The sequence below is a fragment of the Nuphar pumila genome, chromosome 10 (assembly GCF_984573655.1).
Source record: "Nuphar pumila chromosome 10, dmNupPumi1.hap1.1, whole genome shotgun sequence".
Classification (NCBI taxonomy): Eukaryota; Viridiplantae; Streptophyta; class Magnoliopsida; order Nymphaeales; family Nymphaeaceae; genus Nuphar; species Nuphar pumila.
Genome location: NC_143258.1, coordinates 81,812,471 through 81,884,559, shown reverse-complemented (window position 1 = coordinate 81,884,559; position 72,089 = coordinate 81,812,471). Strand labels below are relative to the sequence as shown.

The 72,089-nt window shown below is 38.2% G+C and overlaps 3 protein-coding genes across 7 annotated transcripts; 1 reads left to right on the top strand and 2 right to left on the bottom strand.

Annotated features, from left to right (window-relative positions):
* The first annotated feature begins 1,844 nt into the window (after nucleotides 1-1,844).
* SCPL50 (serine carboxypeptidase-like 50) lies at nucleotides 1,845-4,114 on the top strand. The gene has a single exon (XM_090019140.1). It carries the CDS (start codon nucleotides 2,563-2,565, stop codon nucleotides 3,952-3,954), a length of 1,392 nt encoding a protein of 463 aa, XP_089875266.1. The 5' UTR covers nucleotides 1,845-2,562; the 3' UTR covers nucleotides 3,955-4,114.
* Nucleotides 4,115-28,300: 24,186 nt separating this feature from the next.
* On the bottom strand, nucleotides 28,301-37,585 carry LOC149827041 (uncharacterized). 2 transcript variants are annotated; one of them, XM_090019138.1, is made up of 7 exons: nucleotides 37,305-37,585; nucleotides 34,980-35,185; nucleotides 33,497-33,570; nucleotides 31,705-31,807; nucleotides 30,046-30,594; nucleotides 29,117-29,454; nucleotides 28,301-28,841 (listed from the first exon to the last, which is right to left on the bottom strand). In XM_090019138.1, the coding sequence occupies exons 2-7, from the start codon at nucleotides 35,134-35,136 to the stop codon at nucleotides 28,683-28,685; spliced, it is 1,380 nt and encodes a 459-aa protein (XP_089875264.1). In that variant the 5' UTR covers nucleotides 35,137-35,185; nucleotides 37,305-37,585; the 3' UTR covers nucleotides 28,301-28,682. The 2 variants fall into 2 exon arrangements, with proteins under 2 accessions (XP_089875264.1, XP_089875265.1); XM_090019139.1 differs by lacking the exon at nucleotides 33,497-33,570 and having other exon boundaries at nucleotides 31,700-31,807.
* Nucleotides 37,586-42,674: 5,089 nt separating this feature from the next.
* On the bottom strand, nucleotides 42,675-61,457 carry LOC149827040 (glutamine--tRNA ligase-like). 4 transcript variants are annotated; one of them, XM_090019134.1, is made up of 25 exons: nucleotides 59,378-59,751; nucleotides 58,828-58,880; nucleotides 58,637-58,692; nucleotides 58,442-58,492; nucleotides 58,277-58,348; nucleotides 57,890-57,989; nucleotides 56,904-56,999; nucleotides 54,524-54,585; nucleotides 54,304-54,405; nucleotides 54,119-54,214; nucleotides 52,955-53,107; nucleotides 52,816-52,871; nucleotides 50,295-50,385; nucleotides 50,136-50,222; nucleotides 49,857-50,054; nucleotides 49,503-49,601; nucleotides 48,307-48,438; nucleotides 48,077-48,213; nucleotides 46,349-46,448; nucleotides 46,167-46,262; nucleotides 44,194-44,294; nucleotides 43,909-44,014; nucleotides 43,729-43,818; nucleotides 43,520-43,649; nucleotides 42,675-43,188 (listed from the first exon to the last, which is right to left on the bottom strand). In XM_090019134.1, the coding sequence occupies exons 1-25, from the start codon at nucleotides 59,635-59,637 to the stop codon at nucleotides 43,094-43,096; spliced, it is 2,619 nt and encodes an 872-aa protein (XP_089875260.1). In that variant the 5' UTR covers nucleotides 59,638-59,751; the 3' UTR covers nucleotides 42,675-43,093. The 4 variants fall into 4 exon arrangements, with proteins under 4 accessions (XP_089875260.1, XP_089875262.1, XP_089875261.1 ...); XM_090019136.1 differs by lacking the exons at nucleotides 58,637-58,692; nucleotides 58,828-58,880; nucleotides 59,378-59,751 and adding exons at nucleotides 60,681-60,825; nucleotides 61,391-61,457; XM_090019135.1 differs by lacking the exons at nucleotides 58,637-58,692; nucleotides 58,828-58,880; nucleotides 59,378-59,751 and adding exons at nucleotides 60,681-60,825; nucleotides 60,989-61,114.
* Nucleotides 61,458-72,089: the final 10,632 nt, after the last annotated feature.

Sequence of the window (72,089 nt, the reverse complement as noted above, 5' to 3'; positions counted from 1 at the left end):
CTTTCTCTCCCTATCCGGACTTTCTCTAAATGAGACCAAATGCTCTATTACCATGTTCAATGTTAATGCCAATATGCTTGCAGCTGGAAAGAGAATTTTTAATTGCACTATTTCTGATTTGCCTATTATGTACCTGGGCTTGCCGTTACAAGTGAAGCACCTCAATTCAGTTGCTTGGGCTCCGACGCTTCAAAAAGTGAAGCGCAAATTGCTTTCGTGGCAGTCGTCTTATCTCTCCATCGTTGGCCGTCTAACCTTAGTTAGACATGTTCTTTCAATTATTCCAGAATTTTTCATATCTATGTTTGTGATGCATGTGGGAGTAGAGAAGCAACTGACACGCTTGCTGGCAGGTTTTCTATGGTCTGGGTGTCAACTCAAGGGTAAGCGTCATTTGATTGGTTAGCGTTCAGTGGTCTTACCTCGGCGTATGGCTGGTTTAGGCATTTCTGCGCCCAGACTGCGAAGCATTGTTCTTGTCGCCAAGCAATGTTGGTTGGCCCATCAACCGGATAACCATTGTGTTAGTTTGCTTCTTGCTAAATATGGGGCTCTTACCCCGGTTTGTCTGAGAACCCGAGGTTTGGCTGTATCACACTTGCGTAAATCATGGTTGAGGGCTTTAGCCTGCTTTAGAGACCATTTTGAGGACTCTGAAAATTTTGGTCAGTGGTTGCAGTGGGCTTTGACGCCAAGCGGAGAGTTTCTCACAAAAAAAGTTTATAGATCGTTGCTCCCATTGGGGGCTGATTGGTTGCCCGAAGATGTGCTTTGGGCGAAGGGTCCTTCTCCCCGTTCTCGAGTCCTGGCTTGGTTAATTTTGCACGATAGGATCCAAACCCACAGTAATTTAAAGAAGTGTCAGCTCTCGAGTTGGTGTGTGCTTTGTCAGGCTGCTGAAGAATCTATGTTTCACTTGTTCTTGTCTTGCCCAATATTTGTGGAAATCTTTAGCAGGACTTGGAGGCATCCAGAAGTATTGGTTAAGGAGGAGTCTTTTGCGCTAGATCTGATCTTGGGACCAGTTTGTATTAGGCGCAGCAAGAGGTGGAGGCTTATCTGGCGGACGTGGTTGCTTACTTCTTGGTGGTTTGTTTGGATGGCACGAAACGACGCTCATTTTCGTTATATTTCAGTTAACACTCATAACCTGGTGCATAAAATCTTGGTAGATGTTTATGTGATCTTGCGTTTGCATCTTAGTGATCTTCCGCTCCCTCCTGCTGACGCTACATTTCCTTTGCCGCAATCTGGGCAAGCGGCTTCGGCGTGAGCCCGTTTTATCTGTCTGATGTTCTTTTCTCTTGTAATGAGTGGTAATGTTGAATTACTTTAGTCTCTCTCTCTCTCTCTCTCTCTCTCTCTCTCTCTCTCTGCACACATCAAATAATGACAGTATATATGAAGGGGGATCGAGCAAACAAGTCCTCTTTCTCCTAAACTAAAACAGTCAATCCACCAAATATGATGGTGCTGCAATCATGCAAATAATGTATAAAAGTCCTTGGAGCCACCACTTCAATATATTTGATAATCTTATGTAATATGCTTCTACGAAAACTACGATTGCTACAAACCCAACTATGGATGAGAAGATATATATAGATCAAAGACCATATTGCTGTGTATGCACCAACCAAAGTTGACATGCTATTGTCGCCGGTCTCTGTGAAGCTTACTACCATCATGTTTTCAAAAGGGCAACCTTTTTCCTGTAATTAGAAGTAGAATACCAAATTCATCCGTCCAAGGTTCCTTTACAAACTTAAATACTTGCAATAGAACTAAAATATACCAATGGGACCTCTGATTCATGAGTGACGTATGAATTTTTAGATTTAAAGTTCTTGGAAGGATGGACATATATATGGATGTTGCAGAAACTGTGGAAAGAAGAGAAAGCTCGTTTATTCTTTTGACTGACCAAACCAGTAGAATTTTTTTGGTAGACAAGGTTTTTTTTTCATAACGATGTGCAAGACATCTCTTGAAGTAACAATGAAAGGCGAAATTCCAATAACTCCTTGCAACGAATATGAATTTTTCATGCCTACATGGGTAGAAATGCATCTGAAAATCAGTTAAAACAATGTTGAAGGTAAAAAGGTAATTCTGCATCACATTTAATGGCAAGAGATTGAAGTAAACTCTGGGCCTTTTTAATTAACCACGATCTTATTTAGGTGCCTTTTCAAAAAAAATCTAAAACGGAAGCGCATTCTTTATTCATGCACAAACTTTAGGTGCATTCTTAAAAAATTCCCAAAAAAAAACAGAATGAATGTCATCATGGGCCATTCCTCCAGTGAAAAGATCAGGTGCAATATGACTGCACAAATATTTGTGCATTAAGCACCTGATCACCCTCCATCTTGGGGACAGGTCTGTCAGTTGTGGGGGCCCAAGGCCTGATGAAGGGCAATCAGATACTTAATGCACAAATTTTGTGCCATGTGATTGCACCCGATCCGTACTACATCGTCATTGTCTATGCAATTGTCCTCTTTATTGGGCTCGGCAGATTCCCTTCGTGGACCACATGAATTTTGCTCCACACCATGAATGCTTATCCTCAGAAGACCATCCAACTTCACTGTAGTAATGGCAATGGCCATGGGTCTCAAACTTCTCCAGCTCCTCCCCATATTGATACTCCTTGAGTTTCAGGCCACTTCTCTAGCCACTGCTACTGCTGTACTCCCCAAAGAAGCACTACCCACAAAGTCTGGATACCTACCTGTCAGCAAAACCACTGGATCAGCCATCTTCTTCACTTTCTATGAAGCCACCCAGCCCTCCTCTGTGTCTATCTCCCAAACCCCACTTCTCATCTGGCTCCAAGGTGGGCCTGGATGCTCCTCCATGATCGGAAACTTCTTTGAACTCGGCCCGTGGAAGTTGTCCGCCGACAACCCGGACCTCCGGCAGAATCCCGAAGCTTGGAATCGCCTCTTTGGCCTTTTGTTCCTCGACAATCCCATCGGAGCAGGATTCAGCATCGCCACGAACCAATCTGAGATACCAACAAACCAGAAATCCGTTGCTCGCCATCTCTACATTGCTCTCCAGTACTTCCTCTCGACGAACCCGACTTTCCGATCTCGTCCCTTGTACATCACCGGAGAGAGTTATGCAGGGAAATATGTCCCGGCGTTCGGGTACTACGTCTTGAACAAGAGTCAGATGGTGAAGCCGTCTCGCCGGATAAATCTCCAGGGCGTCGCGATCGGGAACGGGTTGACCGATCCCGAAAGCCAGGTGGCGACACATGCTGCATCAGCATACTTCTCCGGCCTGATAAATAGAAAGCAGAAGTCCCAGATGGAGAAATTTCAAGTTTCTGCAGTGGAACTGATCAAACTTAAAAAGTGGCGTGAAGCAACCGATATGAGAAACCAAGTACTAGACTATCTTCAGAATGTTAGCGGGTTAGCTACACTATATGACTTGAGGAGGAGTAGGCCTTATGAGACAAAGCTGGTAGCCTCTTTCCTAGAAAATGTAGCTGTGAAAGAGGCACTTGGTGTCAACAGAGATGCTGTCTTTGAGGGATGCAGTGGCTTAGTAGACTCTACATTGCATGAAGATGTGATGAAAAGTGTAAGGTTTATGGTAGAGGCACTGGTGATGAAGATCAGAGTTTTGTTATATCAAGGGCTTTTTGACCTGAGAGATGGTGTCCTCTCGACGGAGGCTTGGATTGAGAAGATGAACTGGGAGGGATTGAAGTGGTTTCTAATGGCAGAGAGGAAGGTGTGGAAGGTGAAGGGAAAATTCAGTGGGTACGTTCAAAGGTGGGGAAATTTGAGTCATGTTGTTGTTGCTGGTGCAGGGCACTTGGTCCCTGCTGATCAAGGATTGCATTCTCAATCCATGATTGAGGAATGGGTATTGGAGGAAGGCTACTTTGGTAATGATGAAGATGAGGCTGCAAATTTAAGGAAACCCATCTAAATGTAAATGTCCAAGGAGATCTTGATGCGGGGAGATTTTCCTAGGATAAATAATGAAGCAGATAGATTTCTTCATAAGCCTTTCAGACTGATGGTTTTAATGTTAATCTATGCGAGTCAGTTGATTGTTATTAATATGTATGCAATCAATTGATTGTTACAAATCTTATGCGTGTTTGTCAAGGACACACAACCCAATTAACCCCTCTCTCTCTCTCTCTCTCTCTCTCTGTGTAGAAGAAGATATAGGCTGCATTTTGCAGAAGTTGACAACTTAAAAAATGTGCATCCATGAGTTTGGATTATTCACTGATAAAGATCATAAATTTCTGTATGAGAAGGAAATATACACAATATACCAACTTGCGTTTATTTCATCACTTGTGCCAAGCTTACAGCATGCTAGCTTAAGCCAACTTGACAAAATTCACTATGGCAACTGAACCAACAGGATCAGTCTGATAGTATTCCCCTGCAACTGCTCTTCTTCACACTCAATAATAGCTGCAAGATCAGCACATGTGCTGAGACGACATGTAAATTTTGGTCTATTGCTGCAATCTCCACTTCTTCGCATTTTCAGTAAGCAGCTGCAGAGCCCCTTCTCCATGACCGCTTTGGGTATAACTTTGCAGCCCATGAGATAGAGCCCCACTGAAGCATTTTGTCTATTAAAAAGTTGCAGAGCAAGTTCTATATCCTCAGTCTGAGCATGACCACTGATCATCGTGCCCAAAGAGCCAACTTTAGACTATGCATTACCTAAGGAAGCTATAACCTGCAATCATTGTGTTCCATGAAACTTCATTTCTCTAAGGCATTTCGCCGAACACTCTTTCAGCATCCATAAGACGGCAATTATGGACATATTCAGATACGATACCCGTCCACCCAAACACAACCAGTACGAGGTCAATTCAATCAGGTCATTTTGAACGTACCCCATGAAAATGGCATTCCAATAGATTGAATTCCAATCAGTCGGTATATCGATTCCGTACGTGCCCTCAAATGAGCGTATTCAACACCGGATACCCCTTTCAGACATTTGTCTGACAATAGGTGTGTTGATCTTAGATTCTGGCTTCTAACATGCACACCAATCATCACATCCCAGGCAACAAAATCCCTCTTGCGCACCCTGTAAAACATCTGCTGTGCAAGATTCAATTCTATCATTTGGAGCATAGCCCAGATATTGCCATCCATGATACCGTTATTCTCTTAGGCATTTCGTCGAACAGTTAGTGCATCTCTTGGACACTTTTGGGCGCATTCAGATCACAGGGGCATTTTCATTGTTTAATCATTCGGTATTGTGCAGTAGTAAGGTAAAAAAAAATTATATTTAGTTTTTGATATGAAAGGGCTTATAGTACCATAGAGACAAATACCGCTATATTTTCTAAATTATCATGTGAAAAATATCACGATATTTTTTCACCCATTTTAAATGTATAAAACATCGTGATATTCTGAAAATATCAAGATATTTATGTTTAAAAAGAATACTGCAATTTTCATTGTGATATTTACTTTTTATGAGAAAAATATGAGAAATTGGGTTTTTTTATTTTTACATATTTTAGATTTTTTTCTTTTTAATTATATTTTTACTAGTTTTTAATCTGTTTGTTTATATTATAATTTTCAGAAAATTTGAAAAAAACTTAATTTTCTCTCATGAAATTCAGAACTGTTCAGTTATTTTAAAAAAATTTCACTATGGTTGATACTGATATAGGCCTGACTCTGGTTTGGGTGCTCAAGGAACAGATCCAGGTCTTCCTAAATACAATAAGGAGCAAGGAGGAATCTCTTGAATTTAGAAGAAGGGCTGAGGCAGTACCTTTCACTAACATGCCATTTGGGCCGTTACCAGAAAAGTTTTTACCAAACTTGATCTGAATAGTACGGCAACTATGTTGGATATGATCTGCATTCAGATAGTCTGGACAAGATCCAAGTATGTTATTACCAGTTCCAGGTCCATATTCAGATTGTAAAAACCGGACCCAGGTTGATCGTATAAAAACCTTTGTAGTTTAGACATTTTAGAACTAAATTGCATTAAGAAATTTTGGATTCATGTGTGTATGGACACACACCATGCAGCAACCCCACCACCATCATCATTGCCAATACTTGGTGTCAAACCAATGCCACAAATCTCGTTCTCCAGAAAATCTATGCAAGGGAAAATCTTGCAATACTTGAAAAAATAAATTTCTCGAGAAAAATCTCAGAAAAGCATCGGCACATATAAAAATATAAAAACAGAAATGAAAATATATAAGTAACACAAAACATTTAAAAGCCTGTTTGTATCATGCTATGATATTTCCAAAATAGGAGATATGAAGCTTGAGATGGATTCAACCATGAGTTTTATGCCATGGATGCAAAATCCACATCCACCAATGTTATTATGATGCCCACAAATTCCTGTGAAGGACAGAGCACCATGCACAGCATTGTCATATTAGCAGATGTATTATGATACGATGCTGTATGTGCATAGGATTCTTGTTAAAATGTAAAATATACATATATAATAAGAATATATAATAATATTATTATATATTTTTGTATTAATTCTTTTTTATTTTCTTTTTATTTTTCCTTTCTTTTTGTTATCTAGTTCTATTGGAACTAGATACACCTAGTTTGGTTAGAACTTGACCACTCTCTAGCCGTTGGAATTGTTAAATTATATATATATATATATATATATATATATATATATATATATATATATATATATATATATATATATATATACATATATGTATATATATACATAATTTTCTCTTTCTTTCCTCAAAATACCCGATAGGGGTATTTTGGTAAAACCACATGTAATCTTTTTCCTTTTTATATTTTTTCTTTTCTTTCTTTTTCTTTTCCCTTTTTTCTTTTTTATTTTTAGCTTTTTGTAAGACCACAAGGGGCCCACACATGTAGTCGTTGGGGGCCCCAACGGTCAGATTTATGACCGTTGGGGCTCCCAACGACTACATGGGAGCCCCTTGTGGTCCCCTTCTTATGACTCCCTCCTCTATAAATAGAGGAGGTTTTTCCTCTTGTAAAGCATGGGGTTTTCACCCTTCTCTTCCTTTCTTCAAGAATATTCAACTTATGACTTTAAGTCATTTTCTACTTTTGTGAGTTTTGTGTGTATACCTTTGGTGTGTGTTATTCGCTTTTGTGGTTACTCTTAAAGAGTGTTTTTGCTCTATTGGTGCTTCCGCCTCTTTTCATTACATGGTATCAGAGCTCGGTTGGTGACTGGGCTTCTCTTTGTTATCTTGGAACGTGTGCCTCTCAAGCTTTTGAAGAAAGGAAGAATATTTGGTGCCGATGGAACGTGATTCTAAAGTTGAGCTTTCTTTTAAGCTCAATGGGTCCAACTATCTTATGTGGGCCTCCGCTATGGAAAATCATCTAAGAGGTAAGAAACTTTTGGGGTTTTGTTATGGGAACTACTCCCGAACCCTCTCTTGTTCTCACTAAAATCGAAAATGAGGTTGAAAAAGCTTTAGATGGCGATAAGCGCATCAAAGTTATCAATGACCATCAATCCAAAGTTGAGGATTGGGAGAGTAACCATGCCAAAATTTTGGCATGGTTTATGAACAATGTAGACCTTAAAAATTGTGCTAATATTGCCAAATTTAAAAGGGCCAAGGTTTTTTCTTAAGGGTATGTATACCCAAAAGGATCTTGCTCGACAATTTTTTTGTCAAGAAAAAATCCGTTCCACCAAACAAATGGATATGAGGGTCCGGGACTACTTTAGCTCTCTAACCCCTCTTTGGGATGAACTTGCTCTTCTTGAGCCTAAATGGGTGGCTCCGGAAGATATTGAGTTAAGAAGGGAACAAATTGAAAAAGAGCATTTTTTCCAATTTCTTCATGGTCTTCGCCCGGAATTTGAACAAGTTAGGGCATCCCTTCTCCATAGAAGCAAAGCCTTACCCATTGAAGACACCCTCGCCGAAATATGCCAAGAGGAAACTCGACTTGGCTAAATTGTTAAGAGTGATGAAGTTTTGGCCGTTACTAGGCCCGGATCAAATGTAAAAGCATATAGACCTCCTCACTTTAACAAAAATAGTAATGGGCCTAGAAAGGGAGTGATATGTCATTATTGTAATGAACCGGGACACATTAGACCGGTTTGTCCCAAACTTAAGGAAAAAGTAGCCGCGGTTGGAGAAAATTCTCCAAAGAAGGAAGAAGAAAGTGCCAAAGAAGAAGATATCAAAGAAACTCTTAATCACCTCTCCGAAGTTCTCAACATCTTCTCAAGACTTCTTCTTCAACATCCGGAGCCGCCATCACCTATTCTTCATCACCTCCAGGTATGTGGATACTAGACTCTGGTGCTTTTTTTCATATGACATCTCATAAAAACTTCATTTCAAATGTTTTTTCCGAACCCATATCCTCTTATGTTTCAACGGCCGATGGAACATCTTTGAAAATTGAAAGTATTGGAACACTTGATTCTAAAAATTCTTAAAACTTTTTCGTTCTTAAAGTTAGAATCGTTCCAAAAATTAATTTAAATCTTTTTTTCGTTTCCCAAATCACCGATCATGGATGCCAAGTCTCTTTCTCACCTAAAGATTGCACCGTGCAGGATCTCCAGTCAGGGAAGCTGATTGGGCAAGGCTATAGAAGGGGTGATCTCTATTTTATGAATTTTTTGACTCTTCCATCTAAGTCATCTTGCAATCTTGTAAAAGACAAAAGTATTGGAATTTGGCATGAGAGACTTGGTCATCCAAATTTTGTAAAAATGTCTCTTTTTTCTTTTTTGAACAATACTTGTAAAGACAATCACATGACTTGTAAAGATTGCATTTTTGGGAAATCTAAAGCTACTCCATTTCCTCAAAGAAGTTACTTCACCACTCGGCCTTTTGAACTTGTTCATTCCGATGTGTGGGGACCTTCTCCTATTTTGTCTAAAGGAGGTTTTTCGTACTATGTGGTCTTTATTGATGACTTCACTCGATTTACATGGATTTACTTCCTAAGTCGCAAATGCGAAGTTTTCTCATTCTTTAAAGAATTCCATGCGATGGTTAAAAAACAATTTTTGGGAAATTTATCTATTCTTAGGTCCGATTCGGGAGGCGAATATATGTCCAATGATTTTCAAAGCTATTTAAAAGAAAATGGAATTTGTCATCAACGTTCTTGTCCCAACACTCCGCAACAAAATGGTCTTGCGGAAAGAAAGCATAGACACATAATACAAACCACAAAAACGTTATTAATTTCAAAAAATATTCCAAAGTCCTTTTGGGCCGAAGCGGTTCTAACCTCAACTTACCTTATCAATAGAATCCCTTCATCTTCTTTGAAAAAATTTTCTCCATTTGAAAAACTTTACAATATGTCTCCCGATTATAAAAGACTAAGAATTTTTTGATGTAAATGCTTTGTTCTAACTCACAAAAATGATAAACTTTCTCCTAGGGCTATTGAATGTATTTTCTTAGGATATGGCGAAAAACAAAAAGGTTATCGATGTTTTGACATACTCAAAAACAAACTTTATATCTCAAAAGATGTCACATTCCTAGAAGAAGAAAATGGTTTTTTGCACCAACCAAATGAAAATATTGATTATTCCTTTTTATTTGACTTGTTGCCTCAAGAAAACATAATAGATGATCATATTGATCCTAGTGAACCTCTTGTTGAAGATCATTTTGAACATCCAAATGATGATCAAAATTTAGAAGAAAATGTTTCAAGACAAATACAAGTCTACTCTAGAAGGAATGAAAGAAATCCTCTTTGTACCCTTGAAAAATTCTCTCAAAGTGAGTCGATCGAAGAAACCTCTCAAAGAAGATCAAATCGTATTTCCAAAGTACCAAAAGAGATTTGTTTCTTATGATTCTTTTTCCCCTAACTTTCGAGCATGTCTACTTGCTCTTCACTCCTTTCATGAATCATCTCATTACAATGATGCTAAACAATATGCTCATTGGAATGAAGCTATGGAACTAGAACTTAATGCTCTTAAAAAGGCACAAACTTGGGAAATCATTGATCCTCCCAATGGCAAGAAACTCATTGGATGTAGATGGGTTTTTAAAGTAAAAACTAAGAGTGATGGTTCATTAGAAAGATATAAGGCTAGGTTAGTAGCCAAAGGATATGCCCAAGAGTATGGGGTAGATTATGATGAAACTTTTGCCCCAGTTGCTCGAATGACTAGTGTTCGAGCTCTTATTGCTATAGCCTCTGTTAAAAAATAGCTATCTTTCAACTTGATGTCAAAAATGCCTTTTTGAATGAAAATTTAAATGAAGAAGTTTATATGGAACCTTCTCCCGGTATGAATTTAAATGGAAAATTTTTGAAATTAAAAAGGCCTTATATGGACTTAAGCAAGCCCCTAAAGCTTGGTATGACAGGTTTAGTAATGTATTAATCAATTTAGGATTTTCTTCTTGCTATACTCACACTGTTCTTTTTGTTAAGAAGACAGGTGACTCCATTGTTATGCTTCTGCTATATGTTGATGATATGATCATCACTGGGAATGACAAAAAGGGGGTAAATGATGTAAAGTCTATATTAAAAGAAACTTTTGATATGTCTGATCTTGGATACTTGAGATATTTTTTAGGAATTGAAGTGGCTTATTCCGCGGGAGGATACATCCTATCTCAAATGAAATTAGCTGCAGAAATTTGTACCAAATCAGGAATATCTGATGAAAAGAAAGTTGAGACTCCCGAAGTTATCAATGCAAAACTGAGACTTGAAGATGGTGTTCTTCTTGAGGATCCAACCCCCTTCCGTCAATTAATTGGATCCCTCACCTATCTATCCATCACACATCCAGATATAGCTCATGTGGTTCATGCAGCAAGTCAGTTTCAGCATGCACCTACTTCGGTTCATATGGCAGCCGTAATGAGAATTGTGCGATACATCAAAAATACCATCTCCAAGGGACTCTTCTTATCCTCTTCCTCATCTCTTGAATTAACTGCTTTTACTGATGCTGACTGGGGAGGAAATCCCAATGATCGTATCTCAATTACTGGTCTTTGCATTTTTTTAGGTGAATCTCTCATCTCGTGGAGATGTAAGAAGCAGCAAAAGGTCTCTTTATCATCCACTGAAGCTGAATATCAGGCTATGGCAATGACAACAATGGAAATCGTGTGGCTCAGAGGACTCCTTGGGGACATGGGTGTCCTCAACTCCTCTCCCACCAAGCTCTGCTGTGACAACAAAAGTGTGATCTACATTGCAAGCAATCATATGTTTCACGAACGGACCAAGCATATCGAGATGGATTGCCACTACGTTCGAGATGAATTCCTCAGAGGAACTATCACATTACCATACGTCACTTCAGAATATCAACTAGCTGACTTCTTCACCAAAGCGCTCTCAACTCCACGATTTATGTTTCTTCTTAACAAACTTTCGGTCTTCTCCCCGTAAAGTTTGAGGGGGCGTGTTAAATTATGTATATATATACATATACTTATATATATATACATACGTATATATATAAGTATATATATACATATATGTATATATATACATAATTTTCTCTTTCTTTCCTCAAAATACCCGATAGGGGTATTTTGGTAAAACCACATGTAATATTTTTCCTTTTTATATTTTTTCTTTTCTTTCTTTTTCTTTTCCCTTTTTTCTTTTTTATTTTTAGCTTTTTGTAAGACCACAAGGGGCCCACACATGTAGTCGTTGGGGCCCCAACGGTCAGATTTATGACCGTTGGGGCTCCCAACGACTACATGGGAGCCCCTTGTGGTCCCCTTCTTATGACTCCCTCCTCTATAAATAGAGGAGGTTTTTCCTCTTGTAAAGCATGGGGTTTTCACCCTTCTCTTCCTTTCTTCAAGAATATTCAACTTATGACTTTAAGTCATTTTCTACTTTTGTGAGTTTTGTGTGTACACCTTTGGTGTTTGTGTTATTCGCTCTTGTGGTCACTCTTAAAGAGTGTTTTTGCTCTATTGGTGCTTCCGCCTCTTTTCATTACAGGAACTAGTCCAACGACTAGAATTCTAGCCGTTGGATTAGCCCAATGACTAGAGTGGGAGAGCTCCTTATGAGCTCTCCTCAATCTCTTTGTATAAATAGGGGTGAATCCCCTAATGTAAACTACTTCACTTCAATGCTTATTAAGCATTTGTTCTCATAAATAAAGTGTCTTATTTATTTTATGTTTTTTCATTTATACCCTTTTCTGGGCCTTGTCTAAAGTATCTTTTAGATACTTTCTTTCGATTGATTCAAGTGCATTCGTGGAAGAATACCATTTCATTACATGGTATCAAAGCTACAAAATTATTAGATCTTGAAAAGCTTGTCTCGATTTCCGTGCTTACGCAAAGGTGTTTATCACTTTGTTCTTACAAAAAGTGTTTCGTTACTTGGAAAAAAGTGTTTTATCACTTGCCGAAAGAGTGTTTTTACCTCTTTACTATCGGCTAACAACATTGAATTGTATTTCTTCCTCTTTTTCTCTATTCTTTTCTTTTGTTTCTCTTCTATTTTTCTACTTCACACCCTTGTAAAAGATGGATGACAATGATAAAGTCACCATCATACCCATGAAATTAAATGATACTAATTATGTGATGTGGGCTTCAATTATGAAGCACCACATATGGGAAAAAGGTTTATGAAAAATCATTGATGGTTTCGATTCGGAACCCAAACTATCTCTCACCAAAAAAGAGGGTGACAAGGAAGTTCCTCTAACAGAAGAGGAAAAAATCAAGGCTCTAGCCTCATATGAAAAAAATTGGAAAGAGTGGAGGATGGGACATGCTAAAATAATGTTATGGCTTATTAATAGCGTAAACATTAAAAAATGTTCTAGCCTCGCTAAATTTGAACATGCCGATAAGGCATGGGAATACCTTAGAAATATGCATTTCCTTAAACATATTGCACATATATGCAATCTTCAAGACAAAATTCGGACAATTACTCAAAGTGACAAATCTATTCGTGAATATTATAATGAGTTGTCCAAACTTTGAGAAGAATTGACTCTTTTAGAGCCAAAATAGCATTGTGCCGAGGATATCAAGCTTCGCCAAAAACAACTCGATATGAAACACTTTTATCAGTTTGTAAATGGGTTAAGGCCGGAGTTTGAATCCACCAAATCGGCCCTCCTTCATCGTGGTAAAATTCTTACTATTGTTAACACTATTGAAGAATTAACAATGGAGAAAAATCAACTTAGAAAGAGTACTCCAAAAATTGATGTTGATTCTGTTCTAGCTATGTCTAGACCAGGGAATCATACTCGCACTTATAGGCCACCTCATTTCTATAGAATTGTGAGTTTAACAAAAGAAAAGTTATTTGTCACCACTATCACGAACCGGGACATTATATGCCTCAATGCCCAAAGCTAAAAAGGCGAGACGAAAAGAGGGTCGCATCTATTGAAACCGAGCCAAAAGATCAAGATGCACATGTTTCCATGGCTCAACTAATGAAGATTCTTCAACCTCTTCTTAAAGGAGTATCCTCTTCGACTGAAAGCTCAACTGGAGCGACAGTCGCATCTGTTTTCGGTCTAGGTAACTTTCCTTGGCTTTTAGATTCTGGTGCCTCATTTCATATGACCCCAAATGTTAAATATTTATCCGAATGTCTTAAAAATAACTCAGGTATATCAAAGATTTTTACAGCGGATGAAACATCTCTTGAAATAAAAGGAGTAGGATGTTTTGAAAGTTTTCAAAAATCCAAAATTTTTTGTATTCCACGAGTTAGATACATCCCAAAATTGAATTTGATTTTGTTATTTGTTTCACAAATTTCTGATTATGGATGTAATATATCCTTCTCTTCTGATGGTTGCTGGATACAGGATTGTCGGTCAAAGAAGTTGATTGGGGAAGGTCATAGAGAAGGAAGACTATATTATATGGACTTTTTAGAAGTACCCAAGAATGTATTTTGTTTAAATGTTCAAAAAATTGAAACAGAGTTATGACACAAAAGACTTGGCCATCCTCATATGTCTAAAATTCAATACTTCCCAAGTTTGAAAAATTATTGTAATCCTGAAAATTTTGCTTGTAAAGACTGCATTTTGGGAGTGTTGTGCGATCGTAGAATACCATTGCGGTTGAAGAAAAAGTTTTATAGGACGACAATTAAGCCCGCTTTACTATATGATACGAAATGTTGGGCTGCCAAGAGACATCATATTCAAAAAATGAGTGTAGCTGAGATGTGTATGCTTAGATGGATGTGTGGAAATACAATAAAAGATAAGATTCGAAACGATGAGATACGTAAGAGGGTAGGCGTTGCATCCATTGAAAATAAGATGAGAGAGAATCGTTTATGATGGTTTGGACATATTCGGCGAAGGCCTAATGATGCTCCAGTTAGAAGGATGGAGAAATGAAAAAATATATTAGTTAAAAGAGGTCGGGGTAGACCTAAGAAGACTTGGATGGAGATGATAGGAAAGGATATGAATGCTTTGAACCTCACCGAGGACATGACATTGGATAGAAATGATTGGAGGAGAAGGATTCATGTGGAAGACCCAAAATGATTTTCTTTTTTGGTTCATATCGCCGACCCCAATTGTTTTGGGATGAAGGCGTAGTAGTAGTAGTAGTAGTAGTAGTAGTAGTAGTAGTTGTTGTTGTTGTAAAGACTGCATTATGGGTAAAATGAAAAGATTACCTTTTTCTAATAGAACTTTTGTCTCTACAAAGCCTCTTGAATTAATATATTCGGACGTTTGGGGATCCGCACCAGTTATCTCTAAAAGAGGTTATGAATATTTATGTCATCTTTGTTGATGGTTTTTCTAGACATACTTAGATTTATTTTCTTAAACATAAATCCGAGGTTTTTTGCCCACTTTCAAATATTTCATAAGATGGTTACAAATAAATTTCAAAGTAATATTGTCATTTTTTGCACTAATTCAGGGGGAGAATTTATTTCTAGAGAATTCAAATACTATCTTAATCTATATGGCATTACTCATCAACGATCATGCCCACACACCCTACAATAGAATGGTTTTACGAAACACAAGCATCATCACATTATGAAAACTAATCGGACTTTGTTGATTGCAAGTCAAGTTCCAAAAGGGTTTTGAACTGAGGCGACTTTAACTGTCACCTATCTCATTAATAGAATGTCATATTCCTCATTGAGAAATATCTCACCAATCGAAAAACTTTATGAGTTAGCCCTAGATTATTCTAGACTAAGAGACTTCAGCTGCAAATGTTTTGTATTTACAAACAAAAATGATAAATTCTCTCCTCGTGCAATCCTATGTGCCTTCTTAGGATACGTTAAAAATAAAAAAGGCTATAGGTGCTTGAAAGAAGGAAAACCCTATTATCGACAGTGAGAAGAAGGGAGAGAGAGAGAGAGATATTCCAGAGGAAAGAGGGTTCAGTCGATCGTGACTGCCCTCTCATTCTATTTATATTAAAAGTGTAAAACACTAGGGTACGAAAATACCCCTTTACAGAGTGTTAATTTACAATACATGAACTGGATCTGGACCCGATCCATTATATAAATGGATCGGGTCAGACATACACAATGAAGATAACGATGCCTTCTTTTCAGTCTCCCTCAAGTTGTGCATGGTGTTGGACCATGAACAACTTGTTCTTCAAAAACCAAAATCTATCCTTTGTTAACCCTTTAGTGAGGATATCAGCAACTTGTTCTTTAGTTGACACATACATGGGCTCAATCTCTTTGTCTTCAACCTTTTTCCTAATAAAATGTTGATCTATTTCAATGTGCTTTGCTCGACTATGGTGAATGGGATTGAATGACATGTTGATGGCACTTTGATTGTCACACAGCAACAGTGACCGAGCAATCGGTTCTCCCATTTCAGTCAGAAGATGTCTTATCCATGTACCCTCGGCCGTGGCAGTGGCCATCGATCTGTATTCAGCCTCAGTGCTCGATCTAGCAACCGCCTTTTGTTTTCTACTGCTCCAGGATACCAAGTTTGGCCCAATGAAACTGCAGTAACCGGATACTGATCGTTGTTCATCTGGATCACCCGCCCAATCAGCATCAGCATAAGTAACAATCTCATGGCCCCCGCCTGGATCTAATTCTTCCTTACCTTTGTATACCAGCCCATCACCCACTGTACCCTTTAGGTAGCGAAGTATACGTTTGACTGCCTCCATATGTGACACACGAGGTTCATGCATAAACTGAGATACCTGATTAACCGAATATACTATGTCGGGTCTAGTAAAAGTCAGGTATTGCAACATGCCAACTAAACTGCGATACTTAGTGGGATCTCCATATATATCCCCTTCTTGTGAGCTCAATTTCTGATGAATGACACTTGGAGTTGTTAACGGCTTACAATCTGTCATGCCTGCTCTGCCGAGAATGTCCAGCGTATATTTGTGTTGAGTAAGGGTAAGCGTATCATTTTTGTTATCAACTTCTACCCCAAGAAAATATCGCAGCTCTCCCAAATCTTTCATCTTAAATCTCTGATTTAATAACTTCTTCACCTGCTCAATGTGGCTTTTACAATTCCTTGTGATGATGATATCATCTACATATATCAACAGAAGAGTAGTAACTCCTTGTTCATTGTGAATAAATAATGAGTGATCCAGAAGAGACCGAGAAAAACCATGCCGTTGTATTTCTAGAGAAAAACTGTCGAACCAGGAACGAGAAGCTTGTTTCAAACCATAGAGTGCTCTCTTTAATTTGCATATATATTTTTTGGCGTCTCGTTCTGCATATCCAGTGGGTTGTTCCATGTAGACCTCTTCTTTTAAATCCCCGTGCAGAAAAGCATTTTTTACATCCAGCTGGCTCAATGTCCATCCATGTTTAATGGCTAGACTCAACACAATACGAATGGTCCCCATCTTAACTACAGGACTAAAAGTTTCATCAAAGTCTTGGCCTTCCTCTTGTGTGAATCCCTTGGTTACAAGTCGAGCTTTGTACCTTTCGATGCTCCCATCTGGTTTATATTTTATCTTGTACACCGATTTTGACCCAACGACATTTTTGTTCAGTGGTCTAGGCACAATCTCCCATGTGCCACATTCATGTAAGGCCTCCATTTCTTCATTCATTGCTTCTACCCATCTTCTAGAGCTCGCAGCTTGATAGAACATAAGAGGCTCATCCTCTTTACTTATGGATGTCAAGAATAACTGAAAGTCCAATGAAAATTTTTTATAACTTACCCACCTGTCAAGCGGATGTCGAATCCGTGAAGATCTTCTGATATCCATTTGCTGCGAAACGGATGATCCAGATGGATCCGTGTTCGTACAAGGAATGAATGAGGGTTCTTTCTCTCGCCGAGTGTACACAATACCCTTATACCTTGTTGGCTCCAAGTCATATGTGACAGTTTCCTCCGTTTGAGTCTCATTGGCTGAATCCTCATGTGGCTCATTCTGACTGCAATTTTCTGGACAGTCTACTGTACCATTGGAGAAGAGTTCTGAATTTAACCATGGGTAGTATACCTCAATGCTGGAGCTTGAGTTATCAGTATCCACCATAGTTGAATTATTATCCTGATCAGCAAAGTTCATTTCATCGAAAATAACATTCCTTGATATTTTGACACGCTTACTCAGGGGATCATAACACCTGTACCCTTTGTAATCTTCTGTATATCCTATAAACCTGCATTTCAAAGCCTTATCTTGGAACTTGTGCCTGAGTGAGCTATCAATGTGCACATAACAAACAGACCCAAACACACATAATTCATGATAATCAGGTTGTATGCCAAAAAGAGAGAAGTATGGTGACTTATTTTCTAAGATATTCATGGGCAAGCGATTTATCACATGAACTGTGGAGTGGAAGGCCTCAGTCCATAATGATATAGGGAGATTGCTCTCGTGCATCATGCTCATTGCAGTCTCAACAATATGTCGATGCTTCCTCTCAGCAATCTCATTTTGTTGAGGTGTATGAGGGCAAGACACTCTTCTCTTTATCCCATTATGTTGAAGAAAATTAACAAAATCACTCGAGGAGAATTCACCTCCTCCAGCACACTGGAAATTAAGAATGTTGGTAGAGAAACGATTTTGAACGAAAGAGTGAAATTTCTGGAACAATCCAAAAACTTCTGATTTGTGCTTCATAAAGAATATCCAAGTATAACGTGAGTAACTATCAATGAAAATAAGATAGTATTTACTGCCAGAAAAAGAAGTAATTAGAGCAGGACCCAGACATTTGAACAAATGACCTCAAATGGCCTTGAAGCTCTTTTATTAATGGAAGCAAAAGGTAAAACATGACTCTTACATAGATGACAGCTAGAACATTTTGTATCAACGACTTCTGAACTTAGACTGGACTTAGGAATAAGATTATTCATGACAAGTTTTTCAATGAAATGGCGACCACAATGGCCAAGACGACTATGCCAAAGTCTTGGCTTATTACTTTCAGAAACAGTAAATATAAAATCAGAATCAAAGACTTGATGTTGGTGAGGCTTCAAGGATGAATAGTTGGAATGAATGAAGGAAGGATCTTCTTGGAAGATGTACATGTTGCCCCATCGTTTTCCTTCAGCGAATATCCTCCTCGTGCGAAGATTCTTGACATAAACAGAAGAGGGAGTAAATTCAACTGAAGCATTAGCATCATCAACAAGTTTTGAGACAGAAACAATGTTCTTTTGAATATTAGGAGCATGGATGACACTTAAAAGTTTAAGAGAGGACTTTGGCATGTGTATAATGGCATTTCCAGTATGTGAGATGGCATGATGTGATCCATCTCCTGTGACAATGCTATTCTTTCCAACATAAGGTGTAAGAGTTAAGAGTTTACCTACATCACCTGTAACATGAGTAGCTGCTCCGGAGTCGACATACCAAGTTCCTTTGTCATTTTGTTTCATATTCAATCCTGCCAAGGCTGCCAACAGCAACTCTTTTACTTCTCCATCCTTTCTAGCCTCTGCTTGTGGAGCTTTCCCTTTGTTTTGAGGATTAAACCAACAATTCGCTTTAATGTGCCCTTTCTTGTTGCATAGGAAGCAGGTGGGAATGGGTCTTTTGTTAAAACATATGTAATAATACCATAATACTCGATAGGGGTATTATGGTCATTTCACAAAGTACCCCATAGGGGTACTTATTTTGTTTCTCTTATTTTACTATTTTTTATTTTTATTTTTATTTTTAAAATTGTATTTTTTGGATACCGAAAAGGGGCCCCACAATGGAGTCGTTGGGGGCTCCCAACGACTCTATTGGGAGCCCCTTTGGTCTCCTTTTCTTATAAATAGGGGGAACCCCCCATGTATGTTGTATTGCTCTTGAGAGCTCCTCTTCAATAATAGTGATATTATTTTTCATGTGTGTAGCCTTTTTATAAGGCCTTTCGTATATCCCTTAGTGGATTTTCTCTCTTATGCTTGTTGCATTTGTCCGTGTGGGACATAGTGAATGCTTTAGCATTCTTGGATTCTTCCGCATATTTCATTACATGGTATCAAAGCCATACGATCTTCTAAGGTAAAATCGTGTATCTCTCTACTTTTTTTTTTCTCTCTCACATCCATTTTGTAGCAATGGAAGTCAAGATCGATCTATCATTCAAGCTCAATGGAAAAAATTACATGATGTGGGCATCCGCAATGGAGAATAATCTCAAAGGGAAGAAGCTTTGGGGTTATGTAATGGGGACCATTCCGGAACCCCAACTTAAGCTCACAAAGATGAAAGAAGATCAAGAGAAAGCACTTGAAGGCGATGCTCGTCTCAAAGCTATTGAAGACTATCATCATCAAATGGAAGATTGGGAGAGTAACCATGCAAAAATCCTAGCATGGTTTATGAATAATGTTGAACTTAAGGTATGTGCAAATATTGCTAAATTCCGCCGGGCAAATGAAGCTTGGTTTTTTATGAAGGGTATGTTTACCCAAAAGGATCTTGCAAGAGCTTATTTTTTGCAAGAAAAAGTGAGAACCACAAAACAAGGTGACATGAGCATACAAGACTATTATAGTGCTCTAAATCCTTTGTGGGATGAATTGGCTCTTTTAGAGCCTAAATGAGTATCTATGAAGGATGTGGTACTAAGATAAAAACAAATGGAACAAGATAGATTGTTTCAATTTTTATTTGGGCTTCGTCCCGAATTTGAACAAGTTAGATCCTCACTCCTCCATAGATCCACGTTTCCTCCCTTAGAAGAGGCTATTGCCGAGATTACTCAAGAAGAGACTAGACATAATATGGGTAAAAGCATTGATGAAGTTCTTGCCGTATCTAAACCCGGCAATCATGTCAAAACATACAAACCACCTCATTTTGGTAAGCAAGGGAGTGGTGGGAGAAAAATGATTATATGTCATCATTGTTATGAGCCGGGACATATTAAACCCATTTGCCCAAAGCTAAATGGAGCATTCAAGCCAAAGGTGGCTTCCGTTGAAGAATCATCCACCAAAGAAGATGACGGCAAGAACGGGGATCTCAAAGATACTCTTGGACAAATTTCCTTGGCTCTCCAACAAATTCTAAAGGCTACTTCTTCCACCTCCGGTGCCGCAATTGCCTCATCATCACCTCCTGGTACGTACTCTTGGATTTTAGATTCCGGAGCTTCTTTTCACATGACCCCTCATGAAAATGCATTAACCAATGTGCACACCAATTCAAAAATGTCTTGTGTCTCTACGGCCGATGGAACCTTTCTCAAAATAAATGGTGTTGGAACTCTTGATTCTAAAAATGTTAAAAATTTCCTTGTTCCAAAAGTTAGAATTGTTCCAAAATTAAATCTTAACCTCTTTTCCGTTTCTCAAATAGCCGACCATGGATGTGAAATATCTTTCTCATCCCAAGGGTGCTTTGTGCAGGATCTTCGGTCCGGGAAGCGGATTGGGCAAGGCCATAGGAAGGGAGACCTTTATTTTATGGATAATTTAATGCTTCCAAATACCTCATTTTGTACTTATGTCCAAGACAAAAATATTGAAACTTGGCATAAAAGGCTAGGACATCCAAGTTACTCTAAAATGTATTTTTTTCCTTTTGGACACAAGTTTTGTAAAGAAAAAGATATCAATTGCAAAGATTGCATTTTTGGCAAAATGAAGTCTACTCCTTTTCCTATTAGATCCTTTGTGACAACAAGACCTTTTGAATTGGTGCATTCCGATGTTTGGGGGACATCTCCGGTTCTATCTAAAGGTGGTTATTCATATTATGTTACTTTTATTGATGATTATACTAAATATGTATGGATTTATTTTCTTAACTTTAAATCGAAAGTTTTTAACTTCTTTAAAGAATTTCATGCAAAAATTCAAAATCAATTTCAAAGTCAAATATCCATTCTTCGATCCGATTCGGGTGGAGAATACTTATCAAATGATTTTCAATCATATCTAAAACAACATGGCATTTGTCATAAAAAATCTTGCCCAAGAACCCCTCAACAAAACGGTCTAGCGGAAAGAAAACATAGGCATATTTTGGAAACCACTAGATCCTTACTCATTTCTAAAAATATTCCTAAAAATTTTTGGGCCGAAACCGTGTTAACCTCCACCTATTTAATCAATAGGATGCCATCTTCAAAATTGAATAATATCTCTCCTTATGAAAAACTTTTTAATATGACACCCGACTACAATCGTCTTCGGATTTTTGGGTGTAAATGCTTTGTTCTTTTACATAAAAGAGATAAATTGTCACATAAAGCAATAGAATGTGTATTTTTAGGATATGGTGAAAATCAAAAAGGCTATAGATGCTTTGATCATAAAAACAATAAGTTATTTGTCTCCAAAGATGTAACCTTTTTAGAAGATGAAAATAGATTTGACATATTGGAAAAATCAAATGAAATTGATTATATGTTTATCAATGATCTTTTAGAAGATTCAAATGATGACTCTTTGAGTCATCCGAAAGTTTTAGAAAATACTCATGATTCTCATGATAATGATGTATCACTAACTAATGGTGACAATCTCCAAGTATACACTCGGCGTGAGGAAGCCCAACCTATTAGTGCTTTAGAAAAATTCTTGCGGCTTAATGAACCCCTAGAAGAAACCTCCCTTAGGCGTTCTTCTAGAGAATCAATTTCACCCAATAGGTTTGTCTCATATGAAACTCTTTCACCTAAATATAGAGCTTGTCTAATCGCCTTGCATTCTTACTATGAACCCTCCCATTATAATCAAGCAAAAAGTATACCTCATTGGGTTGAAGCAATGAAAGTTGAACTAGATGCTTTAAATAAAGCTAAAACTTGGGAAATAGTTCACCTTCCTCCAAATAAGAAAGCTATAGGATGTCGATGGGTCTACAAAGTCAAAACAAAAAGTGATGGTTCCCTAGAGCGTTATAAAGCTAGATTAGTTGCTAAGGGATACTCACAAGAATATGGCATCGATTATGAGGAGACTTTTGCTCCCGGGGCTCGCATGACAAGCGTTAGAACTTTAATTGTGGTAGCATCATCTAAGAAATGGCCTATATTCCAATTAGATGTTAAGAATGCCTTTCTTAATGGTCAGTTGAATGAAGAAGTATATATGGACCCTCCGCCGGGAATCAGTGTTAACCAAGGTCAAACCCTTCGGTTATTAAAAGCCTTATATGGTCTTAAACAAGCCCCTAAGGCTTGGTATGATAGATTTAGTGCTATCATGTTACAATTGGGATTTCGCTCATGTTATACTGACACTGCTCTTTTTGTTAAACATGCAGGTAATAGTATCATCATCCTTCTGCTTTATGTTGATGATATGATCATCACTGGCAATGATGAAAGTGGTATTCTTAAAGTTAAAAATATGTTAAAACATAATTTTGATATGTCTGATCTGGGTTTTCTCAGGTACTTTCTTGGTATAGAAGTTGCATACTCTCCTCGAGGGTATATATTGTCACAGATGAAGCTTGCTGCAGACATATGTTCCAAATCTGGGATTTCAGATGATAAAAAGGTAGAGACTCCCGAGGTTATCAATGCTAAACTACGACTGGAGGATGGAGTTTTGCTGGATGATCCTACGCCCTACAGGCAACTCATAGGCTCCCTCACCTATCTGACTATCACCAGGCCCGATATTGCTCATGATGTGCACTCTGCAAGCCAATTTCAGCATGCTCCTACATTTGTGCATATGAGTGTTGTGCTCCGGATCATTCGATATATTAAAAATACTTTGACTAAAGGGCTATTCCTATCCTCAATCTCTTCCTTAGATTTACTAGCTTATACTGATGCTGACTGGGGAGGAAACCCAAATGATCGAATCTCAACTATTGGCTTTTGTGTGTTTCTAGGAGATTCGCTAATTGCTTGGAGGTGCAAGAAACAGCAGAAAGTCTCATTGTCTTCTACTAAAGCAGAATACAGGGCTATGGCAACCACTACAATGGAGCTTGTGTGGCTTCGAAGTCTTCTTCAAGATATGGGAGTCGAAATTACCGGTGCTTCGAAGCTTTGTTGCGACAACAAAAGTGCCATCTATATTGCCAGCAACCACACCTTTCATGAAAGGACTAAACATATTGAGATGGACTGTCATTATGTACGTGATGAATATCTTCGTGGGACAGTTACACTGCCATATGTCACTTCAGAATATCAACTTGCAGATTTCTTTACCAAAGCCCTGCCTGCTCCTCGCTTCTTGTTCCTTCTTGGCAAACTTTCGGTCATTCCCCCGTAAAGTTTGAGGGGGGGTGTTAAAACATATGTAATAATACCATAATACCCGATAGGGGTATTATGGTCATTTCACAAAGTACCCCATAGGGGTACTTATTTTGTTTCTCTTATTTTACTATTTTTTATTTTTCTTTTTATTTTTAAAATTGTATTTTTTGGATACCGAAAAGGGGCCCCACAATGGAGTCGTTGGGGCCCCCAACGGTCACATATGTGACCGTTGGGGGCTCCCAACGACTCTATTGGGAGCCCCTTTGGTCTCTTTTTCTTATAAATAGGGGGAACCCCCCATGTATGTTGTATTGCTCTTGAGAGCTCCTCTTCAATAATAGTGATATTATTTTTCATGTGTTTAGCCTTTTTATAAGGCCTTTCGTATATCCCTTAGTGGATTTTCTCTCTTATGCTTGTTGTATTTGTCCGTGTGGGACATAGTGAATGCTTTAGCATTCTTGGATTCTTCCGCATATTTCATTACATCTTTGTCCCTGGACATTGGGTGTTGGAAGTATGCCACGACCTCCATAGTTATTTCTCCCTTGGCCTCCTTTTCCTCGAAAAGAACTTCCTCTACCTCGACCATAACCCATTCCCATAACCAGCACATCTTGTGTTCCGGAATTCCCATGAGAGGCTTCAGAGGAACCTTTCAGATTCATCTCATATTGCAATAATTTTGCACGAAGATCTTCAAACTTTGGAAGTTCTGGTAAACACAGTAAGGTTGTCGTCATAACATGATAATCTGGCCCCAATCCACTCAAGGTTTGCTGTACTTTATCTTTTTCACTGACAAGACACCCAACAACAGCCAACTGATCTGTGATGCCTTTCATTTTATTCAGGTATTCCATAATAGACATGGAATCTTTCTTCAGCATTTGAAATTCTCGCTTAAGAAACATAATTCTTGCCTCAGAAATTTGTGAATATGTTTGAACTAACGTATCCCACAGTTCCTTTGCCGAACAATCATCAAGAAGAGCAATAAGGACCTCCTGTGAAAGAGTTGAGGTGATGTATGCCACTAGTGATTGATCCCTCTTCATCCAAGCAACATATTCTGGATTCTTGTGAAGAACAACAGATTGTTCTTCTTTATCGTCCGCCTTTTCTTGCGAAAGGAATTCTGGAGGCGGTGAGACCGATCCATCCAGATGACCGGAGAGGTCCTGACTTTTTATAAACGGAATAATCTGTCTTTTCCAGGTTAAAAAATTGCAGTTATTCAGTTTTTCAGAGACTAGTTGACCGAGGAAACTTGAGGACAGACATGATTGCCCGTGAGTAAAATCCATTTGATGAATATGCTTGAATTGACACTTAGGTATGAAAAACAGAGGGCTCGGCTAATAGAAAAAATTTTAGATGAGGAAAAAACCGATGGCTGTTAGCAGGTGATACTCAGCAGGCAGTTCTCTTTAGAACCAACAAAAAATACAGATCAACAGAGAAGAAAATCACAGATTGACAGTGATTAGCAGGTAGCAGGGAAACACATATTAAATGCAGGGAAAAATAGCAGGAAAAACAGCAGGGAGGAAATCACAGATCAAGAGAGAGACAGATTAACAGTGATTAGCAGGTAGCAGGGAAAACACAGATTAAATGTAGGAAAAGAGGATCGAATTTTCACAAAGGAAAGGGGAACCTGATTTAATTAGACACAGATTTTGCTGATAGAAGCACACAGATTGACGCTGTGTTTCTTTGAGATTCACGGCTGATAGGTCCAGATTCACGCTGGGATGAAAGGCACACAGATTGACGTTGTGATTCTTTGAGATTCACGGCTGATATGTCCAGATTCAGGTTGCTTTGAGATCCACAGTACCACGCAGATAAACAAAAATGATTCACGCTGGGTCTTTCTTCACACAGATTCATGCTGGGTCTTTGAGGTTCACAATACCACGCAGATTCACGCTGGGGCTTTCTTCACACAGATTCACGGCTGGATTCACGCAGATTCAAAACACAATACCATGCAGATTCACGGCTTTCTTCACACAGATTCACGGATGGATTCACGCAGATTCAAATCACAATACCACGCAGATTCACGCTGGGGCTTTCTTCACACAGATTCACGTCTGATAAATCCACGTTGCTGACGCTGATGGATTCACGCAGATTCACGCTGTGATTCGCTCCCAGATTTTGGCTTTGATACCATGAAAGAAGGGAAACCCTATTATTGACAGTGAGAAGAAGGGAGAGAGAGAGAGAGAGAGATTCCAGAGGAAAGAGGGTTCAGTCGATCGTGACTGCCCTCTCATTCTATTTATATTAAAAGTGTAAAACACTAGGGTACGAAAATACCCCTTTACAGAGTGTTAATTTACAATACATGAACTGGATCTGGACCCGATCCATTATATAAATGGATCGGGTCAGACATACACAATGAAGATAACGATGCCTTCTTTTCAGTGCTATGATCTTCAAAATGACAAATTATATGTATCAAGAAGTGTGTCTTTTCTAGAAAAAGAAAGTTATTTTGAAAGTGAAAAATCTAAGGATATTCTTGAATATTCTTTTTTAATAGATTTAACTTCAAAATTCGATGAAGAGGATTTTGAATGTAACTTTGACAATGATCAAAGTCCTATCATCCTTGAAAATAATAGCAAAGATCAAACCAACAGGGATATTAGTCTGCAATATTCAAGACGAAGAGTTGGCGAGCAACATCCTCCATGTGCATTAGAAAAGTTTTCTGAAGCCCCTCCTAGAAGAACTTCTAGAATGTCTAGACCTCCTGAAAAAATTGTCTCCGAATCTTTTTCACTCTCATATAGGGCAGCCATTGCATTAATCAAATCCTATGTTGAACATTCATCCTATTCTGAAGCCAAAAATCATGAAGAGTGGATTGAAGCCATGAAAACATAATTGGATGCATTAGAAAAGACCAACACTTGGTCAATTCAAGATATTCCCCTATGAAACAAACTTATAGGTTGTAGATGGGTCTATAAAGTCAAAACCAAAAGTGATGGGACCCTGAAAAGATATAAGGCACGACTCATAGCCAAAGGTTATGCTCAAGAGTATGGCATTGACTACAAAGAAACATTTGCCCATGTGGCCCGTATGACTACTGTTAGAACTTTAATTGCTTTGGCTTCTATCAAAAAATGACTTATATTTCAAATGGATGTTAAAAATACTTTCTTAAACAAGAGTCTCGTTGAAAGTCTACATGAACGCTCCGCCTGGAATTAGTATCCCTATGGGTAAAACTCTGTCTTGAGAAGGCCCTTTATTGCCTCAAACAGGCACTAAAAGCTTGGTATGACAGATTTAGTCACGTTATGACTGATATTAGATTTCATTCTTATTTGATTGGCACTGCCTTGTTTATTAAGAAATCTGATGCAGGTATCATCATTATTTTTCTTTATGTGGATGATATGATCATCACCCGAGGCGACAAACAGGGAGTTGCAAATATCAAAACTATTCTTAAAACTCATTTTGAAATGTCAGACTTAGGGTTATTAAGATATTTCTTAAGAATTGAAGTTGTTTATTCCTCTCGTGAGTATTTGATGTCTCAATCTAAATTTGCTTTTGATATTGTTTTCAAGTCTGGCATCACAGACGATAAAAAGGTAAACACTCTAGAAGTGGTCAATGTTAAAATGAAAATTGATGACAGAGAGTGTCTTGATGACCCTACTCCGTTCAGACAACTTGTTGGAGCACTTTTCTATCTCTCCATCACTCGGCCAGACATAGCACATGTTGTATACACAGCTATCCAGTTTCAGCATGCTTCAACTTCTATTCACATGTGAGTGGTTTTACATATTATTAGATATTTAAAGAGCTCTCTCTCTCACGAAGACTCTTCTTGTCTGCATCATCATTAGATTTAATTGCCTATACTAATGTTGATTGGGGAGGTGATCCTAATAATAGGCACTCAACTACTGGTTTCTGTGTATTTTTAGGTGAATCTCTAATATCGTGAAAGTGCAAGCAGCAACAAAAGGTTTCTCTTTCCTCTACTGAAACTGAATATAGAGTCATAGCAACCAACACAATGGAAGTCGTTTGGCTCAGGCGACTGCTTGCTGATATGGAAGCTAAAGCAACACAAGCCTCACGAATGTGTTGTGACAACAAGAGTGCAATCTACGTTGCAAGCAACCGAACATTCCATGAATGCATGAAACACATTGAGATGGATTGTCACTATGTCAGGGAAGAGTACTTACATTTTCATTACAATTCTATCATTCCCTTGAGTTCATACATACCAAGACAGAGCTAATGGATGACATTAATCAAAGCAATACGAGTCCTTACTAATTACTGAATATGATGCAATATAGGATCTTCTCTAGTGGACAGATAAAAAATGACATAAACAGTGTATACGAACAAGTGAGATGAATAGTTTATGACAGCAATACTAGATGTACTTGGTCTCTCAGAACAAGCAGTTATAGTTTATGAACTCATTTTGCAACAAATGCATACAATCCTATGCAGGTGAAACATGTACATGGAAGTGATATCAAAGCAACCAAAAGCCACACTGGTGAAAAATTTCTTCAAATATATGAAAGCAAAACAATTAATTTTATTACTGGCAAAAATTTTCATATACAGAACCTTAGCCACAACATGCTTTTCAGATGCACAGCATAAACTACAACCCACTGCCAACAATTTCAGCAACCAAATCGCCAAGTCAGTTTATTGCATGGTGACTTTCAGAATGAATCTCCACAATCAACTGAAGGCGGGAAGAGAATTAGGATGACAGGTAAGCTGCATTAGCTTGCTAGATGTACTTGTATACATAAAAAACAGCACTGGTTAACAGACTTATTTCTATATCTTATTTATTGGCCTGCTAGAATTGAAGGGTGTAAGAATTGAGAAAGGTAGGCTGATGGGCTACCAATATGAAGAATAAAAGCTCATAGGGGACAAGGATCATCAGTCTTGAGTGCTGAACCGTTTCGCAATGATAGGACGGACGTCATCAGCAGAGGCAAGTGTCTCAAGGAAGGGAAGTATAGAAAGTAGGGCAGAATCTGTTGGGTCATCGAACCAGCTCTCAATGGGAATTCCATTATTAACTTGCAACTGGAAAACCTGGAAACATGGAGAGAAAGTGTGCTTAACATTCAGGAATTCATTGAAGAAGAGAAAAGCTCAAAAGAAAGACTAGTGATCTATAAGCTACTATGAAAAAGTACTGGCTTATGAGCATTTCTCCTAATTAATTAACCACACCACATAAATTCCCCACACAATCACATATGACACTTGTTCTCTTGGTTGTAAGTGCATGCATGGCAGTGACCAAATATCGGTCCAAAGAATAGAGGATAAATTCAAGACTGTAGCTTGAAGAAACAGAGGAAAACCTGTGGGGTGTTATCGATAATGACAACTTTTGCCAGGTCGCATCCTAAAACTGTCAGGTCTTTCATATAACTGCCATCTGAAAATACACAGGACTCCCGGTAAAGACGCTGAGAAATAATCTTTTGGTCAGGATCCAACATATCCAGTAGCTGCGCTGCATACATGCTCTGACTAGCTGTGAAAATAATAATTTCAAACATCTCTGCTACTCTTTCCAGGAATGTGTGGAGGTGAGGCCTCTGGCGAACATAGACTGTATGCTCTTTCATGTTGAAGTATACAGGAAAGGTGAAGTCGGCATCAGGGCAATCCCCCAGGGAAGAGTGAACAAGTGTTTCTGTATGAAAAGAAAAAAAGAGAAACAAAAAACAAATATGATCAATTCACTATAAACAAGCATTCATGGTTTCATATACCATAAGAAAAATCCAGTTACAAAGAGAAGCATCTTGATAAAATATGACACCAATAAAATCTGCAGTAGCAGCTTCAGCCAATTCTGCAGGTATCCTAAATGTAAGACTCCAGCAACCAGCCTCCTCTCAACCCCCTTTAATCCTAATTTACTGAAGCACCATATATGTTTTAAAGAATTCTTAGTCATCCACCCTGGGTTTGCCCAAGTGGTCAGGGCGGTTCTTGGGAAGGTGGTGGAAACCCATCTTGCCTAGGGTCAATTACCCCTGAGATCAGAGGGTGTCCGTTGCGGGCTAGGGCACTCACTTGGGGTTTACTATCTAGGAGGGAAGGCCCATTAGGTGACATCTGTTCCTAGGCAGGTTCCTCGTCATAAAAAAAAAAAGTGAATTCTTACAATCTGTCTTCAATGTGGATAAAGCAGTCAACTGGAATTAAGTCAAAATAATGCCATAGAAGAGGAATTTTAGGAAACTTGAGAGGGTTTGGGATAAGGTTATAGCTTTCTTACCATCCAAATCAAGAACTAGAGTGATAGGCTTCCTTTTCGGTGTTTGCTTTGGCAACAATATGGGTAAATAAGAAGGAACGGCCTCAGAGATGTCCAAAAAATTCCCAATGAATAGCTGTGGATCAAAATAGTCTGCATCATCAAGGTCCTCATAGCTGCTATTATAACCTGTTTTTTGCTGAGATGTTTTGGCCTGATGAATTGCCAAAAATAAGCATGCATCATCAGAGTTCAGCATAGCATCTTCAACAGATACTGCATCATCAACATTATTACTTTCTGCAGTCTCTTCCAACAAAGGAAGTATCATGCATCGATCAGCTACATCAAACATCATTTCTGGATGGAAATATTCATAGTCAAGACCAGAATTAAACATAAGGATCTCGTCTGGCCCAACATCTGCAGCACTAGATATACTAGCAGTGCTCACATCAGTGGCATGGAAGCTTGCTGAATTGCAGTTCTTATCAGCACATGAGCGGCTACTGCTATCATCACTTTCATCAGAGACCAAATTTGGCACAGCATGATTTTCAATGTCTTGAACTGCCAGAATAGAAATCATTCAGTTCAATACCTCTACAAGCCAGCAGATGAGAAAATGGGATAAATGCAAAAAGAGTACATAAAGATTATCAAGAGATAAGAACAAGCAACAGGAAGCAGCACAGGACAAAAGACACATTGCCATGTTGCTTCAGAATGAGTACACTATGGTGAACACGATTAAATCCAATGCATTTCCTTTTATATTTTTATAGTCTTTTCTTTTCAGTTTCAACATTTTACATTTGGTTATATCATAAACTGTTGGCAGAACAAGCCAACCTTCAAGAATGAGAATGGCATATTTAGCTAACTAAACCTTATAATCATAAATCTAAAATATTACCATCTGAATAAAAAAATGTTGCCACAAAAGTTGGATATCATGAACCTAAAACGAAGCATGTGATGATTTTAGTGCCATCTGCCTAAATAAGTTGAAATGGCTGCATCTCTTTGCAGGCTACAACAGCGCTTCAAATATTTTCTTTGTATTGGCAAAGAATTTATAGAGGGATGGAGAAGAAAGAATTGCCGGTCTTTATCAAAGGGATGTGGCTAAAAAACATGCATAAAAAGTTAAGCATATGAATTGAGCTTTAACAATAAAGCCTCTACCCTCAAATCCTGCAGAACTCAAGCTGATCTTAGGACTTCTGTTACTTGGACAAACTCTCATAGTGATAATTGTACTGCTAAATACAGGCATTTGATGTTTTATGCTCCTAGTGCTTGTAGTGATCACTTACTACCTCTCTTTTGTTCCAGTACATTCTTCATTTTCAAGTAATTCAGTTTTACAAGTCCTATTTCCAAAATCCTATCAAGAGCTAAAAGTTATCACTCACAATCCTTAAATATCCTTCTCACTATCTCCCTCCACAACCAAGATTTAATAAATACTTGAAAATAAACCACAAACATGTATTGAGATCCACATATTTCTTCTACAGAAACCACCCCCACCACACATTGAAAAATTGGAAAAGAAAAGGAAGAGAAAGGGGGAAACGTAACCAGAAAAATAAAAAAAATAAAAAAACTGGAAAAGAATAACATAAAAATGAAGAATATGAAACACCAATAATCAATGAGTTTAGCTCACCATACCAACAGAACTGTGAATTAACTGCTGACATTGAAACTCCTTGGGCTCTAATGGAGGAGAGAAGATTGTGTCCAATAAATATGAAGGTGTGATTGGTGGCAACACCTGGAAGGAAGATGGAAAAATACACATTTAAAGACATCAAGATAAGCTTCATGTACAGATTAAGATAAGACCTCCACCAACTGTCAAAAATAAATATGGAATGATCTCTCCAACAAGTTGAAATAACAAGAAAAGCATTCCCCGCAAAGGTTTCCATCAAGCTTCAACACTGAGTTGTCCTGGTCAACCACTTGTCGGCCACCATATATGAACATGAAAGGCAGGCTTATAAGCTGATATAAAAATCTGACTCACAAATACACAATACAGTGATAACTGACAATCACATAACAACAACCAGGTCACCCCATTAACAAGCATCATCTAAATTTGTTTAATTCAATAGACTGCAAAAACTTTAAAATTTTAATGATGCCATAGATTACTTGAATGAATGACTTGATAAAAGGCAAGAAATGTGTAATCAAACATTTCCACCAATTAGTATATTAAATAATTTCAACCAATCAGTAATGGACTTAACATTCTTAGCATGATGTCTTTCTGACTCAGTTAAGAACCAAAAAATGTCATGATCATTTTCTGTGAAAGCTGTTTTTGGACTACTATGATAAATGATAGACTTCAGGCTTTCTGGACTGCTATCATCATTGCATAGAGAATGGGAGGGTTGCTAGTCCAACTTTTCTTGTGCTAAAAATGAAAATGGCCTAGTCCCCTCCAAATTTAACCCCATTTCTTCCAAACTTCCAATTCCTTTAGCACGTATGTTTTCTTATCCTAACTTGTTGAGACCTGAAATTAACTGAATCAGTATCCACATTGGCTTTGCTTAGATCCACAGGATTTGGGCTAGAGCTATAATGTGAGTGACAAGAACCAGCCCGTCTCTCTGGCCTAGCCAATCTATACCCTTGCCCTCAAGCTTAGCTGACAGAACAGACAGCCTATCCAATCCACAAAACAATGCCCCTCCCTTCCATACCTGCTTCCATCAAATTTAATACAGTTTCAGATGGGTACTGATGGGTCCTAAAGGGACTAACTATAGACTGACTAATCAAAACGTGGTAAAAAAAACTCAACCACATTGGTTGATCCAAACACAGAAGGGTTTGACCAGATCTTGTCAAAATCAGTAATTATGTGCACATTCTGTGCATAGCATGTGCTTGGTCCAACCTGATCAGGATTTGGACCCACTTGGGCAAAGCCAGATCTGACCAACATTTGGTTGACCCTAAACTGCATGGATTTGTTATAGGCCTACTCAGGCTTAACTTGGATTTACACGTACATGAGATGGATCTTACTGAAACCCATGGTTGAATAACCCATTTGAGTATGGGCACACACCGTCACTGGCTCTAGGATAGACACTGACTGATAAGACCATAGCCATAGAGACGTCCACTTTGGGGTGTAGACAAGACTCATGATCTGGTGTTCCCAGAATACCAGGGTTGCTTTTAGTTCAAATGATCCTATTCGATCATGACAGGTCTTGGGTTCAGAAAGCCATGACCCATAGGGCACGAACCTGATACTTATGTTAGAAATAGCAGTTGGTCAGTTTGGTTTGTATTTAGATGTCTATATGCTGAATCTATCTGAAGTGGAAGCAGGTCATGATGATAAGTTAAATCCAGGCCATGTTGGTTAGCGTAGCCCCAAAGAAAACAAATCACATCAAACTACAGCCAAATTTTTATAACATAAGATACTCACGTTAACAAATGGGCTAGCATAGTCGACTTCTTCAGCATGCTCACTGTCATGGAAACAAGTTGGAATACATGGAACTGCAGTAAACAGAGGATTAAATAGTAAGAAATTTGTCAAAATTGCCTGATATTCAAAACCAGTTCCATGGCAACCTTTTTTTTTTGGAATTATTATGAAATATTAACTAAAAGATATTCTTCAACATCGAAAAAATTGTTCTTCATATTCATATTCCTAAATAAAGGAAAATGAATATGATATCCAAAATCTGGAAACCTATGTCACCTGGGTATGAGTACGGGTGCGGGTACGTGTACGTGTATGGGTAGGGAGGGTACGACACGGAAATTTCAAAAAATGAGGGTACGGGCAATGCAAGATCCATATATATGTAGGTCCAATCCAATGCAATTTTTAGTAAGGGACAGATTTTAGTAAGAGAGGGAGTTGTGAAATGTCATTTTGAATAAAGGAGGGGGTGTAAGTAAAAAATGAATAAAGGGTGTTCGAAAATTTTAAAAGATGAATAAAAAGAGGAAATGGTCTCCTCCCACTGCTTCACCACCTCTCTCTCTCTCTCTCTCTCTCTCTCTCTCTCTCTCTCTCTCTCTCTCTCTCTCTCTCTCTCTCTCTCTCTCTCTCTCTCTCTCTCTCTCTCTGCTGTTGAGGGTGGGAAGGGGGAGGTCCGGAATTATGTATCGGGGTGGGAGGAGGGGGGGATTCTCTAGTCCCTGAATGAGGGTTTCGTGAGAGAAGGGGATTATGTATTGGGTGGGGCAGGACCAAAAATAGCCCGCCCCCTTTGACCTGGGTCAAACCAGGGATTTGGGGTCTGCGCTGGACCCGACCCGCGGCATACCCGCACTACGCCTGGTATCTGCGCCCGTGTCAACGCATGTCAACAGGGGTACGGTGACCATTTAGCCGTGTCGTGCTTACATAGCTGGAAACTAATAAACATACAAGGCTCCAAAAATGAAGCATTCACTATACTTGGAAACAGAAAAATAAAAGAAGATATAGATATATAATAAATAAGGAAAATTACAAAAGCCTGCCTTTTTGGCATTAAGTGGCCAACATTTTTTAATGAACCTAAAACCCCCACTTAAGGTATACATAAGTCTTATGCACTTGCTGATAAAATACCCTACCTGTGCTCTTTATGTTAATAACACAAATGTTGAGGACATGTTAGCGATTTTGTTTGATTGCAACATGGTCAACAGAACAATTATTATGCCAATTTTCTCTTTGTTTTAAATGCAAAAAGTTTGAGCAGTTAAAATGAATAAATGTAATAACAAAAAGGTCTCACAATTTTATACAAGTAGATGATGACACAGGTGCTTTTGAAGTTTACCTAATAATATGAAGACAAATAAAGAAAATATTCTTCATTTCCAAGAAACTGACACAACCATCTTATAAAGTATTATATTTATAAAAGTAAGTGTCCAACTACAGAAAAACTACAGCTGCTTACCAGCACAATTCTTTTCAATTGAAGAAGCTTCCAACTCTATAGCATGATGGCATATTTTAGGTTGACATTGAGAATCCTCGGCTATTTTATTTGACTCACAGCATGCTTGGAGACCAGTTCTTTTCTTTGTTGAGCTTCTACTTTGTTTAGTCTTCATTTGTCTTATTCTTCATATGAAGGCACTCTTAGGTTTAGGCATCATCTTCCTAGTTAAAGAATCCAACTGGGAATATCAGGATGTTTCTATGCTTCTCTAAATACAAGATGATTAATCATATTAAAGTTTAAGATTCTGCAAGCAAAACATGAAGCAGAGGAAGCTGATAACAAGTACAAAAAATCAAAGCAGCATATAGAAATACAAGAAGATAGTGAATGACTTGCATGTATAAATATAAACTTGTGGCCGCATCCCACACTCCCATAGTCGCAAATATCAGTCTTGAGATAATACCAGAAAGGGTTTATCTCTCTTCAAATAACAGAAAAATCTTGGAGTTTTTAAAATAAAATAAGGAATTGAAAATTTAAAAAGCTTAATATCTAAAAAATAAAGTTTTTATATTAAATATTGATATTAATGTGATATACTCATTTTAGATTTTTAATTTATCATGATGTTTTAGACTTTTTTACCTGAAAGACTTCAGGATTGTGATTGAAAAATGTTTGTGCCTATGCATAATCCAAATATGCTGAAAAGCCAGAAAGGTCTAAAAGGCCAAAGGAGAGGTAAAAATAAAAAATGTGAAATACCAAGTAAAATAAACTAGGAGAACTATCAAGAACAACAGCAATTCAGTTGAGAGCCACAACTATCGAGAACAACAGCAATTCAGTTGAGAACCACGCAGTGTTAGATATACATCTGACATATGGATAATGTGTATGATTCAAAGAATGAACCTTGTGACTAGTTACACATAATAGATTCCATTAGCCACTGGGAGCAATTATCTATAAGTTTTTTAGGTAAATAATAATCATGCTCAAAGTATAGAATTCTATCAGGCCACTTAGTACTTTTGTGCGGTATTGTTGCTAAGTAGAATTTTTGTGGCAAATAAAACTCGTTCTCACTAGCATTAACAAAAAATGGTTTATAACTCAAAAAGTTATAGAATTCAATCGGGCTACTGAGTACTTTTGTGTGGTCGTGTTGCTAAGTATGTCAGTAAATGCTTGGTATCCATAAGTCAGTGCACAATAGAATGCCAATAGAAAAAAATAAAAATTATGACACACTAATAAGTGAAAACTAAGCTCACTGAGTAAATTCAGGCACACAGGAGAAAGGGGAATCATTGTAGTGCAAAACCAGTTTAGGCAGTAAATGATACATTGAAAGGAGCTTTCCACAGAAATAATTTTGAAAAAAGAGGAGTGATCTAAGTGATCATAGGTCTAGTCAAGTATCTTCTTCATATATAATCGATATAAGAGAGAAGAGAGAAGTTCAAGCATCTTGCGAACAAAACCCCCCTTTTTATTCCTTCTTGGTTGCTTCTTTCACTCTTTTGGACGGTCTTGAGAACTAAATCCGAAATTTTCACATGTATCATAAGCGTATATGTCATTTTCCAATGAAATACTAGTGCTAGGGCTGTTTAACTTTAACAGCAGCCTACTCCTACGGTCAAAAATTCCATAACCATAAGTTTCCCTCACAAAATCAAAGGACAAAGAAAAACAAAAAGGGATAAGAATGATTAGGCACATTAATTCTTAAAACCACCCTTCCGTAGCTCTACTTCGATTACATCCACCAAACCAACCAAAATCTCCACCACATAAGTGTTCATCCGGGTTTCAACCACACACAAATGCGTGCTTTACCTGAAACTGTAAAATCGACCTAGAATTATGTCCCTCCGTACTGCACCCACTTGAAAAACCAAACTTTTTACTCTGGACTAACCAAGCCACAATCCATAAACCACAATCTTCAAACCACCGCCCTCAAAATACAAACCCCAGAACCCAAAATCAAGCAAAAGCCCACCAAATTCCCAGAGCCCAAACATCCCAAGAAGTCAATCTTCAGCAAGAAAGCTCCTTGATCGAAAACAAAAAAACAACTGAACGCCAAACAAAGAGGCAAGATTCGTCTACTCCCAGAAACCAAGTCCAAAAAAAAAAAAACGAAATCAGAAGAAAAACCAACATAAAATCAAGCAAACCGCGAAACCCACAAAACCTCAAAATTTCTCAATCACAGAAACAAGAAAAGGACCAATCAGAAAACCCCAAGAAACACAAAAAGAAAAGGAAAAGAATAAAAACCCGCCAACAAAAACAGAAAGAAGAAGAAAGAATCGGGCGTACCTCAGAATACAGGAAGTAGACGAAGTTGGTGCTCCCCCTTTCAATCCAACTTGATTTTTCTTTCGATTTATGAAATTCCAACGAAGTCGAAGAAAAGCAACAATCTGGGTCCTCCCCCGAACTCGAAGTCTCTCGCTCTCGCTAAGGAATCTTCCTCCTCACCAACGTTTTGACGACACGGTATCTCATCGACGGTCCTGATTCGTCCTCCGTGCCCACCATATGCCCAGTCGGAATGAAACGTCATCATGGTAACTCTCTTATGCACGTGGAAGGTGGGGATTGAGCGATATTGGTATGTCGGCGACATTGACGTGTAGTTATAGACTCTCTCTCTCTCTCTCTCTCTCTCTCTCTCTATATATATATATATATATATATATATATATATATATATATATATACATTTGGCTGTCAATGGATTCTGTACAGGTGGATAAGCACTGTTAATGAGACTAGGGATGTAAATGGTTTTGATTTATCCGATTCGACCAAGTTTAGTCAGATTCAGTAGTAGAAGATGGACCCATTAATAATTAAATCGAAACATCTCAGGTTCAGTTCCAATGAATGTGCGGGTGCCTTTAACTGGTGGACTCTGTTAGAGCTTGGGTGTCGATGATCCCATCCAGGGTTTACCTTCGCAGGGGGGATGGGCCCAGTGCTTACTTTTCTCAGCGAGAGTTTCTTGTTATTAAAAAAAAACAACTCAAATCCAAACCTGATTTAGAAGATTACATCTGATTTCAAAACCAAATACCGATTGAATCCGAGTCTGGCATGGATCAGTGTCAGCAATTTAAGCTAGTAAGATGTAGAGACGCTTTTAGCTTTTCTCATTGGAGTCCAAATCTGACTCCAAATTCGATTATGCAAGATTCAATTAGGTTTGGATATAGTAATGCTTAGATCCAAACCGAATCCAACCGGTTTACATTCTTATAATAAGTCCACGTCCAGGTCTGACTTGAGAGCAGATCGGATCAGGTGATCAGCATTAAGGCATCACCACCGTTCACTATCATCTTCATCATCCATTGTAAACAGTGGCAATGCTTTATTACCAGTGGATGGTGATGAAGATTATGACCTGATCCATCATCGCTTGGCTTAGTTTAGCCAGGTATCGACCCATTGTAAGTCGGAATGCTTAAGAACCATACCCTGCTTGATTGGGTAAGCAATTGCTTTGTACAGGATGGATATGGGAACGCTTGAACCGATCTAGAATGAGAATTTGTCTAAGGCCCTGTTTGGGAACTGGTAGCTAGGACGAGAATTTATGCATCTAGTAAAAACTTGATCAAACTAATTGTGTGGTGGTTGTCTTGGACATAGTTACTGGAAGCTTCTTGCTACATGGGGAAGCTTGTTTCCTCAGAAGCTCGCTTCAGAAGCGGGAAGCTTTTTGCTTCCCTTGCGAAACTCACTTCTGAAATATGGAAGCTTCTTGCTACATGAAGTCAGCTTTTTTTTTCATTAACTAAATTGCTTCCTTTTCATTTCCTCTCTCTCTCTCTCTCTCTCTCTCTCTCTCTCTTCGCCTTCACTTATGTTTTTAGTATTAAAACATTATAACTTTTTTACAACAAGCTTGTATGTTGGTTTTATACCATTTTATATTTTGTATTTATGTCGTTTCTTAATTGCTTCCACCTCTGCATCATAGTTTTCCTCGCCCTAGCATGGGTTCCTCGTCATGAAAAAAACTGTCTACAGGTCTGATATCTGGATCATCAGGTTGCACCTGGACCAGCTCAAGTAATGTAACAAGTAAGTTGTCACAAAGACACGTTGACGCAAAGAGTTGACGCGAGTTCAACTGGAAAATTCGAAAAAAAAAATTGAGAAAACATAACATGAGGACACGGGATTGTTTAATATTTTTAATAAATAAAAACTATTTTTGATATTATAATATTTAAATTATTAAAAACTATTAAAATGTTATAATCATATTAAAATAATGTTCATGTGTATCGGTGTTTGTGTTGGCATGTTCGTTCGTGTCACCAGGGACACATCCAAAATGGTGTGTCCCCGTGAAGCATAGTAAGGTTACGGTTTTGACTCGGTTCATGAGAATGGAAGCCCAAAATGGCCCATATAATTCAAAAAGTGCTTAAAGTGTGCATCTCCATTTCATTGTTTGTGTCTCATAACACATTCTTTCAGCAAAAATCATACAACATGCTTTGTGCTTCTTAACTCTATGGCTGGATTTTTTGGATCCTACAAACCAAATTTTTCCAAGCAGACAACGCATCATATTTCTGTTGAGTGTTTCCAACAAGAAAATACGTAGGTTTCACAGTAATGCATGGTGCTCAAATGCAGGAATCCATGATGATGACACGTTTGGGGAAAGAACATCAGCAAACCCGAACGCACCAACCAAGCTCACGCTCAGCTTAACTTAACTGAAGCCATAGGACAGAAACACCTATTTTGGATTTTTTGTGAATTTCTAGATTTTATTTTAAGAAAAAATAAAATTGTATTTTGTTCAAAAATAGGTTTTGAATATTTAGATTTTTATTTTGAGCATTTGTAATTTTTCTTTCTTAGGTTTTAGCAACAATGGCCCATTAGGATTCATTTGGGTAATTGGCGGGTGTATGCAGGATTTCGGGTAGTTTTCTATATTTTATTTTTCTATGTATTTTTTTAAGCTGAACTGGATCCACCCTATGGTGAATTTGGATCCAGGCTAAGTTGGATCCCTTGGATGGATTTAGATCCAGCTAGTCCTTCTAGCCATTTGACCCAAAACCCACCCCATTGAAGATCCATGGCCCATTTTACTCAAAAAAAAAAACTTCTACCCATGAAAACAACCCACCATCCCCTTGGTCACTTTGGACGGTAGCCCGCAGGCCAACCTGAAGCCAGCCCACATATATAACGGGCTGGGTTTCGGCCCAGTAGCTAACGGGCTTGGGCCTAAAACCTTGACCCAAACGCAGCCCATGGTGGGCCTGGTCGGCTTGGCCCATCAAGCTGCCAGGCCTGTAGCCCACCTCTATGCACAAGTGAGGGTTAAAAAGGTCATAACGAAGTTGGATTTTTACGATTTTGGATACGAGAAGAATATATACACACACCACCAATTGCAGGGTGTTTGGACTTTGGATGGGGCTGCTGATCCAAGGTAGGATTATTTGGGATATTGCATTATGCAGCACACCACAATATTCCAACATATCCAAGTATTCCTGATAAGTAGATCCATACCTATGGACATTGGAGTTGGGAACAAGCCATGGGTCAGGATCAGTCATCCAGTTGCAGGAAGTTATGCACGCAAAAACTGATGTGGGACCATTTACGTTGAAAATCTAATAGCTCAGGCTTGCCACAATGTTCGGCTATTTAGGCTCTGTTTGGGAGGCCTGAATCGGAAGTGTTGTGGTTTCCCCAGTGATCTCATGCTTTCTGCTGTTCAAGGGCAGTGGTGTTGCCAACACACAGGATTGGGAATGGAATTGGCAGCACCAACACCGCAATTCAACACTATTAACAAAAGGATGTCTTAGCAATTCCATCATCGACACCAAATTTTGGCAACACATAGAAACCGTGTTTTCATCTAATTGCAAGGCTCCTAAACGTAGCCCACAAGGGCTCACCGGTAGATGCAAGGTTGTTAAATGCGATGAGGCGAAGCGAGGCATTGAGCATGTTATGAAGCGAGGCGTAAGCCTCGAGGCGTTGAAGCGTAAGCTTCATGATCAGAATAATAAAATATATAATATTAATAAAATAATAAAAAATTTAAATAAGCACTACTAATTTGCTTTTAGTTATTTTAGTACAAAATCATAAGAAAATAAAATAAAGATTCATCACCGATCTTTGCATCCGCCATTAACTGATCGGGCCGAACAGGGAGGCGACGTCAGAATCGACCTTGAATGAGACGATGCTTGCAGCGTTTTCCAAGAACTGCTCGCCGATGAGAAACCGCGCACCACGGTACTCAAAGAGGAAGAGGAGGAGAGTGTACCAAATTATGCATTGGAGGACGATGATCTGTAGATTGTACCATGAGGTCGCCGACAGACCCTCACTGGCTACATCTGATCTTGAGAGCAGTTTTTCTATGTATATATAAAAAAGGCTGCCGGCAGATCCATGAGGTCGCCGACGCCCTGCCCCTCGGAAGTTTTTTTGTTTAATTAAAACTTATACATGTAAGCCTGGAAGTCCTACAAAAACTGGAAAAAAAAACACCATTTTATACCTCAGGCTGCCATTAAAATGCATTACCTTAACAAAAATAAATAAACAGGTTGTTTAATGTAATAGCCCTGAAATCAAACGGCCTTTTGTAAATAGATGATAAGTTAGGCATAATGTTGTAAATTGCTTGATATCTTATCAGGTTTTACCTGACCAGGACTGTTAAAAAAGAAAATCTCAAAATCACCATTGAGGCAGCGCTTCAGGTACTGCGTGTGCACCTCAGTACCTTGAGCGTGCGCCTCGCCTGTGAGGCGTACACCTCTCACAACACTGGGTAGATGTAACTTGTGAATGTGCGAAACATCACAAGTTCGAAACCCGCAGGTGGCATCTCTTGCCGCATGGTTGAAACTGAGTGTACTCCCTGAGGGCCAGGGAGGACCGAGTTTTACCGATCGTAGGCCTACCCACGTGTGCTCAGTGATTGAGGAAGTTGGATACCTTGGACTATCCAAACAGAAAAAAAACTCACAATCGAAGCCTTATTTATTTATTTTTGATCAAACTGGGAGATTAAAGCATCCCACTTTTCCAGTAGACAAGCCCTACTGATGGCTATACAACCAGGCAGTTATTCAACCACCTATACCAGTGTTGTTCCGGCTTGCAACGTCCCAGTACATGGTGACTTGCACAAACTGCACGTACCAAACAGACGGAACCCGTTGCCGTAGCCTTAATTGCATAAGAAATGGATTCAAAGCTATGAATCCCTGGACATTATGGAGGAATGATAAACGCAATAAAGATTGGTTACTGTATTCATCAAAAAGCCCACTTCCAACAAAAGTTTATTCTGACTGAAAAAAAAAAGTCATGAGGAAGCTAAAATCATATAGCTGGTGGTATAAGAACAGCTAAAATAAACTAGATCAACTTTTTTTTTTTGAAAGGTAAGCTGGGGTTAGGCAGACCCTTACCAGATATCTCTTAAGCCCCACGTGGCACAGGGATTCAAACCTGAGCCTTCAGCTTGACGCAGGACCCCACTTACCACATGGGATACCAACTCGGTGGTAAACTAGATCTGTCTTTAAGATATAAATAAATCACATTTTTAACAAGAGGAAACAACATTTTTACAAGCAGTGCGGTCACAAAAGACATCATGAAGACCCCTAGGGAAATTTAAATGTGTTTTTTTTGTCCTTTAATCATCAGAATAAATAATTAGAACAAAGTTCTTATAAAAAAAAAGATCCAAGTGGGATCCATGAGAAGGAAGATATGGTCTCAAAAAAGGAACAATTCATAGAGGTCACCAGTTCACTGCAGCCCCTGCATAGATTGAAGAAATGCCTTGCAATGCATTGCAACCCCACTGAACCATGCTGCTTAACTTCTGGCCTACCCAGATGAAAAAGATGAACTCGAACCTTCTTGAGATATAGTGTCCTCCGATGCCTAAGTGATTGACCCTCCACATAACCCAAGAATTTCTTGAAGCTTATATAACTTTGTAGCATATACTATTCACGTATATTGGTAATCTAAGACTCCCATAAGCATCACGACTAATTACAATTGCAAGGACCAGCAGTTACTTATTTCCCGCCCTTCGCGTATGAATCACGCAAGGTCACAGTCCTGTTGAAGACAATTTTTTCGGGTGTAGAATCCAGATCCACCCAAAAGTATCCTGTTAAAAGAACAAAAAAAAAAGAGATAAACCTAGAAGTGCAATATAGTTCTTTATCAGCTTATAGTTCTCTCAAGTAATTTCTCAAGATACAGTAACATCAAGAACAAGAAACTGGTTTGCTATCTCAACAGCAAATAGCTCATATTTGGAATGATGATGAACTTTTTCAATTCTTCAAATTCAAACAAAGCAAAATATAACCGTTGTAGAAATTTCAATCTTTGATCCAACATTTATTCAGGTAGCTCGCTGCTTTAATTTGAATAAAATAAAATCTTCCTATAATAAGTTTACAAAGAAGCAGAAAGTAAAGGGTTCATGAGTATACCAAGCCGCTCAAACTGAAACCTGTCTCCCAACACAGCACTTGCCAGAGTTGGCACAGCATAGGCTGCTGGTATCACCTCTTTGGAATTGGGATTGAGGTCACCAAGCCAATCATCCAGTTCTGCGGGATTCTGATGCATGAAAATAGATATTATAAGTAATCTGGATCACGTAATTCTGCCATTGCTTGAGAAAATGATTTTAATTTACCTCTGAAAGGAACAATTTGTCAAACAGCCTCACTTCCACTTTGAGTGGGACTACCCCTGGCGAAGGTTGTGCAACCCAATGAAGGACACCCTGCATCACGTTTTGACATTTAAGATTTATTGAATGCTGTATTAATTGTATGCACCAAAGTAGAAAAGGAACCAACAGCAAAAGCAAAACCTTAGGCTTTGTCCTTTTCAAAGGGTCATATTCAGCTCTTATCTCTACAATGGTCTCTTTATCATCACCATATAAAACTTCAGTGCATTTTATTGGAAATGCATATCTGAAACAAAAAACGATGATGTGAAGATCCATTTATGTTCTGAAAATTTGAATTAGTTAGATTTGGCCACTCCAAAGTACCAAAAAGAATTTGGAGAAAAACATCTTATTCGTAAAGACTATGCACAGACATAGAAGGAATGACCAAACCATAACATATTTCTAAAAGATAAAACGTACCTGAGCAGGACACTTTTACCAGGAGCAAGGCCATAATAATCCTTAGAGTCTTTAATTCGAAAATCTGATTGCTCAATATATAAGACATTCGTAAAAGGAACCTACAGGAGCCAAAATGTTTGGTTGTTAAGTGCTCAAATGAATATGCAATCTACCAAGCTTTTTAGAATATCTGAATTTTATGAAAAGGCGGAAAAAAAGGATGAAATAGACCTCCATCACATACTAAGAAGCCATTTGTTTTGACAACATAAATCTCAGAAAAAAATTTAACTAAAACAAAGCAGCAGTGAAATTATATTGGGAGTGCAGCTCCTCTGGAGGCAATCAAATGCAATAAACATGGTCACAGAAGACAACTGATCTTTCCATCAGTCTCACATGCCATCAGAGCTATGTCACATGGGTGCGGGTGCGGGCACGGGTGCGGGGATTCGGCACTTCCAAAAAAACCGGGTGCGGGAGTGCGGCAGGGGCAAAAATGTATATATATATATATATATATATATATATATATATATATATATATATATATATCATGTATAGTGTATATGTATGAATGTATGGTAGCTGTTAAGGTCCATGACATTTATGCCCAACTTACTTTTTACCATTTTTTTATCTTATATGGTTGTCCCCAAAGATGAAAGTGATGAGTTGTGGAGCCTGATTCATTGTTTTTGCCCTTGCAGGAAGGGGGTCCGGGGGCTCCCCCCAGCGCGGGTTAGTGGGCGGGGGTCCAGGGGGGGCGCCCCTGGCGGGGGGTTATAGGGGGGCAGCGCCCCCCCCCCCCCAAAAAAAAGAAATTTTTTTAAAATTCCGCAGCCCATTTCATAGGGCAAAAAAAAATTTAAAAAAAAAAATCCAAAAAAATGGACAAAAATGACCCTGAGTGCGGTCAATGCACCCAGGGTCGGGTTGACCGCACCCGGTGCCGCACCCGCACCCGCGTCGACGCGGGTGCGGCACCCTGCTAGCCGAATCCCTGTGACATAGCATCAGAGAGATTTAGCAAAAGCCTATCAAAATGAAGGTGATGTACACATGAAATACCAAGCCAATATGAAAGAGTAGCAAAATGTGCTTCCTTCTCTTGTTGCAGCAAGTCAAATGTGCTACATATGGAATGGAACCTACATCTGCAGCTTTCTTGTTGTAGTGCAAAAAGATTTATAAAACCATGTATCAGCATTGCCACCATCATTTACACATGGTTGCAATCAATAGCTTAATAGTTAGCCATTGATTTGGATTAGGCTGCAGAAACCAGACACATTCGCCAACTTCATAAAACAAAAAATGCCATAAACATAAAATAATACACATTAGAACTATTAATCAAAAAAATGGTATACAATGATGTTTACATTATCAGAGATCATTTACGCATAAAATACATTCAGCTTATGAAGAATGATACTGAGAACATATGCTGACATTAAAATGCTCAGTCAAGCCCAGCCATTAGAGAGACTAATTGATTGGTTTTTACAATTTTGCTTAAACTGATCATATCTTGATAGGTTACAGATGTAAATACATTCTGAAGCTTGGCAAATGATATATAGTTCATGCCTTAATGGATGCTGGTGTCCTTGGCACCAGAACCATGCCAGAGTCGAGAATGGACACCCCCCCCCCACACACACACACCTATAGGCATACTTCAATCAAACTTTTTTTCTGAAGATCAAGAGAATACACTTGTAACAGAACATTAACAGTCCAAATCACTAAAATAACAAAAGATTTTGTTCTTTCCTTTCACAAGTTATGCAATAACAACGCCTTAACTTATTTTATGCATGAAAAATCATTTTTTAGGCATTGAAAGCTTCAATAAACTAAGAATTACATGGCCAAAACTGTGAAGGGATAGCTCATTGATTGCACTATGTCATTCATGGCACAAATTAGAGAAAGAAAGTGGAAGTTAGCCTAATGTTTGCTTAATCTATGAAACCCAAACTCACCTTATAAAGAGCAGATACATCAGCAGCAGAAGCATCAGGCCACATCTTGGCATCGACATTTATAATAGACCCAGGTTCTAAATTTGTAATAAACACCTGAAATGTAATAAGCAATCAATGGTTGTGTCTTCAATATTCAACTCATAAAGTCAAGAAAATGAAAAAGTGGGTAAACCAATTACCTTCAGAGGATAAAACACAACCATAGTTCGAGGGGAAGTTCGGTTCAATTCTTCCCTTACATGATATTCAAGGCGATCTAGACGGATCATGCTATTATCACTGCATCAAAAGATGGCACAAACAAAAACCATGATAAAAGTTCAATATGGGAAACCAAGAGAATCAAACCAAACAATGTAAACAAATTGAATCCAATAATTAGCTTTAACAGAAAGTTTTCTAAAGTTAAATAAGGCTAAGTCTAGCTTGAACCACAGGGATTACGTTCTAGGACACAAGATGTTATTAGCACAGGAATAAACATAATAAGCAAGGAATGTCCAATTGATGTACAATACTTATCCTACATTGTGCACCTCATTCCTTCAAGTATATCAAGCAACATTGCCCCCTAAGTACCAGGCATAACTTATTTGTCTCTAATTACAGAACATGCAACCTTGTCATCTAATAAATATCAGTCAGCTAAATGCATTTCTTACCAGTACAATCTGATGCACAGGGTCTCAACTCTCAACCGGTAGCACCTTGTGTAACCTGTTTTATCAGAGTGAGTCCTCCACATAAACTTTAACAGAATAAAGATCTGAATTTTCTTTCATATTTTTAATTTTCAATGTGTTTGTTGAGATACAATTTATTGAAAACTACAAGACATGGGAGATATGCAGAATCCCCTGTCATCTCAAAGTCATGTTCGATTGTTGGAATGCTATTTGGACATAAATGCTAGTGCTTCCTTCATTAGCACCCTCTCAGTTATGATCTTCGGTTCAACTCAACAAAGTTCTCCTCAAAATCCATAGGCAAGAGTAACCACTATAATGAAACCAAAATAATCAGTATGATTGACTCTTCCTTTCAGTAGCAGCTAGCACTGATAACAGAGTCAAGAAAATGACACTTATAGCAAGACAGGAACTTATTACCAAACCAAATCCTGCATAAAGCAAGCACACTACGACCCTCTGCTTGAAGACAATAAATTGACATCACAAAGTGTATAAGCTTACTTGCTTAAGCATGGTTTAGAAAGAGATAGAAACAAGAAACGGGTTCCAGCCATATAAGAGAGCCAATGTGTGGCTCATGCTTAATTCTTGTAGCCATGGTTTAGACCAATTGCCCACAAAGAGGTGAATGATACATGCAATTCACTAGCTGTAGAAACAACCTTAACTCCTCAAATCATAATCAATGAAGTCTATGGAAATCAAGATGACCCAAAACAATCCAGAAACCTATTTTATTTGAGTTGGTTGTCATTGTGGCAGCCATTGTTGGTGTAGTATTAGTAAGTTACTGTTGTTGTTGCTATTGTTGTTGTTGTTGCTATTGCTATTGTTGTTGTTGCTGTTGTAGTTGTGAGAGAGAGAGGAGAGAGAGGGCACTGGAAGTGGCCTGGAAAAAGAAGTAAAGAGACGTCCAATTGATCGACGCTTTCAATGTTATTTACAATCCAGTTCGCTTATTCTTCAAATATTTCTGAAAAATATATAATCTCTCCACACATTTCAAGAAGCCGAGGAGTTTTTATGTCTATTTACTATCTATACTATCTCAAAGTCAATGAACCTTAAATGAGAAAGAATGAACAAAAAGTATGTGGTACATAAAGGACAAGTATTTTTGTAAGAAGCCCTGTGAATTTCAGAGTGTAATATATTAACTCTGAAGAATTTGAAGAGAAGAAAATAAAACAGGGTGTGTAAAAATAAATCCATAACCTTCTAGTAATTCCAATGCCCCGTACAAATGCATTGATAGAGCTTGAAGTTACACCTCTGCGTCTTAAACCAGCTAGTGTCATCAGTCGAGGATCATCCCAGCCATCTACCCACTTCTCTGTTACAAGCCGATTCAACTACCCCCAAAAAAATGTAACTAACAAAATCAGACAAATTGCAAAATGACCTAGAAGCCACAAAATTATTAATATTCTCTCACAATGACAAACCTTTCGTTTTGACATTACAGTGTTGGTGACATTCAGTCGTGAGTACTCCCATACATAAGGTTTATAAAGGTCTAATGCTTCCAATAACCAATAGTATGATGCACGGCGAGTCTCAAATTCAAGCGTACACAGCTACAAGGCAAGGAACAAAGAATTAGAACTTAAAGCAACACAAATGCAGGATCCTATGATACAGTCACACACCCCTCACAAGGAATGCAAAATTCCATGGTATACCCATAACCTCTGTCACACAGACACTTAGGTGTGTGCCACATGTCAACTCCATGAGACTTCATCAATACAGTCAAATCTCTGACAGAAAAGGATATCCAGTGTCCATAACTTCATCTATAGTTTTTATGAATTTAGACCTTTCTGCTGTTGTCACTTATGTTTCTTCTCACAATTTATTATTGGCATGATTATTTTTGGGTTATTAGGATTTGACTTGGCAACTCATAATTGAGTAGTAAGGATTTGGGGTCTTGCACACAAACATGTACCTAAATACAGATGCACAAATATAAGAATGTCCTTCTCTACTACTTTTCATAAATTTAATTTTACCATGTCAAAAAGCAGGCCATGTTTGTGTCCATGTCTAGGTGACACTGCCCAGAATATCAGAATACTGCACAAAAGCAGTGTTGCATGGAATGAATTCTGAGAATCTGAAGTAAGCATATAGCAGTAGACAAGAACATATCGTGCACTATAAGCACATATACCAGCAGAAACAAAATCACCACTACAAGAAACAATATCAAAAGAATAACATTACCCTACTAAATGCAGAAACTTATTGAGACGTATAATAATAAATAAGACTTTTTTCCACTTATCATAGCTAAAGCAACCTGAAAATTGCCAATGGATCCAATGCCAAGTGAATCCCAGTTCTGAAGATTGCACTCTTCTAATGATTGTATGCTAGCATTCATAAGCATGATGCTCGATAAAAAGAGGAGAAAAAAAAGTTAAAAAATGTGATGACAACAATTTGTCCAATTAATCCCAAAAGTAAATAACATGCATCTGTCCACTAGCAATTTGTCAAGATAAAAAAATAAATATAAAAAAGAACTTCGGAGAAATGAAATTAAAACAAAAAGGTAAAAAGAAAAAAATGGTCTTGCAAGTGTCACACCAAAAAGAGTTCTGATATTTAACGTTGAAAAGAAGAGAAGGCTTACTGAATGAGTGATATCCTCAAGAGCATCCACCAGACAATGAGCATAATCATAGCTTGGATAAACACACCATTTATCACCTGAGTGTGGATGAGGAGTAAACTAGAAAACAAAAGACAAACAAAAAGTTACAGAACTGTGAGTACTAAGTAGTTGTCATGGAATTGCTCGAAAGCTTAAAGTTGAATCTAGAAACTCTTAAGATAGACCCATAAAACAGAGTGTGTAAACAATATGAGAAAAAGAGCAGAAATATCTAAATTGCATGCATGCATATGATATTTAATTCAGTTACATATATCCTAGTGATTTCTCTGCATAAATTAATAGGAAAAAGATGAAAATCAGCAATATTACCTTTATACGATATGCAATCAAGTCATACATGTTGTAGTTTTCACACTGCATATCTTGTTTCATTCTCAGGGTGGCCTTCCCCTCATCAATCATACCCCGTCTCATATCATCAAATAACTTCAACGATTCTTCAATCGGCCGGTTTCTCCATGGGCTGTCTAACTTTTTCTCTCTGTACTCCTTTATCTCCTCAGGTGACTGAAAATACGTCATGCAAATGAATATATGTTATACAAGGAAAATATCAACTTATCTAATAAATGTCAATCCAGTTGGCACCTGATGATCAACATATGCATAGCCCCTCTTGATCAACTCCACTGCCAGGTCATAGAGAACTTGAAAATAATCACTGGTGTAAGTCACCTGTTGAAAAATGAAAATTGCAAGATAGTTCACACAAAACAAGATGAATCTACTCATAAACTGAGTTTGTACCTTGAAAGGCTTCCAACCCATCCATTGGACAATCTCCTGGATATGGTCAATATATTCTTGTTTTTCAGCTTCTGGATTTGTATCATCAAACCTAGTGAGGTAAAGCAAGAAAATAATGAAACACAGATTCAGAAAGCACACTGAGAAACTGAGACAAGGAAAATGAACCAATCATATAATAATGGCAACTTATGGATTCAATTAGTGACTAAACACCCGAATTAAAATAATTGCCATCATATAAACCATAAGAAGTACAGGAACTAAAAGCTTCTGAACTTCAAGAATATGTTACATTATCTAAGACTCCTCCAGTGCATCCTAGTAATCAATATGACCGACGCAAGACAGTTCAGAAAGTCAAAAATGCAAAGAGCATTTCTCTCGTGGACACTGCAATCAACTAAACACAAAATGGCAGGAGGTGCAAAGCAAAAGTTTAATGAGAACAACAAAAAACTCCATATCTTTTCGTTTTTCTTCTTTTAAGAGATGAATAAAAGCTGATTGATGCAACATAAGTCAACATCCCTTAAAACAGTTCCCTCTCTTTTTTTGGTGTGTGTGTGTGTGAGTGTATGCTTCTGCCAGGAAAATGGGCAAGCGGATGCAAAAAGTAAGATATGAAGCAAGCTTGATTTTAAATTGGAAAGAAACACTCGTGATTCAAAAAATTAATTACACAACTTTTGCACACAAGGTAAGATATGCAAATACTAATAATAGAAAAATAATTCTAAAATCTATTGTTCACCGAATTTTAGAAAATTTTTAAATCATAACCACAACAGGTTTGACATGCAAACAAACAAAAAAATTTAATTGATATAAAAACTAGAAATAATTGAAAGTATGAAAAAACACATTCCATAAAGGACCTACATCAAATCATCAAAAGATAAAAGCATGAATTCAGGAACAAATAATCCCACACATGGAGAGAGAGAGAGAGAGAAAAACAGCAGTTAAAGAATTCTAAATTAAAGCATATTTCTTCTAAGGCTCCATAGCCTCACAAGCATGTGTGAGTTGAACACAGAATTGAGAAAGAAAAAAAAAACTTTGTATAAGCCACTTAGATTTCTATTACACCAGTCACATACCCAGATGCAACTGTATTTTATCAAACTCACAATATATCTGCAAGTAATTCACAGAAACGCTTCCCAGGTGGACAAGATTTATATTCTATTTAAAATTATTAAAATGCCCTGATATTTAATTTTGTTAACAAAAGAACAGTTATTTTACCAACAAAGGGTTAGTAATTTTAAACATTATGAAAGCATGTGAAATGCATTAAGAACAAGAACGCAAGGGCAATTTTCACAATTTATTCACATTTTGATATTGTAATATTGTTGGTTCTGGAGTAAACAGATTGTACCATTTATGTTATTAGAGTTAGTCTGAAAAGACACAATACGAAGAGGCAGTAAAAGGGTTGTGGAACTAGCCCCTTATTTAAGGAAAGCATTAGATTTTGATGGGGGTAGAGAGAGAGAGAGAGTGTTCCTATTCTAAGATGGAGGGTAGTTTCATCCTTTTAAAGGACAATAGCGTGAATGGTTCCACATTTTGGACAAGGTAATATTGTAACTCAAGAATATTTTGGTATCACCTAACTGTTTTCTTCTTTCAAATTATACCACTAGTAATATAATTGACACAAATTTTTCATATCCAAACATGCCAAAAAAAGGGTGAGAGTAAAATTACTATAATATGACTTAATATTGCAAATTATTGCAATATTTTACTGCATCTAAGAATAACCTTACACTTACGTGCAATAGTTTTGCATCTAATAATTATAAATATGAAAATAAGAAGAGATGATGACTAGTTTTTCTGTAATTTTTGTTTAAATGTATTTCTATTTCTAGCTCAAATTCTATAAAACCTTTTTTACTGCTTTTTTTACATACAGCTACAGTTGGAAACACCAAAGCCAGCAATAACATACACACAAAAAATAGCTAAAATAAGGTAAAATTATGCAATCTTCTAGGGGAATTTACCGGGTAAAATAGCATATATGATTCAATTTTTAGATACTCATGTTTTATTTTGTCAATGATAACATAAATCTTATATTTTGATAAATTAGAAAAAATATAATTATATTTCCGTTTCCCTTTTGATTCTTATTCACTTCCCACTTGAATCCTGGGTTGCTTCCTTCTTCGTCCTCCCTTCGAATCCTGATTTGCTTCCTAGGTCACTTCCAAGACGATTCCCGGTTCGCTTCTAAGTCGTCCTGCGCTTTCCGCTTCCTAAAATTTTAGAAGTGCTTCGCTTCCCGCTCCCGCTTCTTCGACTAGCAACTCTGATTTATCCCAAGAATTTGGTGGTCGTATTGATTGAATTAAGCATATATATATATATATATATATATATATATATATATATATATATATATATATATACAGAGAGAGAGAGAGGTATAACATGAACTGCATTGGCAACATGGGATAAACAATAGCATTGCAACCAGAATTTGAGGGTGGAAAAATCCTACCTAAGATAACAACACCCGTTTCTTTCTTTTGCTAAACCAAAGCTTACGAACATAGCCTGTCATAGCTAGTGAGAAGATTTGTTAGCAAGTGTAAGCGAGCATAAAAGTTGCCCTATTTTCCTATGGAATAGGTAATTACCTTTGCATGACCTATATGGAGGTAACCATTTGGTTCAGGAGGGAAGCGGGTGTAAACTTTACCCAATGTCTTTTCCAGGTGCTTATTGAGTTTCTCCTTGGTATTATAAGGCATCCATATGGTACCATTTCTGAAATGGATTTCAGTATGCACCTGATGAACACACCAGAAAGATTAGAATTTATATAAACCTAATTCAGAAAATATCAGAACAGCAGAAAATGCAGCTTAAACTAAAAAACAGTTATGGTTAGAATTGTAAAGAAGCCTTCTCTTCATGGATAATAAAATGAAAAGTAGAGAATGCAATTACAAGATCATTATTTCCGATGCCTCTTAGAATTTCACAGTGACAAGTTGAAATGGTTAACAATATCATGAAATGGAGTTCTGAAACTTCTATCAGATGCAAAAAACACAGCAAAAGAAAGACTGTTCTCCGAATGATATATGAAAGATTAAGTTAACTTAAAACATCAGATGCACATAGATCGACCATGCCATGTGAAAATAGCATATGCTAAAACAGCCTTTTTATCTGAAGATATGTATAAAGACACCTAAGCATCATCCAAAGATGTCAATATGGTTTGGATATGGCTATCTACAAGATGGTGACACATCCGGTATGGAAGAAGCAAAAGGATATTTAAGCAGAGGTCCATCACTGTAATTTGATTTATTCCATGACTCCATGAGATATGAAAAGTCATTCACTGAATAGCCTGGTAAGGCAGATTTTGTATGAGAATGATTCCCCTTCTTCCTCATAATGATCACGTTGATACTCATCCAGTTCATAATATTTTATCTTGCCTTAATGTTGGATGTCTCCTTGTAATCTTTTATCTTGCTTTATTGTTGGGTGGCTCCTTGTAACCTCGTTGGCCTTTTTTTAGCACATTTCATTTCACGCTTTGAAAAGATAAATTATAGCAGATTTTCAATGAAAATGTCATTGTACTAAATACTCATTCAACAAGCAAAAGGACAAGTGAAGCTTGACCAATAAAAGCATGTTTAGCAAAAACTTTTTCTCAAATGCATCCATATTTTTTACAAACAGCAAAACTAGAAAGCACAAAAGAAAATATACATGAACTATGATATATCTGAAATCTAGAAAAAGAAAGTTAGAAGGATGCAATCTGGAGGCAGTGTTACCTTCACATTTTCCTCTGGCTGTGGAAAGATGAGAAAAGGATTAAGTTCTTCCTCAGGAGGAGGAACTGGAGAAGCATCTGCAATAGCAACTTGGTCCTTGAAAAAATGCAACAAAAACAGTGGCATTTAGTCTTCACAAGCACATCTACTTGCAAGAATGAAAAATAAAATCATGAAAAGACTACCTCCACTTTCACAATCTTCTCCTTTTTCTTTTTCAAAGGTTTTTCGTCATCAGCCTCAGTCTTTTCACCAAGCAATTCATACATCTTTTCATCTATTACTTTCTGTGTTGTAAAACCAGCAGATTAGTGGAAATACCAAATCAATATGGAGAAACAAGAATTACTCACAAAGTAAAACAGACCTCCCCTGAATCTATCAATGACACATGCAACTCATTACCTTGATATTTCTTGCATCAGCCCATGGGTGTCTCTCACGAACTTGTCCACAGAGATTCCCGACTATAAAGTAAGCACATATACAGAAAATCAGTTAACCAAGAAACTGTTCAAAAATTTGCTCAGCAATATAGACATGTACAAGGGCATCAATCAAATAACAGTGTGAAGGTTAATTAAGAAACATAGCAAGATTATGATCATCATCATCATCATCATTGTTGTCGCTTTAAGAATAACCACATCTCGAGATATGGTAAAATCAAATTTCTAGTTCCCATCCACCCCTACAAAATGTGTTCTCCTCAAATCCACTCTTTAATAAGAAGATTAGTAATACAGTTAGAAACTTTACCCCTCATATAGGCCAAGAGTGCAAAACAGTAATGTGAAACCTAGGCTGCAACAACCTGCAACAGTCTAATCAACTCTAACTCCAAGTCCATGTCTCAACCTGATGACTCATCAACGCGCAAACATCCAAACTTCAAACAGGTTCAGCTAGATTAATCCTCTTGAATTTTGATAAGCCCCAAATTAAGGAGGTGCCTATGCACCTATCTCTGGGCACTGGTGGCAGCAGGCGGCAGAGCTCTGCCACGCGCTGCAGAGTGAATGCTGGAGATCTCGGGTCGTGCACACGCAGAGGGGAACACGGGAGCCGTGGGGCTTCCAATGGTGTGCGGTGGTGTGCAAGAAGAGGGCACCAGTTGGGTTGTGCAGCTAGCAGTGCACCACTGGAGTGTGCTTAGCGGAATCAGGTAAGGAACTAGGAGGCTTGTGCGGTGCTGTCGAGTGAGAGAGTGATAAGTTGAGGGGGAACAAAGTGGAAGAAATGGGGGAGAAGAGAAGGTTAATCTTCACAGTCTCCTTCGAGATGGGGGTTCCCCCAAAAGATGAGAACTCTATTCAATATCCTCTTGATAGCTTATCACAACCTCAAATAGGGCTCAAACCCTAATGCCCTCCTAAATGGTTTTTTGGATCAGACTTAAAAGACCCACACCCCAAATACCCATTTACAATTTTAGGGTGCCACTCTATAAACTCACCCTCACCGACCGGCAACCAGCCTAATGCCTTGGCACCTATGTCACAGGGACTCGTCCAACTGGATGCCGCACCCGCGTCGATGCGATGCGGGTGCGCATGCGGGTGTGGCACCTGGTGCGGTCAACCTGACCCTGAGTGTGTTGACCGCACCCAGGGTCATTTATGTCCAACTTTTGGAATATATATATATATATATATATATATATATATATATATATATATATATATTTGCCGCACCCCCGCACCCAAGTTTTTTTAAAGTGCTGCACCCGCACCCATGTGACAGCTTAGCACGTATCAGTTTCCAACTAATAAAAGTTACCAACATTAAGCAACCTTGAGACAATCCATTCAAACTAAATGTAGTAGATCTCAGCGACAAAATGAATCAATTTTTTTTCCAAAATATAATGTTGTGCCATAGGGATCAGCAACCAAAAGTTCCTAATTCTTCTGAATCATGTTTATTCCAACTTGACAATTTTGGCCAAGAACCTAACTTTCACAGAATCAGAGTCAATGCTCATGTAAGGGTGATTTCCATACCAACCAATATCCTTTGAAGGCACAGTGAATTTGACACATCATCAACTCAAAAATCAACAATCAATGAAGCCTAAGGCCCCTTTCTTCTTATACAGTAAATTTCAAACACATAAAAGGTAAGGTTAGGTGATTCCCTGCCGTTTCCTCTCACTTTAACAAAGCTGCAAAATGGAGTAGAAGCAGTGTATCTAAAGTTATTCCTCCTTTAGGAATTAGAACACCTTCAATATGTTGACAAATCACCTATTTCATAAGGCATATCCCAACAAGTTTGGCAACTTGATGCATCTTTCACCTTCGTGTTATGATTGGAACCTACGTCACATAGGTGCAGATGCGGGTGCGGGTGCAGATGCGGCACTTTAAAAAAACTTGGGTGTGGGGATGCGGGAAGTATATATATATATATATAATTTTTAAGTTAACACTATGTGTATTTGTGTGCATTTATGTATTTATATATATAATATAGATAAAAATGGACTTGATTAGGGTTAACTGAATCTACTTTTGGATAGAAATGGACCTCAGTGTGGTTGACTTCACCTAACATAAAGGAAGTTGTGTCCAAGTGTCGCACCCGCCTGGCTGCGGGTGTGGTGCCCTGTTAGAAGAGTCTGTGTGACATAGATTGGAACACATCATCTAATTACAGATTGCAAATATGACAAAATTGAAACACGTATACAGGCATAATCAGCATATCATTCTGATTGAAAAACAGAGGCCAGTAGTACAAACTGTAGACTGATTTGAGAGAACATCGCGGAAAATGAAATTACCATTTATCCTATACCGCAGCTCCATTATCTGTGTCTTATTCTCTTCCAACACCATATTGACTGTAGATATAATTTCTTCAATGGGCACATCAACTCCTGTTTTCAGAAAAAACTACATCAATGATAAAGATACTAAACCCACGACACACACACACACGGGAAAAAAAAGAAAAGATGGCAACTGCATTAAGCACAATAATATTTTAACATTAAAATTATTCTGGACAAGTGTGGAAAAAAAATGTAAATGATAGGTCACCAAGAAACAAACCCCACATCAGAGAAAAAAAAAAGACAGCATGCAACATTTCTCTTATTAATATGAAACTAAGCTCTTGTTCCCAATACCACAAAACACACAACCATTGACTGTGGCAGAATGCTTAGATCGTTTCCAAAGATTTATTTTTTTGGATAATCAAGCTGGGATTGGAACCATTCTGAAGGTTTATCCTTGCAGATTTGGCCCCAATAATACTTAGAGAAAACACACTCTACTTATTTAAAGTCTTCAGACAAAACAGAAACTTCTCTCTGTTTAACATGCTAAATGTTAAGAACAGTCATCTTCATTCCACTTCCAAAAGTAGATTTATTGTACAAGCCCTTTTGCTCAACATATGGGCTCCAAATGGACTGACAAAGATATACACTTTACAATAAAGTGGATGTTGTTAACACATCTAAAGACAGAATAAATTCATTTTGAGCTCCACGTGGACTGGCAAGGGTATATGGTTTACAATAAATTGGGCAGTATTGACACATCTAAAGACAATAAAATCAACAATTAATTTCCATAAATGAATTCAATTAACACAAAGCTAAAATAAAATACCATTTACACAAAAGAATTAAGAAAAAAATGAAGTTTCTAAAAGGAAAAAATATGAGCAATCATGCAGCTAATGGGAGAAACAAATGTCAGTAGCAACAAATGGTAATAAAAGCAAATAGGCATTTCAGAACTTGATGAGGGAACATACCAACACCGCAAGCTTCTTCAAAATCTTTCACTTCAAAATTTTCAGATCCCTTGCGTTCAAGAAATAATAATGCTGCTTCTAATCGGTCTTGTTTTTTAATCTGCAGCAGCATCAGTATAGAAACTATTAAAATGAAACATCCTCTTATTAATGTACAGAACAACTAAGTAATAAACAAGTTCAAATGACTATTTCAAAAAATTTATGATGAATGTCAACAAAATGGTAACAGGGAAGCCACAACATCAAATCCCTAAGTTATAACACATCAGTACATTTGTAACTAAAGAATGCACACTGAAGCTTTCTTTCACTTGTGCTTGGTCCTACATTCAAATGCTCATGAAATCCCATTTCAGTGTAAAAAACATCCTGATAAGATGCTACCTTTGATGTAACAATATAGTTGAGCAAAACGGGCCGATGAATAAGTGCATTAGCTGGAAATTTAGTCGATACCTGTTTATGGAAGAAAAGGGAGCATCACAATCTTGCACATAAGATAAACGAAAAAAAAATCATTGTAAAACTGTGAGTGAAAGGCCTACACACCATGTACAAGAGATTCCCAACAGACTTGTCACACCCATTAACCACATTTGCCTGCAAAAAGAAAGTATTTTAAAAGTGCCATTTCCAGCTAACAAACAAGAAAAGAAAGAATATTTTTGATGCATAATGTTCTCCCTCTCATTTTTTTCTCTTGTTTTAAATTTAATCTGAGGAAAAGAAGTCAGTATATCTAACCGAAGTGAGTGTACAGGAGAAGTAACAAAGCCCACCATCCTTATGATCTAGAATGCCTTTCTTGACATAAAAATGGACACTTTCAGAAAACAAAAAGGGAACATAAAATTGGCAAAGGAAAGTTGAGTTCTTGGACACTAATCCAGCTACAACCCTTGTTTGGTAAATCCAATGAGGTTAACATTTATTACCTTCATCAATAAAGTAGAATCCATCCATAACAAAGATTTGGAAGAAAACCAAACTGCACAAGAAAAGCTATATTACTTCTGAATAAAGCTACTAATATAGAGTTTTAACAGAATTAGCCTATCCTAGTTTAGGACTTTAATCCAGTCCAAACAGGTGTCTCTGGTGGCTTGCAGGTCACAGGCCACCAAGTATACAATATGTTGCAAAAGGATCTTTTATACTAAAAAAAGCCTCTGGCACACTGGGCATGCTAGATCATGGGTTGCAGGTTTCCAAGGTGAAGAAGGCTTGCATTCGACCACTCATCCATAGCAACGTGTTACTTGATAAGATAGGATATTCCGGGCTCGGCTCAGACTCATCCGTGCCAGTAAATGAGCCAAGCTTGTACATGGCTCTAAGGCTCGGACAAGCAAATGAGACGAGCTTGATTGGCCTACTAAGATCGATAAGGCTCAGTAGGCCCAATAAGGCTCGGTAGACTTTTCCAGGCTTTTCGGACCCGCCCCACCCCACCCCTTCTCGAAGACTCTAAGGTTTCCCCCTCACCTTGCCCCGACTGATGACGCCCTTGCCTCGCCCGAATGGCCAATGCCCTCGCCCCAATGGTGGAGTTCCCCCCTCGCCTCGGCCCGATGACCGATCTTCCAATGCCCCCTCCCAGCGGTCACCCACCAGCCAACATCCACCATCTGATCGGCATCACCACCAACATCAATGGCCTCTCTACCGGTGCACAGTACATTGAGGTCCTCTCTCTCTCTCAACATTGTCGTCTGGCAGTCTCTCCGGTGCAAGCCTCTGGTCATGGATGGGTCTTCCGGCGGCAGCACGAGCCCTTCAATCTCTCCATCTCTCTCCCAAACCCTGCACCTGCATCTCTGAAAACCCTAGAGACGGCCAAAGCCAGGCTCGGCCTGTAGCTCAGAACGAGCTTACGAACTAGGCCGAGCTCGACTCGATACCTGGCACGAGCTGAGCCTAAACACCAGTGGTTCAAGCTCGGGCGGGCTTGGCATGTACAAGCTCGTGTGCATCCCTATACGCAATATCCTAGTCTATCTATGTTTTACAGGTAAAAGACACACCTAAACTGTGCCCCCCTGCAAAAAAGAAAAAGTAATAACAACAAAAAGAATTAAAATCGTCAGTCACACTCTTTCTTCAATTTGATCCACAACAAAAAATTAAAGGAAAAACAAAATAAATATCTCAAAGTGAAAAAAGTAGAGTAAATAGAATTGCGATAAGTAATATAAAATCATGTAATTCTGTTTGCTAAAACTAGTTTCATAAAAATAGAGTATCTTTGAAATAATTACTGAGATAAGAGTTTTTTCACCAAGTATAATAATTCTCAGTCGTCATAAATTGCAAAAGTTGTATTTTATAAATTTCCATCTCTAAATCCTATAATCAAATTAAGTTGCAAATTGTTCTGCGACCATTTTTACTCGAAGTTAGCTGAAATTACTCAATCTCTATAAATCGCTAACAGTTAAAAAAAATTGTGTCCATGAAATTGGGTGATTCATGAAAACGACATAAGAGAAGTAAATCCCCCTTGATTCAATCCACTCCAAAAGGGGAACAAAGCAAACCAAGCACCCCCAAAAAAAACTTCCATTCAAAATCAGGACCACATAGCCAATTCAATCAGTGAAAGCTAACCCTATCAAGCAAACAACTAACTAATAATTGTCACGCAACTGGAATTCTCCCTAATTTTTTAGCCTCTTTCTTTAGTTTTCTACGATTCTCATCACAGACTCCAACATCCAAATCATGGAAGAACAAGAAGGAAGAACAAGGAAAAAGCAAGAAAAGAACCACGAAAAGAGTTCCATCGAACCTCGTCTATGACGGCCGCCAGGTTCACGGAGAGCTTTATGTTGGCGAGCGTGTTCTTCGCGGTCTTCTCGTTCAAGCCGATCCTCAGAAACGACTGCAGCAGCTCCCCATGATCCTCCTCCTTGGCGCCCATCCCTTTCGTTGCCCTAATTCCCCAATCCCCACCACCCAAATAAGAAAAAATCTGGAATTCCGACACCAGAAAGCAAAAGAATACAAATGCGACGACGACCAAGAAGAAAAAGAAGAGGAAGAGAAGCAAAGCAATGGGGAAGAGGGAGACGAAGGAAGATAGGGATTTATAGACACCTTCTCTCTGAGTTGGGTTTTTTTGACCAAGTGGGTTTCTAGGATTTGCTGTAAAGGAAGATGGGCTGCTTGCTCTGCAAGCCAAACGGTATGAGAGAGAGGGAGAGCTCACACACGCTTTGATTCAGCAGGCGGTTGGACGAAGGCGACCATAAAACCCTAGCCCCACAGCATTCTTTTTTATTTTGACTAAAATAAATATCTTGGGGTCTTTGATTCCTAAGAATCTAACCGTGGGGTCCATGGAGATGCAAATTAGTTGGGATCTGGAGGGCCATACCAACGCAAACTATCCTGACTGAGCACCGAGCTGGCCCGAGCTCAGCAGGCACAAACAGAGAGTCTTCCCCTCAATCGAAAAGAACGAGAAAGTGAGAGGGAAGAACGAGAGAGATAAAGGACCTCAGTCGTGTTCTGCCGTTGCACCCTCCTCCGCCGTGTTCCTCTGCCGCCGCACGCTCCTCTATCGTGTTCCTCCGTCGCCACGCCTTCAGCAAGTAAAATAGGGGGTGTGAAGCTGAGTGAAAAATAAGAAAGGGTAAGAGAAAGCGAGCCATAAAGGGGAAAGGGCAGGTAAGCGGGGCGGGGCGAATCCGAAATGTCCAGAAAAGCTTAATCGAGCCTTATCGAGCTCAGTAGGCCGATCAAGCTGGACAGATTGAGGTTCTAAGATACTAAAGGTCTTCCCCGACCAAAATTCCAATCTTTTAGGGACAAGCTTATTCTTAGAGATTAACTTGAGAAGGCGTGTGAAGATAGATCTAGATCCAATTGGTGATGCATTGGATCCATGCCAAGTTAGTCTTCACCGTGATAATGATTTTGATCCACACCAAACTTGTCTACATGTTGAGATAGACCCACACGTTATGATGGAAAGATCCAATAAAGTTTTCTAACTTGGTAATTGTACAAAACATAGAAACCTCCCTCACAAGGCAATTGATGAAGAAAAAAAAGACTATTAATGAAGATATTTTTAACTATGTTTATAATTAAAACGAGTCTAAACTTAGTAGGAACTCCTAAATTCCCCAAATCATGTAACTACTGGAATCATTAATAAAGAAGGAAGAAGATCTCATCTCTGTCGTATGATAGAGAGATCCTATAGTGGACCCAAGTCACAACCGTGTATCTCTTTGTTTGTTTGGTTTGTGATTTTACATACCTGTCACAGTTACACCCCATTTTAGCTTAAACCTTGGGGCAAAAAGCACTCACCTTGTGTATCGAACCAAATTCTATGGGTTCTTAGACCTTATCAACACTCTTACATAATAGGCAACCAAGAAAAAATGCTTTAAAATCACCTACTGCGAACAAAGGCTCACTCCTTGGTGCTAAAAAAAAAACTAAGCATATCTCCATATCTCCCCTCGATCTTGTCCCTCTTATTCAACACGCACCACAAGTGACTCCATTTGAGCAGTGGTCTGAAGGTCATTCCTCTCTCTCTCTCTCTCTCTCTCTCTCTCTCTCTCTCTCTCTCTCTCTCTATATATATATATATATATATATATATATATATATATATATATATATATATATAGTAGGGTTTCTATGTCATCTACTACTTTTTTTTTCTTTAGATATCTTAGTCGATATATGGATCTAAAATAGGTTTTTCTTTGTCATGTGGATTTATGTTATGATACTGGTGATCATCATACACCCACCCACGCCCCCCCACCCCCCCGCCCCGCCTTTCTTTTTCCCTTTTATCGATTAGCAAGCTGGGGGTTAGGTAGAACCCTACCAGGATTGCATGAACTTGATTTTGTTGTAGAACATGGTTTCAGCAAGCTGCCCATTGATCTTGTCTTGTTGAATCGTGAACAAGTTGAATTGTGATGGCAACTGTGTTGGATCGATTTTCAGATCACGCAGTTTCACAAAATCATGATATAAAACATGATATAAATTATAGTATGCAGCAGAATAAAAATTATGATTTTCAGCAGATCGAAACAGAAACAAGGAGCAGGCATGTCGGGCTCCGCATTACACCAAAATCCAGACACAAGCAAATAGACAAACAGTTACATAGAACACAATAAGAACAACGAAAGCATGTTAATACTGTGTAAAAGGCTAAGGCGTACAAAAGTACTCCCCTTAGAGAAGATTCGCCCCTACATACAGTGCAAACAGGGTCCGGCGTCCTTCCCCCAGGATACAATAGCCTCGACGATCAGACTGGTGCACTCCGATGGATCATCCTTCGAAGACAACCTCTACGAACCGATGTTGCAGAAAAATCCCTTCAGGGAAACTCAGGAGAGAGAGAGAGCAACAGGGAAAGAGAAAAACGCAGAGCTCTTCTTCAGAAATCAGTGCGTCTAGGATCTCTGTAACCCCAGCCCTAACCACACTTTTATAACCCACGAACGGTTACAAAGCGTGGAAGGAACCCGTTATGGACTCCGAGGAGATATGGCCCGTTAACAAAAATCGAAGAGTCGAGATCCATTAACGGAATCCGAAGAGCCATAACGGGCATGGACTACGAGGAGTCGTGACCCATTGTCATTTCTCATAACCCATTAAAGCATCCAAATATCCACAAAAACTTTGGGCAAAAAGGTACTTTGGTCTTGATTGGATATGGCTCTAAAGGGCCAATTACCCGAACCCGACTCGGCTCGGCACGGCGGGCGGGCGCACGTGCGCGCGTGTGTGTGTTGTAGTCATCCCAACCTCTTGTTCTCAGGAACAAGTGTAAGAGTTTACATGTGGGTTATAAATCCCACAACAAACTCAAACACGATCAATATGGGACTATTCCATGTCATCAAAACCAACTTTTTCCAAAAAGAAGCAAAACAACCCACGTTTCATATTTGAATTCTCTCTCCCCTCCCTTCTTATACCTAACATTCCCCCACAAATTCAAAGAATGAAACGGGAGTAAACCAAGATGCAAGATAAGACAATCTGCAACAGGACATATCATGCTTTCAACAATGGTACCTTCCGGTTTGAACCACTACTTTAGTTGACTAACTTTACCCCCACAGGAACGAAGTGAACTGAAGTCTTGAACTTGAACCTTTGGTGTAGGAGTGTCCATTAGCAACAATATGATAAAGGTTCTGGTTGTAATCTTTAGGGGCGTCACATTAAAGGCCATGCGCCTGAATCCTATTTCATGATTGACTTCAGAAATAACCCAATTCCTTAAACGACAGTCACACAATCACACTCACATAGGTAAGCTTCTCCAGAGATGCACTGCTAACATCTCGCCTAGAAGCCTTTGAACTCATTCAGAGTTTTAACTCTTCCTTAACTAGCAGCTACAACACCTTTTCAGAGTAAACAGGAGAACAGACACAGATACATAGTATCTCATAAATAAGGTGCTATCCAGTTCACCCTACAGCTTGTTATTACCATATTGAACCTACTTTGTAGGATCTCCACTCAGATAGGTTGGGTTGCTACTGTAGATGAACTACTGATGGGTTTCAGTCTCATCCCTTCTCTGGATTTTAAGACCAATGATTTATCTAGTCCTTTCGTTAATGGATCAGTTGTGTTCTCTTTGGATCCAACATAGTCTACATCAACCACTATCTGAGACACCAGTTCCCTTACAAATTTTATTCTGACTTGGATGTGTCTTCTCTGTTTTTGGTTATATTTTGTGCTTTTAATCTTTGCAATTGTGGCCATATTGTCACAATGCACAGATATAGCAGAAATTGGTTTGCTCATTAAAGGAAGTTCCTCAAGAAGTCCCTTCAACCATTCAGCTTCCAATCCTGTGATATCTAAAGCACAGAGTTCAACCTCAAAAGTAGACCGAGACAAGATGGTCTGCTTTACTGATCTTCAGGCGACTGCGCCTTCACCCAAGATAAATACATACCCTGTCACGCCATAACTCCCATAATTCATGGTTATCCAACTCGCATCACTATATCCCTCAAGAACTGCAGAGAATCTCTTGTAATGCAAACTCAAGGAAATAGTTCCTTTCAGATACCTAAGTACCCTGTCCAATGCCTTCCAATGAGTGCAATTTGGACAACTTGTGTATCTACTTAATTTTATCACGGATAACGAAATATTCAGTCTCGTGCAATTTGCAAGATACATCAAACTTCCAATAATCTAGGAATACCTTAATTGGGACACAGGAACACCAGTCGTATTCTTATGAAGAAGAATAGAAGGGTCATATGGAGTTGCTACAAATCTCCCTTGGTTATAGCCAAATTTCTCAAGTACTTTCTCAACAAAGTGAGATTGAGAAATGACTATCCCCTCAGCTGAACGAGTCAGCTTTAAGCCTAAGATCACATTTATAATACCCATATCATTCATATCAAACTTACTACTAAGAAACGACTTTGTCTCATTCATAATTCTCATATTGGAATCAAACAATAGAATGTCATCTACATACAGGCATAAAATAATACAACCATCACTTTTAATTTTGCAATAAACACACTTATCAGATTCATTGACAACAAAGCCAAATGATAAAATAACATTATCAAACTTCTCATGCCATTGTTTAGGGGCTTGTTTTAGTTCATATAATGACTTAACAAGTCTATAAACTTTATTTTCATTACTAGGAGCTACATAACCCTCAGGTTGATCCATATAGATCTTTTCTTCAAGATCGCCATGCAAGAAAGCGGTCTTCACATCCATTTGATGAACAGAGAGATCATAAATGGAGGTCAGTGCAATAAGCACCCTAATAGTGGTGATCCGAGTAACTGGAGAATAGGTGTCAAAGTAATCTATTCCCTCCTTTTGTTTGAACCCCTTGGCAACCAGTCTTGCATTGTACTTGTCAATGGATCCATCAAGTTTCAACTTCTTCTTAAAGATTCATTTGCACCCAATAGTGGAACTACCACGAGGGAAGTCAACCAGTTCCCAAGTGCCATTAGAGACAATGGAGTCCATTTCACTCTTTATGGATTTTTTCCAATGCCTTGCTTCAGGTGAAGCCATTGCATCTCGGAAAGTGGGAGGATCATCCTCGATAAGGTAAGTGATAAAATCACTTCCCAAATCCTTGGTAATTCGTGGTCTCTTACTCCTTCTAGGTTCAACCACATCCTCAGACTCAATGGGTCTAGGATGAGAACAAGATGGTTCTACCCCCACATCTATCATTCTTTCCACATGTTCAAGAATGGAACCAGAAGTTGAAGGTATATCTAAAGAAGAAAGATTCTGAGGTACACCAACTTTCATGGAAAATACATCCTCAAAGAATGTAGCTTCTCGAAGCTCAACAATAGAGTTTACATCTATGCCAGATATCTCAGACTTAATTACTAAGAACTTATAAGCATAGTTGTTCTCTACATAACCCAAAAAGACAACATCTACTGTTTTAGGACTCAGCTTCTTCTTGTTGTGCTCTGGGACAAGTACATTTGCAAGGCACCCCCACACTTTAAGGTATTTCAAGCTCAATTTCCTATTTTTTCAGAGTTCAAAAAGACTATTGTCCTTATGCTTCTGAGAAACTCTATTCAGAATATGGCAAGCTGTATTCAGATCATCCCCCCACATATAGGTAGGTAATCCAGAACTCCCAATTAGAGCATTTATCATGTCAGTTAGGGTTCTATTCTTTTTTTCTGCAATCCCATTAGATTTAGGAGAATATGGAGCAGTAAACTCATGAACTATGCCAACAGACTTGCAATATTCATCGAGTTTGTTAGAGATATATTCTCCCCCTCTATCAGACCTCAGTCTTTTCAGTTTTCTACCAGATTGTGTTTCTGCTTCATTCTTAAAAATAAGAAACTTATCAAAAGCTTCATCTTTTGATTTTAGCAGATACACATAACAATATTTAGTGCCATCATCTATAAAAGTGATAAAAATACTTTTTATGATTTCTGGTTAACACTCCATTAAACTCGCAGATATCTATGTGCACCAGATCCAATATTTCAGAATCTCTAGCAATCGTATGAAATGGTTTTCTACATTATTTTGCTTTCACACAAATTTCATATTTTTTAGTTTTATAAATGGAATGCTCAGGAATTATTTTCAAGTTCATCATGAGTTTCACAGAATTGAAATTCACATGACTTAATCTATTATGCCACAAATCAGATGATTCTATGTTATATGCAATATTAGACAATGAATCAAAAGAAACATCATTTTCTAATTTATCACTGCAAACATGTTCAACACGAAGTTTAAACAAACCATCATCTAAATACCCCTTGCCAATAAATGTTCCAGAATGTAAAATAACAACTTTATTACATTTAAAGTTAAATTCATAACCCTCTCTAACAAGACATGAACCACTTAGAATGTTTCTTCTAACTACAGGCACATTGTGCACTCTGTGTAAAAACAGAACTCGTCCTGAAGGAAACTTCAGATCTACGTGTCCAATCCCTAACACATTTGCAGCCGTTGAATTGCCCATAGTCACGGATCTGCCTGCAGCAGCCTGGTATGAGACAAAGATAGACTTATCAGCACAAACGTGCACATTAGCCCCAATGTCAACCAGACACTCAGTTGGCTCATAAACGTGATAGATTTGTGGGTTAATAGAAACATACCCAATACTGATCCCAACGACCTCAGTTACCATGTTGACTTAAGGAGTTTCATCTGTGGTCCCATGAGCTTTGGCCTTCTTGGAAGGACATTCCTTAGCACAGTGCCCAACCTGCCCGCAGTTCCAGCATGGTTTATTCTTTGCCTTTTTCTTGATTTTGGCCTTAGGTTTAAACTGGTTTTTCATTCCAGATTTCGGATTTTGTCCCTTGCCCTTAAAAGATCTAGTCATCATGTTCACCTTAGGCTGTTCAGTTGGCATCACGACCTGTTTCTAGCTTCTATGTTCTTCTTCAATGGCAATGGCTACCATAAGATCATCCAGGGAGATCTTCCTTCTACGATGCTTGAGAGACATACCAAAGTCTACCTAAGACTTAGGAAATTTCTCCACGATGGTCATAACTTGAAACTTCTCAGAAAGTTTCATTTCAGCCTCAGCCAAACTATGGAGCAACAACAGAAACTTGTGTGTCTGCTCAGTGACCGACTTGCCCTCTACCATCTGATATTTCAGAAACTTGGCAACTGAGTATTTTTCAAGACCTTGGTCTTCGGTATTATACTTTTTGTCAAGTTGATCCCATAGGCCCTTAGCAGTGGTAGACGAGGAATAGTACACATCGAACAACGTGTTGGATAGAGCCAACAGTATGCAACCATGACATATACTGTCCTTTTCTTTCCACTCTACAACCGCAGTGACCGCAGTAGACTCAAGGTCAGTATCAGAAACTGAAGGGCAGTCGATTTCTAGAACAGACAACATCCCTATCGTAGTGAACCAAATTTTCATGTGTTGCTGCCAACGCTTGAAATTTTGACCGGCAATCTTTTCCGGCATCCCGGACATGTCCACTTTTGCTACAAACGGAGAAGAAGTCAACATGCTTAGAATCTTCTCTAAGACTGTTGGATCGATTTTCAGATCACGCAGTTTCACAATCATCATCATGATATAAATCATAGTATGCAGCAGAATAAAAATCATGATTTTCAGCAGATCGAAACAGAAACAAGGAGCAGACATGTCAGGTTCCGCATTACACCAAAATCCAGACACAAGCAAATAGACAAACAGTTACATAGAACACAATAAGAACAACGAAAGCATGTTAATACTGTGTAAAAGGCTAAGGCGTACGAAAGTACTCCCCTTAGAGAAGATTTGCCCCCACATACAGTGCAAACAGGGTCTGGCGTCCTTCCCCCAGAATACAATAGCCTCGACGATCAGACTGGTGCACTCCGACAGATCGTCCTTCGAAGACAACCTCTACGAATTGATGTTGCAGAAAAATCCCTTCAGGGAAACTCAAGAGAGAGAGCAACAGGGAAAAAGAAAAACACAGAGCTCTTCTTCAGAAATCGGTGTGTCTAGGATCTCTGTAACCCCATCCCTAACCACGCTTTTATAACCCACGAACAGTTACAAAGCGTGAAAGGAACCCATTACGGACTCCGAGGAGACGTGACCCGTTAACAGAAATCGAAGAGTTGAGATCCATTAACGGAATCCGAAGAGCCATAACGGGCACGAACTATAAGGAGTCGTGACCCGTTGTCATTTCTCATAACCCATTAAAGCATCCAAATATCCATAGAAACTTTGAGCAAAAAGGTACTTTGGTCTTGATTGGATATGGCTCTAAAGGGCCAATTACCCAAACCTGAACTCGAGCCCGAGCCTGGCCCAGCTCGGCTCGGCATGGCACGGTGGGCGCACACGCGCATGCGCGTGCGTGTGTTATAGTCATACCAACCTCTTGTTCTCAGGAACAAGTGTAAGCGTTTACATGTGGGTTATAAATCCCACAACAAACTCAAACACAATCAATATGGGACTATTCCACGTCATCAAAACCAACTTTTTTCAAAAAGAAGGAAAACAGCCCATGTTTCATATTTGAATTCCCTCTCCCCTCCCTTCTTACACCTAACAAACTGGTGCCATTTTTAGGTTGGAAAACTAGCAAATAGCTTCTATTTTGCTTGTTTCTCGTACTCTGTCAAGCAATTTAGGCATGGCTGCTTGGAGCAGGCGGCGCCATGCATGTTGGTCTAGGATCTATGGACACCCCAATTTTGACCAATAGTAATCTTATGAATTTTATCTAAATGATCTACTGGTTTCATCGAGTGAGGAGATGTGTGGATTGTCACGACTCTGAACTCCCTGCTCTCGCTGTTATACGATGACAGTGAGGCTTGGAATTGCAGAAAACAGAGCTTCTATTACACTCTGCCTTTGTACTTGTTTACAACACATTGGAGTTTCCTCTTTTTTGCTGGTGTTGCAACTTGCTGTTGTATCTTGTGTTTTGTATTGGTTCTGTACTATAATACCATACGGCGGTACACACTCTTGTTTGTATAGATCTAGCCACCAAATGTTAAATCTAGCATAGTTTATATTATAAGGTTTTATCATGTTTAATACATCATAAGATTATATTTTTGAGACAGTGAAAACCAACGGGTCACAATTGATGAAAATAAGGGAAGTTTAAAAATGATATAAAACTTCATATTCAAGCCAACTTTAACACATAAAAATAATAAATAGAACATGTCAAACATGATTCAATGGTCTATGTAAATCAAGTATGTACCACCGTAGAAGTGCCCTTTACAATTAGATTTTCTTCTTATATCAAAATGGTGAACCAGTAAATTGGACATACTTGACAACCCAAATGTACATCAAGATCTCTATTCACTAAGTATACTCTCTTAAACGCTTGTAGCACAGTGGTGATGGGGGTGAGGGTGCATGTGGAGGTGAGAGAGAGGCTATGGGTAGAGAGAAGACACTGTTGGGACAAGTTCACTTTCATTTTTTTGGGCATCTATGAATTTTATGTTGATTTTTTTTCCCCTTTTTTTTTCTTCAATTTTTTTCTCAGGTATTATTGCATTGGTGCAACACAAAACGAAACTTTGGCAAGCTATGGTTTGCTCTTCAAACCAGAACCGCAGCATGGAAGCTCATTCACTTTTGAAAAGAGAAGGATTTGATGTTTCTTCATATGAAATTGGAGCCCACGTGAAGCTCCCTAGACCTTAAGGGAACCAAATGTTTATGAATTTGGCACACCTTACAAGCAAATGTTTGATGACCTAAGGTGCAAGGACCTTGAATTGTATCCATTTTTCTTATGAATTGGTATCCATTACAATTTTATTATTGGATAAAAACATGAGAACTAAAAGGTTACATGAAAAAGTGAATGAATAATTCTATTTATAATGAACATTAAGAATGCAAAACAAAATTACATTGAATAACTTTAGTCATAATGGATGTTAGAGATACAAAAAAAAAATTACATAAATTCCTCACTACATAACTCTCAAAAATAAAATACTTAATACTACTCATCACTCTCTCACCCGTACAGATGCACACACATCCCTTTTTATAAAGGAGAAGAGGAAGTAGTGGAGAGAGAGAGAGAGAGGTGTCTCTTAAAAGCCAAAGGAAGGAGCCTCTCAACGACTAGATTTCTAGCTGTTGGGAGCTAGTCAAGTTTGACTAAGACATAATGGCTGGGACTAAGTTAACCTATTTGACTTAGTCACTAATATATATATATATATATACATATATATATATATATATTAATCTTAAACTCCCCTCAAACTTACAATGTCTCAATGTAAGTTTGCAAATACAAATAAGTAACCCATTACACAATATATCATAATTTGTCTTCATCAAGTTCTTTCATTTGTTGTTTTCATCAAGGGGTGCTCTATTAGGGTGTTCTATCGTATGCTCTATTACATAGGAGATCTTCAATTATCATCAATTCTTGGAAACTTGTAAATAAGGCTAACAAAAAACATTCAACTATACAAAAGTATGTCTTAAGAAGATTTTAAATGATAATTATATTAGCCACATACTATGAAGAGAAGATGTCCAAGCTAATTTAACATCATTTAACGTGAACAAATCATACAATAAGCTTTTTATCACTTTAATTATTTATGAGAACATGTATTATTTAAAGTGAATAAACATATATTTATCACATAAAAAACATGATCATTAAAGAAATAACTCACAAAAGAGTTAAAATTACAAGACATTTTTACATAGCGAAAGACATAAAAGACAAGAGTGCCAAAAAATATTAATTTTTTAAAAGATAATACAAAGTGTCAAATACACACAATAGTCACTATAGGCATACATAAGAGATTTCATTAATGAAATGCTTAGAAAAATATGTAATAAAGTATTCAAAATTATACAAATAAAGTGCAAATGCACATGCAAGTCTAAGCACGAATAACACAAAGGCATTAAAACACAATATAAGCATAAAAAGTGCATAAGAACAAGTCTACTATGGGACAATACAAGGAGCCAACAAAGGGCAACACAAGCAAGTAAAATATATATTGTTTATTGAATATATGCTTGGGAAAAGCATAAACTTGTACAAATTATGCAAAACAATTAATCATTGAATAACTCATACAACTAAAGTATATAAAATGCAAAATGCATAAAAGTATT

Excerpts from the sequence above, each read along its gene's own strand:
- LOC149827041 (XM_090019138.1), bottom strand. The coding sequence starts at position 35,136 with ATGAAGACTAAACAAAGTAGAAGCTCAACAAAGAAAAGAACTGGTCTC. Across the intron at positions 31,808-33,496 it reads ATGCTAGCCCATTTGTTAAC|GTGTTGCCACCAATCACACC; the intron begins GTGAGTATCTTA and ends TCTTCCTTCCAG. Across the intron at positions 29,455-30,045 it reads TCTAGTTCTTGATTTGGATG|AAACACTTGTTCACTCTTCC; the intron begins GTAAGAAAGCTA and ends CTTTTCATACAG.
- SCPL50 (XM_090019140.1), top strand. The coding sequence starts at position 2,563 with ATGCTTATCCTCAGAAGACCATCCAACTTCACTGTAGTAATGGCAATG.
- LOC149827040 (XM_090019134.1), bottom strand. The coding sequence starts at position 59,637 with ATGACCAGAGGCTTGCACCGGAGAGACTGCCAGACGACAATGTTGAGA. Across the intron at positions 44,295-46,166 it reads ATGTATCTGCTCTTTATAAG|GTTCCTTTTACGAATGTCTT; the intron begins GTGAGTTTGGGT and ends TGGCTCCTGTAG. Across the intron at positions 43,650-43,728 it reads ACAAATTGTTCCTTTCAGAG|AATCCCGCAGAACTGGATGA; the intron begins GTAAATTAAAAT and ends TTCATGCATCAG.